Source organism: Leopardus geoffroyi, chromosome A1 (assembly GCF_018350155.1).
Source record: "Leopardus geoffroyi isolate Oge1 chromosome A1, O.geoffroyi_Oge1_pat1.0, whole genome shotgun sequence".
Classification (NCBI taxonomy): domain Eukaryota; kingdom Metazoa; phylum Chordata; class Mammalia; order Carnivora; family Felidae; genus Leopardus; species Leopardus geoffroyi.
Window position 1 is genome coordinate 98,092,520 of NC_059326.1, and position 72,089 is coordinate 98,164,608.

A 72,089-nucleotide genomic window follows, 5' to 3' on the forward strand; every position below is an offset into this window, starting at 1 on the left:
TATATTCATCAACTTGGAGATAGTTAAAGATATTTTGACGAAAGTCGTAACTCAAAGAGAAAAAAAAATTATTGGGCTTTCTCAAAATTAAATACTTTGCTAATGAAAAAATATCACTTAGAAAATAAAATCCAATCCAGAGATTGTGAGAAAATATTTTCGAAACATATATCTGACAAATAACTTGTGTCCAGAAAATATAAAAATTCCTTACAATCAAAATCAAGACAATAAACCCAGTTAAAAACTTTTTTAAAAAGTTTTATTTATTTTTGAGAGAGAGCGTGAGTGGGGAGGGGCAGAGAGAGAGGGAGACACAGAATCTGAAGCAGGCTCTAGGTTCTGAGCTGTCAGCACAGAGCCTGACCTGAGGCTTGAACCCATGAACCATGAGATCATGATTTGAGCCACACTTGGATGCTCAACTGACTGAGCCACCTAGGCGCCCCAACCCAATATTTAAAATGGGCCAAAGAGACATTAAACAAAAAATATATATATTTATAAAAGTCCTAAAATGGAAACAACCTCAATATCTGTAGAATAATGGAGAGACAGGTTGTGATATATTCAGATGATGAAATATTACTCAACAATAAAAAGGAACAACCTACTGTTGATAAATATGACAATATGGACACAAGAAAATATATACTATAATATCCCATTTACATTAAGTCCAAAAAGAGGCAGAACTAATCTATAGTGAAAGATACCACACATAGGTTGCTTCTGGGAGGGAAACTGATGAAAGGGGGCCTGAATATTCTAGTGTGATGCACATGTTCTGGATCTCAGTGAGTCACATTAAGTGGACATGTACAGTTGTCAAACACATCAGAACGAAGACCGAAGATTTATGCATTTTATTCTATGGAATTATACATCAATAAAATGTAAATGTTAAAGCTATATTTCCAGGTTAATTTATTACCTTAGATGCTTGTATTAGAGAAGAGGTAACACCAGAAATTAAACACTAAACTTGAGAATTAGAAAATCTATAAATTAAGCAGTAAAAATAATAGAACAAGCTCAAGCAGAGTAAATCATAAATATAGAAGCAGAAATGAATGAAAAGAAAACAAGAATGCAATAGAAAAGATCGAAGAAGTCCACAGTTGGGAGTCTGAAAAGTCTAAGAGATAATGAAACACTTTTGGCAAAATTCATTAAGCAAAATGAAGAAGACATAAATATCAGTGCCTGGAATGAAAAAGAGGACCTAAGTGTGGGTGCAGTAAAGATTAAAAAGATGAAAAGACAATGTTTTATAAAGAAATGTATATTGATATGAAATGGGATTTTTTTTTAAAAAATACAACTTTTTTTCAAAAAGTCACCAAAATTGACTCAAGTAGATAAAACTCTGACTCCAATAACTATCAACAAGTTATAATCAGTAATGTTAAACTTCTTCCCACAAAGAATACCTCAAATCCAGGGGCACCTAGTTGGCTCAGTCTGCAGAGCATGCACATCTTGATCTCAGGGTTATGAATTCAAGTTCCATGTTGGGCGTGGAGCCTACTTAAAAAAAAGAAAGAAAAAAAAAAAAAAAGGAAAAAGAAAAAAGACCACCTCAGATACAAATGATTTTAGAGGGAAATTTCATCAAACATTAGTGTGTAACAGTTTATTCCAAATTTATACACATAATTCCAGTTTTATACAATTTTATCCAAAGAACAATTAAAGAGGCAATAGTCCCCAACTCTTTTTATATGGCTAATATAGCCTTGATACACACCAGAAAAGGGACACAGCAGGAAGGAAAATTGCAGGCTAATTTCATGCATGAACTAAGATGTAAAAATTTTAGATAACTTATTAACAAATTGTGTCCAGCGGTGTGTAAACAAGATAATTCATGATGATCAAGTTGGGTTTAGCCCAGAAATACAAGGTTGGTTTAACATTAGAAAATCTATTTCTAATACATAAATAGATTTAAGGAGGAAATGCCTTCTCTATTAATGAAGAAAAACATGCAAAAAGATTTATAATACACTCTACTAAAATCTCTTAGGGAATTTGGAATAGAGGAAACTTCCAAGAGAATTTGATAAAAGGTAAAGAAAAGATTGTACATAATAATGAAATATTAAAAAAAACATTTGCTTTAAAATTAAAATCAAGTCAAGTACTCTATCATCTTTACTCAGCATTGTTCTGAAAATCCTAAATAACAAAGGAAATCAAGAGAAAAATACAAGCTCTAAGTATGAGAAGAAGCAAAAATAGTATTATTATGATTGTTTATGTGAAAAAACAAATAATTTTCTAAATTACAAAATTAGAAGAATAAGTTACATTTTAGCAAACTTCTCAGGTGCATAATCTATGTAAAAAGTTAGTTGTATACAGCAGGCAGAATTAGAAATTTAATTTAAAATTATCGTTTAAAGTAGGATTAAAAAAAAAAAAGAAGTAAGATACCTAAGAATAAATCTAACAAAAGACGTACAAAGCTTGGCTATAGAAAGAAATGAAAAGTCCTTTATTTCATTTTATTAAAAAATATTTTTTAATGTTTATTTATTTTGAGAGAGCGAGTACACGAGAGCAGGGGGAGGGGCGGGGGGGGGGGTAGAGAGAATCCCAAGAAGGCTCCATGCTGTCAGCCCAGAGCCCCATGTGGGACTTGGACCTACGAATTGTGAGATATAACCTGAGCCAAAATGAAGACTTGGATGCCTAGCTGACTGAGCCATCCAGGCACCCAAAAGTCCTTTAAAATGTAGTAATAAGTACCAAATAGATGGAGAGATGGACCATGTTTATGGAGGGAAGATTTATGTTCATTTCCAAATTGATCTGTAGAGTCAATACAACCTGAATCAAAATTGCAAAGGGTTTCACAGATGAAAGTCCTAAATTCTAAAATAATTATGGAATAGTAAAAGATAAAGATTGGCTAAAGTAGTGAAGATGAACAATAATTCAGGGACCTTTGTTTACCCAACCAAGACTTATTAAAACCTGTAGTCAATTAGGTAGTGTTACATTCACTCACACAAAGATGGATTGAGCAGTAAATCAGAATAGAGTCCAGAGCCAGCTCCTGTGTATATGAAAACTTGATTCATGCTGGAGTTGGCTTGCTGATCAGTGCGTAAAGAATGGATTTTTAAATAAATGGTGCTGGGACTGATTATTAGTATGAAGAAAGTTGCATCTCTAACTCATATAGGAGAGTACATTTACTATCTCAGGACTTAGAAGGCATTGTTTTAAAGAAGATAAAAAGAGCACCAACCATAAAGAAACTCATTGATAAATTCTTTAAAATTAAGAACTTTATAAAAGAGAATCCAAATGGGAAAAAAAGCCATAAACTGAGAGATGATACATGAAACTAACAAAAGAATGTTTTTCTAGAATATAAAATGGATAGGATACATTAACAGTCATTATAAAATAAATACAAATATAATGAGGCAAGTGACACAAGAGAAAATGGCAAAAAAATTAAAAAATATTTCAAAGAATATGAACTACTTATGACCAAACAAACAAATAAATAAAAATTTGATCAATCTCAAGAGAAAATGATAACTACACTGAAATAATAGTTTGGGGAGCTTGGGTGGCTCATTTGGTTAAGCATCCAACTCTTGATTTCGGTGCAGGTCATATGTCACTGTTTGTGGGTTCTCTGTGCTGATGGTGTGGAGCCTGCTTGGAATTCTTTCTCTCCCTCTCTCTATGCTCTTCCCCTCTTTCTCTGTCTCCTCCACCCCTCAAAAATAAATAAATAAACTTTTGAAATAGTAGTTGAAGTCTACCAGATTGGGCAGAAGTTAAAATGCCTATTAATATCAGTGTTGATGCAGATGTAGAAAAGCAGAGACTTTTATATACCCTGCTGGTGGAAATAGAACCTATTTCAACCACGTTGGAACAGTATTTGGTATTATTCAGTAAAGTTGAAGAGACACATATTACATAGCAGAAATTTATTTCTTCGTCTGTATCCTTGAAAATTTATTGCGAATGTCAGCCAAAAGCAAGTCCACAGTGGCATTAATTAGGGCAGCAAAAAACTGAAAATAATGTAAATGTTGTCAATACCAGATGGATAAATATATTGGTATAATTATATGATAGGATTACATGTAATTAAATGATTATATTATATAATTATATGATAGGATTATATGTAATTAAATGATTATATTATATAATTATAATTATATGATAGGATTACATGTAATTAAAATGAGTTTAATTACCCTTATGTATCAACATGGATGATGTTGATGTTAATCATAATGTTGAGCAAAAAAAGATGACAAGAATACATACAGAATTATTGCATTATGTAAAATATAAAACTACTGTGTTATTTAGAGATTCATAGTTACATATTTTTTTAAATATTTATTTTGAGAGAGAGCGGAGGAGGGGCAGAGAGAGGGAGAGAGAGAGAGAATCCCAGGCAGGCTCTGCACTGTCACCTCAGACCCCCACATGGGGCTCAAACTTACAAACTCATGAGATCATGACCTGAGCCGAAATCAGGAGTCCGACGCTTAACTAACCGAGCCACCCTGGCACCCCCATAGTTATGTATTAAAACTATGAAGAATTAGTAAGGAAATGATAAGTACATAATTGAAGTTGGTGGTTACCTTAAGTGTCAAGAAACAAAGGACTTCACTCTAGGAATGGGAACAAGGGATTTCAGAGATATTGTAGTGCTTTATTGCTAAGCTGGGTGGAGGGCATGCGTTGTTCATTTTATTGTTATTTAAAAAATGTATATACTGGGGCGCCTGGGTGGCGCAGTCGGTTAAGCATCCGACTTCAGCCAGGTCACGATCTCGCGGTCCGTGAGTTCGAGCCCCGCGTCAGGCTCTGGGCTGATGGCTCAGAGCCTGGAGCCTGTTTCTGATTCTGTGTCTCCCTCTCTCTCTGCCCCTCCCCCGTTCATGCCCTGTCTCTCTCTGTCCCAAAAATAAATAAACGTTGAAAAAAAAAAAATTAAAAAATGTATATACTTAGAAGTTTTTCTAGTATATATTTAACAAAACATTTTTTGATAAACAAAAACAGGAGTAAAGATGTGTTTTTCTTTCCAAGGCTGATGGAGTTGGACAATCATTTAATATAGGTTTCCAGAGTTAAATGAGACATTGTGGGAAATTCTTATTATTAGAGATAAAAAGATATTTCAAGATCCATTAGAGGCTATGTAAGGGTCAAGAAAATATTTTTAATTTTTCAGAAGTGGTAACTTGGAATCCTTTATATCAGACTGCTGTATTTTTTTGCTCTGGTTCCAAAGGGACCACGAGAATGTCTGCAGTCATATCAAAACACAGGATGAATTGTTTGTTGGTCTATGCTGTCTGCTATTTGAAACGCCACACCAGAACTATAACCTTCTGTGCTTCAACTGTGCCAGGATGGTGGCTCAGGGTTCTCTAATCAGCCATCAGCACCCTGTTTTCCAATCTCCCTGCCCAGATGCCTCCCTACTTTAGTGATTGCTCTAGGGCAATCAGTCCTCACTGAGAGAGCTGTTTCTTTACTGAGCCCTGAAAGTGTGAGTCTGGCCAGACTCAGAGTTTTCATAATCTCCCCACCAGGAAGCTGCCTAAGGAAAGTAGGTAACTTGCAAGAATTGTTTCAGCATGAAGCTCTACAAGGCTGTCTGTGCTGTCCCAGGGCTGGTGAATGAAAGGACATTTCCAGAAAGACATTTTCTAAGCCTTTGAATAGCTTTACCATAACAACTCAACAATCAGCCTCATATTGTCTGGCTAAAGAGAAACCACTGTCATTAGCAGAAAAAAAATACATAGGGCTTATACTCGCTCTGTGTTAGAGTCCGTTTCTGTGAAAATTATCTACTTATTTGGCCATTTGCAAACAGTTTCCCTGATTCAATTGCTTCTTTGGCTCTCTGGAGTGGTGATTGTTGTAATAGATAACTCCCCTCCAAAGAGCCTGAACTAACCTCACTTGGGATCAATACTGAGCAAAATTAAAATTGAATTTATTTGATGAGGTTTAAATTGAATTGATGTCTGAGAGGAAACTCATGTATTTCTGCACAGTATGCCATACGTACTGAATGTATATTTTTAATTTTAATTTTCCTACATTCTGATGTTATTTATAAAATATGCATTTATAATATGTGGCATCTCGTATAAAAATCTGTTTTCTAGAAGTTAAAAATAAATAGAAAACTAAATAAAGTCAGAAAAAAGGAAAAGAGAAAAAAAAGGAGTTAAGAAACAATACAGGAATCTTTCCTATTAGCTTTGAGGGCATATTTCTCCCTCCCACTCCATACTGCCCAGGGTTAAAAAGCTTTTCACATAATCTCCAAACATTCCAAATCCTCATGAGGAAATGTTGTATAATCACAGATTATCACCTTCTTTCTGATTTGTTTTGTGATTGTGGATAAGCCATTTAAGGTATCCTCTGCTCTCCCCTTCTGTCCCTTTGAACAGGGTCTAGAATTTATTGGCATGGATGCTTGACAGTTGAAAAAGACGATGAATAATTTTGTAGTACTCTGTGGCACTCCTCATTTAAAGGAAAATCTCAAACCTCTGTGAAGCTATAAGAGTATTTGTCGTCTCTCTTGTGGCTTCTGTCATTATCTGACTCTCTTGGCAGGTTTAACCATCACAATACCAAGTTGCTAGTAATAAGAAATAAACGGGCGTTTCATCCTTCAGAGATGCAAATACTACGCATGTTTTGCATGTTGCAGAAAGTAAAACAGATGAGATTTTAGACATGGATTTGAGGATTCTACAAAAGCCCACACATGAACATCGTTTACAAACAATTTTGTACTTAGATAGCTTTATTATCTTTACTACTAATAAAAAGTATGCATTAATTCATTGTCAGATTTCCAGAAAAAAGGATTTCACTTTGAATTTGTTCATTCGCAGTCACTGAAAAATGTATTTATTTGTATCTTTAAAGAGTTGTTAGAGGTGCCTGGGTGGCTCAGTTGCTTGAGCATCCCACCACGGCTCAGGTCATGATCTCACAGTTTGTGGGTTTGGGCTCTGTGCTTGACACCTTAGAGCCTGGAGCCTACTTTGGATCCCATGTCTCCCTCTTTCTCTGCCCCTCCCCTGCTCCTGCTCTGTATCTCTTTCTCTCAAAAAAATAGACATTAAAAAAATTAAAAAAAAAAAAAGAGTTCCTAGACTCATGAGGGGTCCAGCAGTTACAGGAGATTAATAATACAAAAAATGTGATAAATTGCAGTACTTATTTAAAGCTCCCCAGCAGCACCATGAAGAATAATCGAGTCTTCTCAGATGAGAAGGAATCAGGGAGAGCTCTAGAAATGTGATATTTGAAGTGGATCTTTAAATAGATACCAGGAGATGGTGGAGGAGTGAAGGGGCAATCCTTAGATCTTTTGCTTTCTTTCATTTGCAAATGAACAAGCCAAAATTAAAAGGGGCACAATACCAGCCAGAGTGGAAGCGCCCTGAGAGTCTACCTCTCTCTTCCTTATATGTAGAGTGACTGGGGTTCCACATTTGTGACTCTGCTGGAGGCAGAAATTCCACTCTCATTAGAGTTGTCTGTTGAACCTCGTGATTTGAACCTAGTAAGAGCTTATAGTCTACTGTGATTTATCACTGGGTATTAACATCCACAAGGTAGACAGACTACTTTGCACTTCATATGACCTAAGAAGAAATAATTTGTAACAAGTAAACCAAGTATATTACAATACAGAGTCAGCTGGAAAACAGCTGTTATCATAACTCAAAAAGCAGGACATAATGTTTCATATTTAGTATATCAACTACATAAAAATATGCATAGAAAAGAGAAGGGAGAAATGACAATATAATAGTGGTTGCCTCTGGGAGGTAGAATTATGGTTTTTTTTTTTTCTTCATACTTTTCTGAACTTTATAATTTTTCTACTAACAACACTAATTTCTTTTAGAGTAACAGAAACTATATTTTTAAAATACAGCCTTCTCAATTCAACGATATCATCTAATTGTTTCCCTCTTGAAAATGGGAGTTATTTTTGTCTCCATTAGATGGTGGCAGAATTTCAGATACTCCGAAAGCAGCATTGTTTTAGATCTTTCTGTTTTCTCTCATTTGCAAAGACAGCACTGTCTTTCCTTAGTTAGGTTTGGTTTTTTTCCACCCTCTGTGCTTTTGAAGCTCATTGTGAGGTTCAAGTGTTCCCCCTCCTAAAGGGTCGGTTGTTATTTGTGACTCTATCACGTAGGCCCTGAGCTGATCTGAAGCTTGGCTCAAAAGGGGCCACAGCATTCTAGAGGCTGCTCTCAAGTCTGTTGGTTACGGTTATCTGGCAAAACTTATGGTCATGCTTCAGGGTATCCCTTCTGCTGCCTTCCTTTCTGTCATTATACCTGTTGATTTCATTTTATCTTGCCGGCCAAGGTGGCTTCTTTCTCTTGCCCCTTTGCCCACAGGCAGCTCAGAGGAGCGATGCCTCTTAATCACCAGTCAGTTCAGCAAAGCCCACCTGGTGTGGGGGAAGGTCTTCGTCTCTGCTTGAAGACTTCTCTGTGAGAGCCCCTGGTTGATGTCTCATGAATGTGGAGGTATTCGGAAGTGATGATATTGGGGCCCTTCACTTTGGAGTGCGTCTTGATGCCCCTTGTCACATTACAGCCACATTATGCCCATCGGTCTCCCCACAGAGATGCCAGCCCCCTGGTTTTAAATCTTTCCTTCCTTGATTATACACATACCATCTGGCCAGGGTGCTGACTCCATAGACACCTTCCTCAGCATCTTTCCTTGTGTGTTGTGGATACAGTGCTTCGGCTGCCTGGAGATGCTCTGCAGAGTGGGCTAGCACAGGTGACTGTCTCGGTCCCTGGTAATGGAGTTGGGCTTAAGGGTGGGGCGTGGGGCAGGGGAGGAACAGTCCCCATCAGTGGTCAGTCAAGTGGTCGCTGCGCATGTCTTGCTTCATAATGCAGTTATAAGGAAAATGGGGCAGAGGCTTGGTGTACCGCCGAGGAAGGCATTTAGAGAAACTCCCTCAGTTACTCGGGTATCCCTAGCCCCATGTGACCTCACAGCATGTGAAACGGGAGCCTGAGCGAGGGCAGCCAACCCAGCAGGACTCCTGGAGAGACAACAGAGACTTCATAACTTGGGTCATTTGTGGTCATCTCTCTCTCTCTCTCTCTGCATATATATTCAGTATGTATATATTTATTGGTGTATTTATTTAATATGAAAGATCTTTTTTTAAGACCAAACACCATGCCCATAGAATGATGTTTTCATTTGTTTTGTGAGTTAGCTGTCTAGGTAGGCTCTCCTCCTATGCACACATAAAGTCATGGGAGCTTTCCCTAAGTTGGCACATATGCAGTATTAAAAAGTAAAAACTTACTTTCGCATTTTTTTTTTTTTTTCAGTTTTGGAAAACTGGTAAGTGTAGGGACTTGCCTGTGTGAACCATATGTTCGAGTAAGTGCTGGGAGGATGGGAACAGAATCTGTTTTCCAGGAGATAGATGCAGTGTGAGTGTTGAACGATCTATTTGCCGTTTAACACTTTTCACTGGGGTGCCTGGGTGGCTCCGTCTGTTAAGTGTCCTGACTCTTGATTTCGACTCAGGTCGTGATCTCACAGTTCGTGAGTTTCAGCCCCGAGTGGGGCTCTGTGCTGACAGTGTGGAGTCTGCTTGGGATTCTCTCTGCCCCTCTCCCACTCAAAATAAGTAAATATACCTAAAAAAATTAAAAAGAAAAACAACACTTTTTATTCTAGCAGAGCTGGGAATTTTCAGACCTGCAGCCTCTTCATTCCCTTCAGCCATGATGGTTTCCAACTGTATCTCTTCCCATTAACTTCAGAGGGATTTCCTTGTTTCTCCGGGAGGTTTGCAGTTATGAACATATTTCTTTACCGTTTCTCAACCTTAGAAAAAAATTTTTTTTAATGTTTATTTTTGACAGAGAGACAGAGCATGAGTGGGGGGGGCAGGCAAAGAGAGAGAGAGGAAGACACAGAATCCGAAGCAGGCTCCAGGCTCCGAGCTGTCAGCACAGAGCGCAACATGGGGCTTTGAACTCACAAGCTGTGAGATCATGACCTGAGCTGAAGTCGGATGCTTAACCGGCTGAGCCACCCAGGTGCCTCCCCGTTTTTCAACCTGTTAATTTGCCGCTGATATTGTTCTTAGGAGGTAAATCCTTCCAACCCGCTAAATTTATTAATTTTTGTTGTTGTTTTGGCCTGCATTTGGAAAGCACACAGGAGGAAGAATTCTGCGTTCAAAAATCTTTGTATTTTTTTTTTTAATCTCATGTATTCTTGGTACCATCAAATTACAGGTATAATGTGAAAAGCGGGCCTGCCATGAAAGGAAGTTACGTAAAAAGTGAGCCTTGGGTCATGAGCACAGTGACATTGACTGTCCTCCCTCCCAGCCATCTAGAGGGTCATCCCATTTTTCAGGAGCTGCCTGTGGGATGGGCCGTCACACTACATGGCATAGCCTCTAGCTGTGACCCGCAGCCCCCAAATGTTGTGGGGAGTATGGCCAGAGTCGCAAGAGATGAGTCCGCAAAGTGCAGTTAAGTGAAGGTTCTCATACTCGAGTCCGAATGAGGCCCTGACTCCAGAATGCAGCTTCTTTTTATTAAGATAATTGCTAAAGACTACGTGCATAAAGTCAGCTAAGCAAGTGTGTTAATCAGTCTAATGGTTTAGCTTTTTAAGGTTTAATTTCGAGTTAATTGGTTTCTGTATCACTAGGAAGGGTCAGGTGTGAAGGAGGATCCGGCCTTGGACCACGTTCATGGCTCTAGGCATTCCTTACGAGCTGCAGCTGCTTTCAGCTGTGTAAACATGTCCTAAGGCCTTGCACCTTCTCCAGCCCTTCCCTTTTGAAGTCTTTTCCTTTGATACTTCTCTCCTGCATCTCCCACACCCAGACCTTGTTACCCTGACACAGTGCACAATCTCAAGGGCAGCTATCCATGGGGTCTCCTTATGGAGCGAAGCAATTGGTTGTCCTCTGTTGTCACGTGGGCAAATCCCTCTTGCCTCTTACCCCTGCTTATTTCAGTTACCACCACAAGTACACGCCTCTCCCTCTGTCCTTATCATCTGGATTCTTTTCCCTGTACTGCTCTGCACAGCCCTCATCTGACTCCTCCCTGCACCAAAGCCCTTCCACAAACTTCCCGCTCAGGTCAGCAAATTCTCTCCATCCTCATGTTGTTACAGAACGTTCCCTTGACTTCCTGACCCAAACCATAAACCTGACTGTCATCAGAGGGCGTGGTTTTCCCTCAGAACTCTGCCACACAGGCAGTTTCCCCTCCCACATCCCCATGTCTTAGGGCGTGAATGTAGTTTCCTCATCCACCTAGTTCCTCACTGTCACTTCTGTTGACCTGGAAACAAAAAAGCCATGCAAGAGTTTATCCCAAGCGTTTATTTGGAATCAAAGAATTACAGTTTAGGTACACAGATTTAGGTAGAAACCCAAAAGAGTGTCCCACTTACAGGAGGTAGACTCAGAGTTTTTACAGAAAAACGGGAGGATTAGGTAAGTTGTTTTTAAGAGGAGTTCATCCGTGCTGACAAGTAAGGCTAGCTTTGTACTTCATTGACTGGTCAGGAGACGTGTTCACTCTGCACAAGTTCACTTTTATCAGTAAACGGGATCTGCTCCTTCTTGCTGACACCTTGGAATGTTGGCAGTTTGGCGCAGTTTAAAGATTTAGAAAACAGAACGTGCAAGGTAGTTCCTTTGAAATGGCTGCTCCAGCTCTGTTTTGAAAATGGCTCCAGTTCTGTCATTTTCCACCCTTTTGAACTGTTATCTGTCATTCTGCTTTCTCTCCTCATCCCCTGGCCACACTGAACCTTTTTTTCTTTTTCTTAAACCACCTCAAGCTCTTTCCTATCTTGTACAGCCTCATACAGTTGATCCTTGAACAACATGGGTTTGAGCTGCACAGGTCCACTTATACGTGGATTTTTTTTTTTTTTTTTTTTTTTAATAAATACAGCCTGGCCCTGTGAATATATTTCCCTTATGATTGTCTTAATAACATTTTGTTTAACTTACTTGATTGTAAGGCTGCAGTGTATAATACATGTAATAGAGAAAGTATGTGTTCATCGACTGTTGTTGTTATTGGTAAGACTTGTGGTCAACAACAGACTGTTAGTGGTTAAGTATTGGAGAGTCAGAAGTTACATGTGGATTTTCAGCTGCGTAGCAGGTCTGCACCTCGCATCCCCTGTGTTATTCCAGGGTCAACTGTACCTGCAGTTCCTTCTTGCTGGTAAAGTTCTCTCTGCTGGGGTGCCTGGGTGGCCCAGTCAGTTAAGTGTCTTACTTTGGCTTAGGTCAAGATCTTGTGATTCATGGGTTTGAGCCCCACATCAGGCTCTTTGCTGACAGCTGAGAGCCTAGAGCCTGCTTGGGATTCTGTGTCTCCCTCTCTCTCTCCCCCTCCCTTGCTCACACTCTGCCTCTTTCTCAAAAATAAATAAATATTAAAAAAAAAAAAATAATGACAGTAGTGGATAACATAGAGGACCAAAATCTGCCACCCCAAAATGTGTCCTTTTAGCATGTGTCTCATTATTTTAAGCTGATTATTTGTAAGAAACAGGATTCATGAAAATTTTCTTGCCTCTTCCGCAACCACCTAAATGAATTTAGGTAGATAACCTGTTTCATGAAGTGAGCTGTCACCACAGATAACCACAGTGTAATAGCAACGGGGAGTGACAGACAGGGAGGAACCCGGCAAGGCCTGTCTGATCAAAGCCCTCGCTCTATTCCATTGTTTCTTAGTGGCCCAGCAAACTTGCGTTCACCAAACATTTCTCTTTCCATTCTTCCTGTGAACTGGTTTCCTTTCCTTTAAGCCTCAGACCCCTACCCCTTCTCCTTAGTCCAGAATGGCATTTATACCTCATCTTGCCTGTCTTTGGAATCTGTCATGTTTATGTGGATTCCCCTACGTGCATAATTAAATTTAATTTTCTTTTAATCTGTCTCCTGTCAATTTAATTCTTAGAACAGCCAGAACGTTGAATGGTAAAGTTTTTCCTCCCTAACAGTAACATAGGGAGTTTGCTAAAATTCTTTAAGTCCATAACGGAACTGCGATACTGCAAGAAAAGAAGGAGGTAGGTAGGGAGGCAGAGGCAGGGGTGAGACCAGCTGTGGGTGTGTAAGCTTGCATGCACATGCATGTGTAAAGTAAACGTTTTCCCTGTCAGTTTGGAAGCTTAGGAGAAGGTGTTCAAATGTTTAGAATTTTTGAGGTTAAAAATAATTCGGGGGGGGGGGCCCTCTGGATGGCTTAGTCGGCTAAGTGTCAGACTCCTGATTTTGGCTCAGGTCATGATCTCCCCATGAACTCTCTTTGTGAGTTCAAGCCCCAAGTCAGGCTCTGTGCTGAGTGTGGAGGCTGCTTGGGATTCTCTGTCTCCCTCTCTGTCTGCCTTTGCCAGCTCACATGCTGTCTCTTTCTCTCTCTCTCTCTCTCAGAAACAAGGAAACATTTTTTTTTGAAAAAATTCAGACAAATGAAGGGGAGTCTGAAAAGCAAGGAGCAGGTACAATGTGAGAGATGGAGTGACATTTCCTGCTCCCTCTCACCTTACAAAACCACCATATTCCAAGAAAATAAGTAACAGTAAATTGCCTGCTTTGAAAAAAACAAATCTAACTGTCTATACAGTTTGTTATAACTAACGCATTCTAAAGAAGTATGTTATTTTAAAATACAAAATGTTGCACTTTGGCATTTCTTGAGTACCACAGCCGACACTTGATACTCATTCAGATATGCATGTAAATGCTATAAACACAGAGTATTTTACTTATCTATATGATGGGCAAACTGAAACGCTTTCCTAATTAAAAGCATCCCCTATAGAAATGCATCCTGCACACAAACTAGTAATAACTTTAATAAGACATTAGTGTTTACTCCAAAATCTAAAGGTGACATAGGTAATGTTATATAACCTACAATCCAGGTACATGTCAAGTTAAACCAAGCAGGACTGACCTCAGGCAAAACAAGTTTATCCTTCATGCCCAGGCTTCTCCCCCCAGTTCTAGAAGATTTCTATAGCCAGTGCATTGCCGGGAGTTATTTGCTGACTTTATTTCTCCTCATCACAGAAAGCTTATCTCTGCCTCATGCCTGGTCTCTTCAACTCTCTACTCCCCGATTCCCATGGTATTGCACAGAATTTCACCCTCTGTACCCCTTTCGTTCATGGTTTGCAGTATTTAATGCTAGGTAGCATTAAAAGTCATTCCTGTTTGTGGGGCCCCTGGGTGACTCAGTCAGTTAAGTGTCCAACTTTGGCTCAGGTCATGATCTCGTGGTTCGTGAGTTTGAGCCCCATGTTGGGCTCTGTGCTGACAGCTCAGGGTGTGGAGCCTGCTTTGGATTCTGTGTATGTCTCTCTCTGCCCCTCCTGCACTTGTGCTCTCTCTCTCCCTCTCAAAAATAAGTTAACATTAAAAAACACCATTCCTGTTTAGCCTGCTAATTAGAACTAGGTGACTGCCCCATACCCGTGTGAACAGAAGCCATCTGAAGACTATACCATGGCTTTTTCTCGAATGCCTTGGTTATGTAGTTATTTAACTTCCTCTGTGAACCTACAGCCCTGTGTATATCTCTGGACACGCAATACTTAATAGAGGAGTTATTACTGTCTAGGTCTTTATCTTATCCCAATTACACCACATTCCTTTCAGGCAAATAGCGTATCTTGAAGGTTGTTGTATCCTGACATGTAGCCCAATACTTAGTGCATTATAAATGGCTCACAAAAAAGCTACTGAACTTAATTGTCAAATTGAAGATCATTTACTTGCACAGTCCAGAAGCAGAAATTGCATTTAAGAGGGAATTCTTTTGGGAAAGACTAAACTATTAAGAGCAATAATAGAGAGGCAAAAGTAAAGGTAAAGTTTTCCCCAGTTCATGGAAAAACTCCCTCATGTTGGCAGTAAGTAGATTCAAAACACCCTTGTAGTTGAAACACAGGTAACCCTGTGGGAGAACCTGTGTTCAACCTTGATAAAGTCCAAGAAAGAATCGATTTCAGAAACAAAATGAATTTGGGCCATTTGCTGTTGAGTTGCCATTTTTACCTAGGCAATTCTTATTGTTTGTTAAACTCAGCAAAAAGGAAACTGTACCCAAAAAAGTTTTCAACAATGAAACTACAATGTATTATATAAGTCACCATCAATTGCCTTCTGGAGCTTAAAACCATAATGTATGTAATATCCTGTTCCTAAAAAAAAGAAGCAGTGTCTGCAGAAAATAAAGGAAAAAAGAATAAATTGATTTTGGAGTCAGACAGCAATGATGGGTTGACATCTATGGCCTGTTGCAGTAGGGACCAGACTCTAAAACTTTGAGCTATGGGAAATGACTCGTATTACTGTTCTCTAGATGTGAGTTCTAGAATCTCCAGATTCCAAGAGGGAATGAACCCTGCGTGGGGTGAAGGCAGCAAACCTGAACTCTAGACTCAGCATCAGTGTCTTCAGATCCCCTGACAAATCACTTGACCTTGCACCTCCAATTCCTTGCCTGAACACCACAAATGTTGAACTTGATGTGATCTTAAGGTTCTTTCAAGGCATATCCTTAAATAATATCTTCTTTTGGGGGAGTAAACATAAAATGGGATAAAACTGTTCATAAACTGTATAAGTATATACAAGCTTGGAGAAACTACCCTCCTGTACCATCGACAACTCCCAATCAGAGGCAAGCCTCAGATCTTGGAGCTTTTTTCTCGAAGATGGTGGGCGTGCTGGCCACAGATGGCTCACTGCTGAGTCCTGTTCTAGGCGTTACCCTCAGGTGCAGGGAATTGACCGGTAACAAACACTTCTTCCCAGGAAACAGCTCGCCTCCAGCTCCTGATCAATGCAGAGGTCCAAGAGTTCATCCCTCTTGCTTCAGTTTTGGGACAACACTGAAAGACCATCCTAGCTCCAGAGCAACCTAAGGATTTGGAGCCTGTGGTAACTGCACTGTCTCAACAGATGTTCCCATAGAGTGCTGGCTTCCTCCCCCCAGCCCAAACCTGCTTCCCTCACTCCCTTATAGGGATTGGATCCAAAAGGATTCCACAGTATCCCCCCTGCCAGCACATCTCCAACTCAAGTCTGTGTTCCGGAGACTCCAACCTCAGATGGTTGGTACTAAAAATGGTCCTAGGAAGCAAATTATAAAATGGAATTTTAGAAGGCTTATAAGAAGGATCCCTTCACTGGTAATAGCTGGAATACTTCTCATTCCTGGCATGCACTGCTGGTGCAGTTATAAAAACGTATACCTGTGGAGCGCCTGGGTGACTCTGTAGGTAGGTTAAGCATCTGACTCTTGATCTCAGCTCAGGTCATGATTCCAGTTAATGAATAGAGCCCCGCAGCAGGCTCTGTCCTAGTGGTGTAGAGCCCGCTTGGGATTCTGTCTCTCCTTCTCTCTGCCCCTCCCCCACATGTGAACATGCTCCCTCTCTTTCTCTCTCAAAATAAATAAATAAAGTCAAAAAAATGAAAGAAAAATCTTAACACCTGTGGTAAACTGCAACGAGTTGTCCCTGCGTCAGAAAGCACTAACAGGTATAGAGTCCGGGATATTTGAGAGGCTGAGGGAAAATGAAATTATAAAAATCAAAGAAACAAACAACTTCTGCTGGCAGCTACTGGTGCCCTGTAGAAATTCAGTGAAGCTCTGTGGGGGACCGGTCTCAAATTTAAAGCTAAGTATAAAAGTCAGAGGACCTCCTTGGGAATATGAAGAGATTCACATCTACTGGAACCAGAGCGCAGGGAAAACAAGATCAGGCCTAACACTGTATTATAAGGTAAAGTCTAGAGGAGGAAAGCTGAATTCTCACCCCCTGCACACATGCCACTCATGGTGGGGACATTGGGGTTGAGACCCTTGAGAATCTTAACACCTCACATCCCCCTGAACTCTCTAACCCTGCAGAAGTGCTTACTCTCTCAAACCCTAGAATGCTGCCTTTGCTTGCCGATGATGCAGAGCCTTGAAATAGAACACACACCCTCCTAAGGTTCTCCGCCACCTCTACTCCTGGCTACAAGACAATTTGTTTTTAATTTTTTTAATGTTCATTTATTTATGAGAGAGAGAGAGGGAGACACTTCATCAGAACCAGGCTCCATGGTGAGAGCAGAGAGCCGGATGCAGGACCTGAGCTCACAAATGGTGAATCATGACCGGAGCTAAAATCAGAAGCCTAACCTGCTGAGCCACCCAGACGGCCCCAATTACAAGACTATAAGTGAGGGTCAAATCACAGCACAACCCAGCCAAGCAAGTCCTGGGCCTGCTAGGGAAGGAGAGGGAGGTAGACAGAGCCACAGGCCCTGGCGAATGAGATTCATCAGGAACCTGGACAGTGTGTACGGGGGCTGGACGCTGAAGGCACTGGAGCAAAGAGTGTGGAGCACGAAGTTGGAAAAGGGAGAGCTGATCAATATGGGGGATACTCTCCTCTGACACAGGCGTCCACAATCTGGCAAGAATCCTGAAAGCTGATGCTGACACTCTGCTGGGATGGCTCTTAGAAGCCTAGAAAGAGCAATGAATGGCCTGCACCAAGAAAACAAGAAATGTCAGAATAGTTGTGATGATGGAGAACGGCTCAAAATGAACAAGAAAGGTACTATGCCAGGGAAAACATTATAATATAAGGCAAAAAAAAAAAAAAAAAAAAAAAAAAAAGTGAAAGACCCTTTACTGCTCACTGGCCAGCTGTGCTCTAGTGACAGGCTTAGAGATCAATATTCTGTGTCCTGAAGCAGTGGGGGAGAAACACTGGAGATGGTGAGAAACTTATTGCTGGCTATTCCTTCTACAATGAGGGTAAGTGAAGAAGACGCTGCATAGTACTGGCCTACTGGATACCAGTAGGAATTTTGTCATTTTATATAATTTTTTTTTTTAATTTTTTTTCAACGTTTATTTATTTTTGGGACAGAGAGAGACAGAGAATGAACGGGGGAGGGGCAGAGAGAGAGGGAGACACAGAATCGGAAACAGGCTCCAGGCTCTGAGCCATCAGCCCAGAGCCTGACGCGGGGCTCGAACTCATGGACCGCGAGATCGTGACCTGGCTGAAGTCGGACGCTTAACCGACTGCGCCACCCAGGCGCCCCATATAATTTTATAATTTTTATAATTTATAATCCTGAAATAATAAAAGACTGGAATTCAATACTTCAGAAGCAAGGAGTATGCAGTTATCAAAATGAGACACAAGATGGAGTGGTGAATGTTTCCTTATCAGGTGTCACATGCTCTTACGTTTTCAAACAGTCTTCCTAGCCTCTGTTCAGGGGCACAATGACATCACTTTGAAATGGTGTGAACTTTGTAAGCATTTCTTTTAAACTTTGTTAGAACAAAAGCAAACACTTTAGAGTTAATTTGGCCTCACTCATGAGGCAATAAGTACCCTTTTGAGGACTGTGCCCTACGTTCCATCTAGTATGACAGGGGCGCCTGGGGGGGCTCAGTCTGTTGAGCATCTGACTCTTGGTTTCAGCTCAGGTCCTGATCCCAGGGGGATCAGGCCCCAGGTTGGACTCTATGCTGAGTGTGGAGCCTGCTTAAGCTTCTCTCTTTCCCTCTCTCTCTGCACCTCCCTGCCTCTCTCTCTCTCTCTCTCTCACTCTCTCTCTCTCTCTCTCTCTCTCTCTCTTTCTCAAACACAAACAAACGAAAAAACTAGTATGACAGAAAAACTAAGCTAGCAGGACTCATGGAACACAATCAAAATGCAACTTTCTCCCATTGTCCCTTTAAAATTTACACCATGAAGGAAAAATGTTCTCTTGCCCTTAGAAGAAACTCTCCACTAATTCCTATAAGTTTTTGTTCTCATTTAAAGTTAAAAATGTCCTCTAGTCACTTTCATATGCAAAAAACTATCTCGCTCTCCAATTAAAATTAACCAGGCATAGGGGTGCCGGTGTCCCAATTCTTGGTTTCGGCTCAGGTCCGTGAGTTTGAGCCCCACTTTGGGCTTCATGTTGTTAGTGCGGAACCTGGTTGGCATTGTCTCTCTCCTTCTCTTTCTGCCCTTCCCTCGCTTGTTCTGTCTCTCAAAATACATTTAAAAACAAAGAAAGAAAGAAAAAAAAAAAAAACCTTAAAAAAATTACCCAGGCCTAGATGGTCACCCAAACTCAACTCTGGTCTCAGGTTGTGGCTGAAGGTGAGTCATTTGCAAATGGCAAAGGGGAGAAACAAAGACGATCTGTCTCTTTCCTTCACTACTTAACCAAGTCTCTTGCTCTGCTAACTGAGTTTCTGACACTCCTATGGAAGAATCTAGGAGGGAAAGGGAGTTTGGAGTCAAGAGAAGTCATATATGCTGGGTGGAGGTATCCTCTGTCACTGGGTCCCTCTGAGTGACAGATGTGCAAATGCCAATTCCATCTCATCAGAACCTTTGTGAACTTTCCAGAGATGTTCCCCTCAAGCCATGCTAAATCTCTCTGGCTGTAGTTCCTGCAGTGTGAAAAACACACATATTTTTCTGAGGGCGCTTTCCTGGTCGGCCCCAGGAATCCAGGTAAAACCCGCCACACAAAACTCCCTCTTGGTAAACCTCTCTGGGAGGTTCTCTTGGGTAGAACTCTCAACACTTCCCCTGGTTCTGTCTTCCCGGTGGGGTCCACCCTTGATGCACAGGAAGCACACATCCTTTGCACAGGTATTGCTGGGAGTGGGATATACAGTAAAACCCTGGTTTTGAAGCATAATTCATTCTGGAAACTGCTTGTAATCCAAGGAACTCGTACATCAAAGTGAATTTCAAGAACCATTGGCTCAGCTGCGATCATGTGACGTTTGGCAGCACCTACCACTCATCGCAAGCCATCGCTCGTTTATCAAGTTAAAACTTATTAGAAATGTTTGCTCGTCTTGCGGAACACTTGCAGAACAAGTTGCTCACAATCCAACGTTTTACTGTATTTCTTATGCCCCTCTGTTCTCTTTCTTTGCCCTGCAGCCACTGGCTGAGAGCAACAACCTCTCATCTGGACCAGCAGGTACAGGTTATGTTTTCCCAAGTTGTCCTATTGAAGTAGTACCACCCTCACCTCCTCTTTCCCAAGGAGAAGTGGGAATCAAGGCAAGAATTCACAAACCTCTTTTCTCTTCTCTGGTTCTTGATACACCTGACCTGGGTCTTGGTCCCTGGGAGGAGTCCTCATGTCAGAAACAAATTTCTCCATTGCTTTTTGTTTGTTTGTTTGTGTATTTTTGAAAGATGGGGGTGGGGGGCGGGGAGAGAAAACTCAACCAGGAGAGGAGCAGAGAGAGGAAGGACAGAGGATCCGAAGGAGGCTCTGTGCTGACAGCAGAGAGCCCAACGCAGGGCTCAAACTCAGCAACCATGAGATCATGACCTGAGACAAAGTTGGACACTCAGCCAACTTTGAGCCACCCAGGCACCCCCCATGTTTTTCGTTTCAATATAGCACCTTTCCTTTGCATATAGCATCCACTGCCCCTTGGTGCCATGGTCACAAGTTAAATTTTATCATGTAACATTAATGTTAATATGTTCCTGTTACTATCCCTCCCACTTGTGCCAAAGAACAAGTAATGAAACACCCCTTCAGTTTCATAGTAAATACCTACATCATAGACTTTCTGAGTCTGAAGGTAAATCTGTGAAGGTTCATGGAATATAGCAATTTGCTGAGTCAAGAAATTGAATCACATTAGCTAACAAATGAGCTAGTGAACCATTCGACATCCTTATCCATATGTGATCTTGATTTTCTTTGCCTGGAGTGGGATAGAAAATAACTCCTGTGAAATGGTTTAAGAAAGATTATTTTCACTTAGAAAATAGAACTTCAAAAAAATGTAAAAGTATTAAAAGCTGGAGTATAAAATATGACTGTGGCTTACATCTATGATTTTTAGAACCACCAGATACTTCATTCATTAAATACATACTAATTGAACACCTCGCATGTGGAAGCCATCAGGATAAGTGCTAAGTATAGATGCTGAATAAAATGGGCATGATCCCTGCTCCTTTGAAGCTTGCTATCTATATTTGCTCCAGCTCAAAATAAGAAAAGAAGATTCATCAAATTATTTCCGCCAACGCCCTACTTACTCATCAAGGGAGAAAGAAAATTGTGATGAAAGGTAAAATCTGCTTAATTTATGGTGTGAAAATATGCACAGGAAACATGTGCCTTTAGTCAAAAGCGTGGCTCTTTAGAAAACCAGGTGCCTGTACAAGTTCTTTTCGTGAGGCAAACCTAAAAGAGCTAGCGTTTAGCAGAGGAATGATAAGGAAAGGTAAAGAAATATTTTTGCTGTGTATAAAATGAAGTTAACAGGAAAAAACTTAAAAAAAAATAAGGTAACCACATTTCTGCAGAATTGCCATCTCCTGATCTGAAGAAACTAGTGTGCAATTGGGGTTGTGCCCCAGAACGAGTGCTTAGTGTCTATTGGAGGAAAATGCCTTCTCAGACACACATACATATGTCATGGTTACTACACAGCCACAGCCCTACTCATTCATCAGCAGGTTCACTGTACATTCAAGGAGGTTGAAGGTTAATATTATAACAATGGTGAAACAGAAGACACTAGGAGATTTATGTTGCTAGCATCAATCTGATTTTAAACTTCATAAACTGCCTTATTCCTTTATTTATGTGGTTACTTAGACATTTCATTTGCATTTTGTCTTATTAGAGATATATATAGGGCATGGAGATTCTGAAGAATTATCACTAAGATTGTCAAGAGACCTAATACTTGTACGTATATATTGCCGGTGAGTCCTGTCTTCCACCAATGCTGATACCTTGCAGCAGTCAGGCAAATGTGTACATCATGAATATTTAGAAATGTGCTTTAAAAAGCTTTACCAAAAATGAGTGCTAGTAACCTGCTTTGATGTTTTTAGGATTTTTGCATGTACCTTGCCAGAGCCTACTATGATTCAGTACGAATTAGTGATTTTTTTCTAGATTTTGGAAACCAGAGCAGTCTCTTGAGGAATGACTCCTTATTAGGGCTTATTTGTAATCCAGCCCAGGACACTCTTGACACCAAAAGGAGGAGCTATTAATAAATATGGCAAAGCAAGAGTTAGAAATGAGCAAGCATTGACTTATGGTCACCCTAGCTGAGTTTTCAAACTATCTGAAATACAGAGTCCAGGATATTTGCTTCTTGTGAGGCACAGAACAAAAATGAACATGAAAGGAGGAGGGGAAGATGCTGTCACAATTTGTGCAGATACATACAATGTGTGCAGGCTCATGACTCAGCCACAGTGTATGTTCAACAGCTCGAACTACTAGAGAGGGTGGCAGCCACTGGGGAGGGGAGAGGCTCGAGGCAACACATCTCTGACACACACTGTTCCATAGCCCAAATACAGGCAGATCCCTCGTAGGCTCTCCTAGTTAATAACTCGGGAGTTCAGACTGAGTATGACATCAACTCATGAATCATGTGATCCCATAAAAGGAACAACCAGACCATGTGGGAGGAAGACCAGATTCTGCAAGGGCAAGGTGTGCCAGCTCACTCTAGAAATTGTGACTTTAGAGGACTGCTCGGGGGAAATTCAGACTCGTATCATTTGCCAATTATTTGTCCTTAAATACAGTTTATCTTCTACCTGGGTATCCACACTACTGAACCTCTCTGTCACCAGGATTATCAATGTAACCCAAGGTCCTCTCTGTGATACACCCAGCAAGAGCTCATCTCTCATACCCAGGACCCTATCAATAAGTGCACTTTCCCCACTAATGACCTATCAGAAATTCTTGGTTTATGTCAAAAGGATGGGTGTTTATTCCTGGAACAGAGAGACATGACTGTATTTGAACAAATGATTTGTGAGGATTATCTGTGCTACTGATCCACTACCAATATGGAAAATCACATATTTATAACACATATTCTTTCCCCCCTTTTGTTCATTCATTCATTTATTCAACCAATATTTGTGCCTATGGTGTATTAGGCATCGGGATCTGCTATAAAAACAAATGATACATAAAGCCCAGCACGGCTTCTGCCCTTGTAATACTTTCCACTTAGTGAAGGAGACAGACCACAAACAAGTAAACCTACAGGTGCAAGGTTATGGTCTGGGTCACTGGCAAATAAAACCGGCACATATTTAGATGGAGTCTTCACAGGAGGCCCTAGGAGAAGGTGAAATTTCACTCAAGACCCAAAGGGGAAGAAAGTTTCCACTTGTTCTATTTTTTGTTACCATCCTTAGAGTCTCTCTCCCTCTCTCTCTCCCTGTCTTTCATTTATTAAATTTCTAATCTCCAGTGTTGTGCTCTTTTGCTTTTGTTTTCTTTCTCATCCATATTTATTTGGTCACCTTATTAATTTATTCTGTACTTTCACTCTCTCTTATCTTGGTCACTGTGTATGTGGCCTCTCAGAAAAAAAATCTTCAAGAAATACATCAGTTTTCTCTGGTATATGGAAATTCAAGTCACATCTTTTTATTTATTTTTATTTTTTTTAATGTTTATTTTCAAGAGAGACCGTGAAATTGGGGGAGGGAGAGAGAAAGGGAGACACGGAATCTGAAGCAGGCTCCAGGCTCTGAGCTGTGAACACAGAGCCCAACACAGGGCTCGAACCCATGAGACGTGAGATCATGACCTGAGCCGAAGTCGGACGCTTAACCGACTGAGCCACCCAGGTGCTCTCCCCAAGTCACATCTTTATTCATCATTAACCTCTTGTATGACCAGAAGTGTTTTTGAAAGAAAAATTGAATCAGTTAGTGAGGTTACTTGCTCTACTTGTTCTTCTTCTTCTCTGGTTTAAAATCATGATGGGAGACATCTGAACACTAACAAAGCACCTTGCAACATCAGGTCAAGGCCTAAGAAGGTATTTCTAATCATTTTATGTAACCAATTCAACACATTCATTAAACTGTACCCAGTGGGAAACACAAGCATAGCCTTGTCCCTACAAGCTCAGAGACCGGCAGAGCAATTTGCTTTCCTTACTATGTAACACAAATTTATCCAGGCTTCATTAGTCTACTGGTAATAAACGGCATTCACAGTAACAGCACTACCTCTAATTTCACGAATTCTTATGTCTATATCTATATATCTATATCTATATCTATATCTATATCTATCTATATCTGTCTATATCTAACTATATCTGTATCTGTATCTATCTCTATATCTAACTATATCTAATATCACGATTGCTGAAGCATGGCCTTGTGCTCCACGCTGGGCCCCCATTAACAGTTCTGCACTGGCATCTGCCAGGTACACTATTGTGTTGCTCCCAGGTGACCCTGGTTTTGTGCAGTTACTGGCAGGCCCTGGAGTCTCACAGGGAACATGAATCCTAGTTTTATATATAAAACCTCTCTTCCTAGCACCCAACATTGTTGCTGACCTCGCTTACTGTGCCTGATTCCTTCTTTCCTCAGCATGAGCCCTCGCCATAGAGGTACCTCAGGCCTCAGGCAGGCAGAGGTGGGCTATCAGGTCACCTAATCAGTTGGCTACACTTGACTGAACCCAGCGTGGTTGGTCTCTGCGTGTTCTGACCACAGTACCCTTAGGCCTTTTAGAGCTGTCATCGAGAGTTAAGGGAGGTGCCATACACAGTGATGCTCAGCGTCCCCAGAGTTATCGGTCTCATGAACAGGGTTAAGGTAGAGCCTCTACATTTGGTATTAGCTCATTCCTCAACTTATGACTGGGGTTAAGTTCAGGCCTCCTCGGGCACCTGTGTGGCAAGCTGAGCTTGCAGCCTGCTTGAGATTCGATCTCTCTCTCTCTCTCTCTCTCTCTCTCTCTCTGTCTCCCTCTGCCCCTCCTCTGCTCACGTGCACGTGCACTCTCTCTCAAAAATTAATAAACTTAAAAAAAATCGGGCCTCCTTTACATCTTCCATGCCCTTTATCAAAGGTCAAGAGGAAGACTATATAATAAGAGTAAGATCACATCTCAAGATGGCTTTAAATATCATATTGACCCCTCTACCCAGTAGCCCTACAAGGAAACCAGAAAATCCAGACAGTCCCTAACCCCAAAACTCACCCCCTTACCACAGTCTATGTTGATTCTGGCAGGACTGATCTCATTGTCCCTTTATCCTTTGTAATGTTAACATGGAAGGTGGATTCCCGGAATATCATCCATCACTTGCACCCTGATCTCCACTAGCAGTTGGAAATAGCATCCCCCAACCCTTTCCCCCACCTGCACCTCAACATATAAAACTCTTCCATTCTGCCCTCTGAACTTCACCCTTCATCATCATCATATCCCTGCCTTAATTTTTCTGACTGTTCTCTTCATTTTCTGGCTCTAGTGAAAAGCTGATTGTCCCCTCAGGATACTCTTTCTTGTGCAAGTATAAAGTGCTTGGAATTTTTTTTCTTCTTTCTACAGTCTTTATAGCATTGGACTTGGAGGTCCAAGAGGACCTCACTGCCAATTCTACACCATTCTCCCTGTGACCTCGTGTTAGTAAATCCAGTGCTCATTCTTAGTCTTCATTTTATGTCACCTTTCAGCCACACTTGGAATCAGTAATTTACTCTTTGTCAATGTAATTTATTTCACTCGGAATCTAAAATGTCATTTCTTCTCCATTTCCAATTGATATATATATATATATATATATATATATATATATATATATATATTTATATATATATTTTTTTTTTTTTTTTTTTTCCCCCCCGTTTCATCAGTCTCTTACGGAAGAAAAGCCCCATGGTCTCTTCTCGATAAACGCTCACGTTCTTGATGATTTCACGGAGTTTCATGGCTGTAAATTATGTAAGATATAGATAGAAAGATCTGTCTCCACCCAGATGTCATTTCTGAATTCCAATCTTGTATATTCAATAATCCTCTTAATAGCTTTACTTGGTTGTCTAAAAGATATCTTATTTCAAAGTTACTATATCCAGAATTGAACTGTGGATCTTACCTTACAAACTTGCTCTACCTACAACTTTTTCTTTTCTCAGTCGAAGGCAATTGCATAGCAGCAGTTATTCAGATAAAAATTCCTGGAGTCATGGTTGCTTCCTTACTTTCCTTCACAGCCCATATCCAAAATTCCAGCATGTTCTGTTGGCTCTGCCCTCAAAATATAACTGGACCCTGACCACTGGTAACTTCATTTATTGCTACCACCCTAGTTCCATCCTGTATCATTCCTAGCGTTGATTTCTGTTTTTCCCTTTGCTCACCTGTCTCTTCTCAATTCTGGAGCCAGAACGATCCTTGTAAAATGTAAGTCATATAATACCTGTAGTTCCTTTGTTCAAAATCCTCTAGTGGGTTCCCATTTTTCTCAGAGCAAAATCCAATGTCCCTGATGGTCTGTATAGACTTACCTGGCATAGCCCCCATATTTCTCTGACTTCATCTAATTTTCTCTCCCCTGCCATAAGACAGACACACTCCAAAGTAGAGTCTTGCACTCTTTCCTTTCCTTAGAAGTTCATGCTCTTATTGCCACATGGCTAATCCCCTCACTTCCTTTATACTTTTTGCTCAAATTATCTCCTCAATGAGGCCTATTTTACCATTGTATTTCAAATTTAACCTGTACGCCAATACTAGGCCACACTTCTGATTCCCTTTGCTCTGGTCTCAGGACAGAGTTTTTGTTTTGTTTTGTTTTTTTTTTGTTCACTGAGATAGTCCCAAGTCCTCCACACAGTGTATGGAATATTGTATATGCTCAACAAATATCTGTTCAACTGAGTTAAATCTGGGAACCTAAAAAAATTACGGTAAAATGTGGTATATGTATATATTTCAGAAGGCTAAATAGGATATTCCAGAGATAAGGACAAAGGAGATTTTATTTTTCCTAGAAGCATTGTGTGAAGCTTTATAAAGAGGTAGAAAATGAGGCAGAGTCTTACAGGTGGGTAAGATTTTTTTTGTTTTGTTTTGTTAGTGATGATGATGAGAAAAAACATTCCAGAATAAGATAAAGGATTCAACAAAAATTGGAGAACAAAAAACCCACAGAATATATATATATATATATATATATATATATATATATATATATGGAAAGTATTTTGGGTTAGCTAAAATGTAGAATTTGGGAGTAGGAAAATTTGAGACATACTACTGGAAAAACAGAATAGGATTTTATAGTCAGTGGATTTTAACATGACAAGCAAAGTTTAGACAAGATTCTATATGCGGTATGGAGCTGATAAAGGATTTTAAAAACAGAAAAGATAAAACTAAACTGGGGTTGTGTACTGGAGTATGGAGAAAAGGGAAACAGAGACTATTCTGGATAGTTGTTGCAATTTTCTGTTTGAGAGATTATGAGGTACTTAACTGTAGGAGATTTTTTTTTTTTTAAGAGGCTATAAGCTTGGTATACTCAGAGGAAGAGGCATTTAAAAATCTTGGATGTTACATAACTGGAAAATATGAGAGAAATGGAGATGACAGGGTTTCTATTGAGTGACTTTAAGCATAATAGAGAAAATAAGATGTATAAGAGATAACTTTGATTTGGAAGTATATTTGAGAAATCCAAGAAAAAATTAGATATATGTGTTTGTGGTTCAGGAAAGGACTTTAAGCTGGAACTGTATATTTGTGATTTTATGCTTAATGAACACAACGACAAAGCTGTTGAATTTACATGGGTTCAGAATTTACAAAGGGAAGCAAATAATGTAGAAGGAAGTATGTTGGAAATACTTAAAGAGGTAGGGAGAATGGTGTCATAATGCACTTGAAGGAGAGGGAGAAGAAATGGAAATAGGAGAAAAGAAAGTGTAGTCAGGGAGGAAATGTCACTGTTCCAGATCTCTGATGGGTGAGATCTGATTGAACAAACTCATTATGCTGAATGAAGAATAGATAGAGATCATCAGAGTGGAAGACCCAAAAGACTGGTAGGATTAGAGGGATCAGGAGTCATTAAAATGAATGCTGACCTCAGAAAGAACAATAGTGAGAGTTTGGGTGAAGAGTAAGACCTATGTAACCATGATGTATTAGGGCTATGAATGCAGAACGTACCATACAAAGTGATAGAAAAATGTGGTTTATATCTCTGTAATTACTTAAGCAGATGATACAGAAGTATCAAACAGCTTTTATATTTTTATTTTTTGTAAGATTTTATTTTTAAGCCAGCCATACACGCAACGCAGGACTCAAACTCACAACCCCAAGATCAACAGATGCATGCTGTACTGAATGAGCCAGCCAGGCACCCAGCTTTTTAGATTAATGGTCTGACAAATATATTCAATGATGGTGCTCTGAATGGGTTGCAGGGTCCTACAATAAGTCAAGTATATGAGAAAATAAATTAGCTACCTGTAGAATTGTAAGGAAAAATTATCATCCACTGGCCTTGAGTGATCATATATTCAAAAGTTGAAGTTTTGTGTCATATGATTTAATTTCTTATGTTGTGTTTTATTTATATGAAATAATGAGACTTTCTTAGTGGGATAGGAATAAATACTATAAAAAATGATGATAGGTGGACATAGAAGGTATTATGATAAGTTAAATAAGTCAGACAGAGAAGGGCAAATAATGTATCATTTCACTTATATGTAGAATCTAAAAAAACCCCAAAAAACCCCAAAAACAAAACAGAAGAAATAAACTGTTGGTTACCAGAGGGAGGAAGGATGGGGGAAGAACTGGCAAAAGAGGTAATGGGGTTAAGAGGTACAGACTTCCAGCTATAAAATAAATAAGTCATGAGGATTTAATATACTCAACAATGTTGTGGCAACTTTGTATGGTGACAGATGGTAACTAGATTTATCACGGGGAACATTTTGTAATATATAAAAATATTGAATCATGATGATGTACACCTGAATCTAGTAGGATATTGTATGTCAATTAAACTTCAATAAAGAAGAAAAGGAGGAATTTGATAGTGATTAATGCTTTCCATTACATTCAGAACCTAGGTTCAATTATAGCTTTAGAGATAGAAGCAGAGAATGACTACAAAAGATGCACCAGTATTTTCACATATTTTAGAAGTCCCAGATTTGCATTATATGAGCATTTCACTTATACTTCTCTTCTCTGTGTCTATTTTAAATTACTATATCTATTGTAAATTATTAGGTTATTTTTAAGTAAAAAAATTTTATGTTTTTATTTTATTTTTTAAATATAATTTATTGTCAAATTGGCTTACATGCAACACCCAGTGCTCATCCCAACAAGCCCCCTCTTCAATGCCCATCACCCATTTCCCCCTCCCTCCCCATCCCCCATCCACCCTCAGTTTGTTCTCTGTATTTAAGAGTCACTTGTGGTTTGTCTCCCTCCCTCTCTGTTTGTAACTATTTTTTCCCCTTCTCTTCCCCCCATGGTCTTCTATTAAGTTTTCACTTGTATGTGGATCTTGAGAAACTTAAGTAAAGAATTTTAAAAGAAACGTTTCATCTTTGTTCTCTATAAAAGTCATTGGCCAAACTTTTATATGTGTGTATATATGTATTATATACATACATATATATAAATAATATATATATATTTATATATCATAAATTAAATTCATTTTCTATTTGATGTCTTAGCATTAAACCACATGATTCTGTATATAATGAATGATGATTTTATAACTGGCACTGGCATCTATCTCTCCAAGAGAATATCTTAACTTAAATATTAAGACATCATGTTAAAATGTAAGAGACACAGGCAGCATCATAGCTAATTAATATTATAAGGTGAGAACTGGAGAGGATAATCAATGATCTAAGGATAATTCTGAGTTGTCAAAAAATTTTAAAAATTTTAAACAGCAGAACAATCCTTCTGCACTTTTTCTCTTCCCTCACTCTACCGATGCAATGTGCTATCAGTCTCTATCAACCAAGGCAATCCTTAAACCTCGGATGAACGTATAGGGATTGTCTTTAAAACTTTTCGTTTGTGATTATTTTGCCCTCGAACACAGGAAATGGGTGTAGCCAGTTATCAAGCATGTTTGCGTAGCACGTGTTCTGTTGTGACTATCTTGCCTTAAGAGAAGACCTGGGAGTTTTGAGTTGTCAGGTTCATTTTAGTCCTGAATACATGGCTTTAAATAAACAGGCATGTGCTTGCATTTGTCAGCAATTCCTAAAAATAAATGTGTGCTTCATTTTTGGTATGGCTCTATTTCACCTCACTAAGAAGTCAGAAGTTAATGAGCTGATAAAAAATATACCTTCCATTCTGGTGATTGAAGTAGAAAAGACACTCAGAGAAGATCAAAACTTTTAAAAAGAGCAGAGCTGAACCAAAGGGCCCAATCTCTTGTTCTGGAACTTGTTGCAGATCAAAATGAACTCTCCCACATTTGGATGAATGTTAGGACATGACCCACTAAAACAGGTTCAGTCCAATGAAATTACCGACCATCACAGTCATGGCCATGGCACCTAGAGGCAGACTACTGGCCCCTGCCTGAAAATAGATTTATCCCTGCAGGGGAAAGAACAAACTAGAGGATCCCATTTTGAATTCTGTATATTATCATTGATATTCTAGTAGGCAAGGGTCTTATACAAATACTGAGAAAAGTGAGTGGTTGCATTTGCCTGAATGCCTTGGCTTACACAGATTGAAAGAAAGGAGGTTTCTGTGATTGGAACATCCATTAGAGTGCCCTCCAAAGTTATCAGGATTGTGACTTAATTTTTGATACCACATGACAATGAGGTCAGTGGTGTAGTTAGTACACAAAAGAGCTCTGTGCTTCCTAAGGGCTTCTATAATTGCATGTGGCTCTATAAGCAACAGGGACCAACTTGAGCAATTGCAAAAACTATACCTATGTTTAGTGAAGCTGGTCTGGAGACTCTTGGATCAGCCCTGATTCCTATTTATGAGCTGGCTTCATATTCTGAGAGTACAGTCCTTCCATTTTTCACAATTTACTTGTAAAACCCAGCCACATGAAAGGGTAACTCTAACAACAAGCTTTTCTCAGCAACAAGAATTTTTATTAAACTCTTTCCTCTGCTTTTACAAAAGTTAGAAATCCTACTCAAAGGAAAATTTAGGATTTTTCTGATCACAAAAATGAAAATGAAGTATCTATAAATCCCCAGGACTAAAGAGCTCTTTCAAGAGTAGAGCACAATGTTTCATACCTGAAAATTATTTCATTACACAGCAGTGATATTAATCTTGCCTGCTTCTTCACCAAACTTGAATGATAAGGCATCCTGTTTGTTGCTTCATTATAATGTATTCTTCCACAGTGAGCCAAAGATACATGTCAAGCTTGAAGTAGAGGTTCATTTACCTTCATGTACTTTGTAGGGAAAGCCTCTCTGATGAGTATGTAAGATGCCATCAGAATTAATTATTAAATGGATGAATGAATTTTAAAATGAGGTTATAATTCATTGACTAGATTCCTGTTCACCATTCTTCAGTTAGGGTGGGCCTGTTCCATCTTGGATTACCATTCTTCTTTCTCCTTAATTGATCTCTTGTCATCCTTGAACAAAAAGTCATTTGTTAGCGCAGGAAGCAAAATTAAACAAGGAGTCGACAGATGTTGAAGGATTCTGTCTCATAGGACCCATTGCAGTGCAGGGACATGAAATGGAAATTGCAGTGGACAGAAATGGAACACATACACACACACCATACCATGTTGGGATTATGTTAATCAGAGTTGATATTCAAAATATGTAACAACTCATAGAGCATGGAACTAACTACCAGAATGAATGAAATGCCTAATCTGAATGATATAGCCTGCTGATATAGTCCTATTGATAAATTTGGATTGAATATTAGCTTTGAAGAATATGATTTGTTCTCCTCATCTTTAATTTACTTTGAAATTAAAATATTATAACTGAGAAGCAGGAAATTCTTTTTTTTTAATTTTACTTTATTTTTTATTTTTTAATTTTTTACAAAAATTTTTTATTGTTTAATTTACATCCAAGTTAGTTAGCATATGGTGCAACAGTGATTTCAGGAGCAGATTCCTTAATGTCCCTTACCCATTTAGAGTATCCCCCCTCCCAGAACCCTTCCAGCAACTCTGTTTGTTTTCTGTTTTTAAGAGTCTTTTCTGTTTTGTCCCCCTCCCTTTTTTTATATTATTTTTGCCTCCCTTCCCTTATGTTCCTCTGTTTTCTATCTTAAATTCCTCATATGTTTGAAGTCATATGATCTTTGTCTTTCTCTGACCAATTTCGCTTAGCATATTACCCTCCAGTTCCATCCACGTAGTTGCAAATGGCAAGGTTTCATTCTTTTTGATTGCTGAGTAACACTCCATTGTATCTGTATATACCACATCTTCTTTATCCATTCATCCATTGGTGGACATTTGGGCTCTTTCCATACTTTGGCTTTTGTCAATAGCCCTGCTATAAACATTGTATCCCTTTGGTAAATACCTAGTAGTGCAATTGCTGGGCCTTAGGGTAGTTCTATTTTTAATTTTTTGAGGAACCTCCATACTATTTTCCAGAGTGGCTGCACCAGTTTGCATTCCCACCAGCAGTGCAAAAGAGATCCTTTTTCTCTGTATCCTCGCCAATATCTGTTGTTGCCTGAGTTGTTAATGTGAGCCATTCTGACAGGTGTGAAGTGGTATCTCATTATGGTTTTGATTTGTATTTCCCTGTTGATGAGTGATGGTGAGCATTTTTCATGTGTCGGTTGGCCATCTGGACGTCTTCTCTGGAGAAGTGTATATTCATGTCTTTTGCCCATTTCTTCACTGGATTATTTGTTTTTTGGGTGTTGAGTTTGATAAGTTCTTTATAGATTTTGGATACTAACCCTTTATCTGATATGTCATTTGCAAATATCTTCTCCCATTCTGTCAGCTGCCTTTTAGTTTTGCTTATGGTTTCCTTTGCTGTGCAGAAGATTTTTATTTTGATGAGGTCCCAGTAGTTCATTTTTGCTTTTGTTTCCCTTGCTTCCGGAGACGTGTTGGGTAAGAAGTTGCTATGACCAAGATCAAAGAGGTTTTTGCCTGCTTTCTCCTCGAGGACTTTGATGATGAAGCAGGAAATTCTATAATTCCGTAATCTTTGTTGATATTTTCAGTATAAACTGGGAGAAGCAACCCCAAAGACTACAGGTGCAAGGCAGGAATAAAAAGGCTAGAAGTACAGAAGACAGCTAGGAGTAGTGAAGTATAAAACAGGAAAGTATTTTCCCAAACCAAAAATACTGAAATTCAAATATCTGTATTCTCAGATTTTGTCTTTGATTTAAACTCATGAGTGTGTCCAATAAATATCTTCACATGTTGTGATGTTTTCCAATCTAACCAGCTACTTCTGAAATACACTGCATTCCTCATAATGGACTATGTCATTATGTCAAGAAATGATATCATTTATAAATTTAAAATAATGAAAATCAAACACAACAATTTCCCTAATGTATCTCTTACAGTATAATCTGAAAGGTCAGAGACCATGTCTTTTACCATCTTTATACCTAGTATGTTGTTCCTCAATCTATATGTTATCCAATGCAGAATGAATAGTTATTTTTTTCTGTTTGTTTATTCTTTTACTATTTTAACATAAGAAGGTTTTAATTTTTCTGAGTGAATGATAATAAAATAGAAATAGAAGCCTACTTCATTAAAGCCATTATAAATCATGAAGGGTAACAGAAAAGTGGGACATTGTTAATAAATTATAGGTCAAATTACCCAAAACTTATACCACAAACAGTTGCTTTACCTTCTCAGAAGATTGCCGGTTTCATATGACAAAAAGCATCCTTGAACATCCTGAAACCCACAAAGGTACCCAGAGTGAACAAATCATCATATCATTCATTTGTTCAATGGGATTGTCTGAGAACTGTAACAAATTGGTTTAGAACGGGGTGAAATCGATGCAAAAATCCCTTGAATATGCCTCAATACTAAAGGGACTTCAAGAAAATTCTTTCATTTATAGAATTAGGTGAAAAAACACAATTCAGGATGGAACACAGGAACAGAATATAGCACTCACTTCCCCTTAAGCTTGATAATTCTCCAGCAAACTGTGCACAAGGGATGATTCCTTGAGACTGTATATATATTAGAGAAAAGTATAATATGTATTATACAGAACAAGTTCTCTAAACCAAAAAATCTGAACATTTCTTTATTCAATCCCACTGTCATGCTTTGTGTATCTCAAACCTCAAATGTATCATTTTGCGGCTAAAAATTAATTCAAGGATTTGAGAACAAAGCTGGAGGTATTGCAGTCCCAGTTTCAAGACATACTACGGAGGTATAATAGTCAAAACATTCTGGTACTGGCACAAAAACAGACACATGGATCAATGGAACAGGATTGAGAGCCTAGAACTAAACCCACGCCTTTATGGCCAGTTAATCTATGACAAAGGAGACAAGAATATACAATGGGGAGAGGACAGTCTTTTCACAAAATGATGTGGGGAAAAGTGGACAGCTACATGCAACAGAATTAAAATGTACCATTTTCTTATACCATATGCAAAAATAAGCTAAAAAAGAATTAAAACCCTAAATGTGAGACCTGAATTCATAAAATACTAAAAGAAAAATAGTAATCTCTTGGACATCAGCCTTAGCAACATATTTCTGGATATGTCTTCTCGGGCAAAGGAAACCATCAACAAAATGAAAAGCCAACTTAGTGAATGTGAGAATATATTTGCAAATAATATCTCCAGTAAGGGGTTAATATCAAAAATATATAAAGAACTTACATAACTCACACACACAAAACAAGCAGTCTAGTTAAAAAATGGACAGAGGACCTGAATACACATTTTTCCAAAGAAGACATCCAGGTGGCCAACAGACACATGAAAAGATGCTCAGCATCACTCATCATCAGGGAAATGCAAATCAAAACCACAATGACATATCACTTCATACCAGTCAGAGTAGCTAGTATCAAAAAGTGAAGAAATAACAAAGTTGGTTAGGATGTAGAAAAAAGGGAACCGTCATGCACCAATTTTCATCATAGGGATATAAACTGGTGCAGCTACTATGAAAAACAGTATGAAGTTTCCTCAAAAACTTAAAAATGGAAATACCATATGATCCAGTAATTGCACTACTGGGTATTTACCCAAAGAAAATGAAAACACCGATTTGAAAGATATGCACCCGTATGTTTATTGCAGCATCATTTACAATAGCCGAGATATGGAAGCAACTCATGTGTCCACTGATAGATGAATGAATGAAGAAGATGTGGTGTGTGTGTGTGTATACATACATACATACATACATACACACACACAATGGAATACTACTCAGACAAAAAATGATATCCTGCCATTTGCAACAACATGGATGGTGCTAGAGAGTATTACGTTGAGTGAAACAACTCAGGAAGAAAAAGACATGATTTCACTTATATGTGGAATTTAGAAAACAAAACAAACTTTTTAAAAAAAGTTTTTAGTGTTTATTTATTATTGACAGAGAGAGACAGAGCATGAGTGGGGGAGGGGCAGAGAGAGAGGGAGACACAGAATCTGAAACAGGCTCCAGGCTCTGAGCTGTCAGCACAGAGCCCGACGTGGGGCTTGAACTCATGGACAGTGAGATCATGACCTGAGCTGAAGTCGGACGCTCAACTGACTGAGCCACCCAGGGGCCCCCCAAAACAAACTTTTAAATACAGAAAACAAATTGGTGGTTTCCAGAGAAGAGGTGGGTGTGGAGATGAGTAAAACAAATTAAGGGGATTAAGAGGTATAAACTTTAAGTTACAAAATAAATAAGTCACCAAGATGAAAACTATAGCATAGAGAATATAGTCAATAAGAGCAAAAAAATTTTTTGAAGAAACTATGATGGGAGGAATAGGTGTAAAGAAGGCAAGAGGCTTAAGTTAGCATAACACTGTGACATTTATGCTTGATCACTTGATAAACGTCCAGTGATAACCACATCCCAAGGTTTTTGGACAAATGATAGAAATAAAATGCAGACACTGATGGGAGTTTCTCTGAGGCAATAGTAATTACGACACTGACCTCATACCAAGAAACTGCACCAAAATATGTTGTGAAGGTTGGAAATACAAAGTTAGAAACTATGTCACATACTACTTATAACTCATATTTTAAAATGTATTTTGAGATAACACTGGTCTATCACACTAACTGATGACAGTTCATTTCTTGCTGCTCTTGCAGCCTGTATGTGTGGTGGGTGATTAAAGACCAGAGTCTCCCTGTTTTGACACTTGATGAAGTCTGAAAATATTTCTGATATAGAATGTGTAATAGCAACATTAATCAGCTTCATAAGACGATACCACAAATTTTTGTCTTTCCTTTGACTACCAATTTCTTAAGGAGAAAAACACTGTATAGTGAATAACGTGTATGTTTAAATTTCTACTCTTAAATAGCCACCAACTTAAAAAAAATTTTTTTAATGTTTATTTCTGAGACACAAAGACAGAGCATGAGTGGGGGAGGGGCAGAGAGAGGGAGACACAGAATCTGACACGGGGCTCGAACCCACAAACCGTGAGATCATGACCTGAGCAGAGGTTGGTCACTCAACCGACTGAGCCACCCAGGCGAAATAGCCACCAACTTTTAAATGCCTTCATAGAAGAGAAAGAAGTACTTCAAGAAACTGTGTGTCAAAGGTAAAATTTTAGCTGGAGGATAAATATGTTTATTTCAAAAATGTTAACAAAAATCCATTTAGAAGTCCTGATACATCCTGTAATAGGTGTATAATACTTAGCTTTACAAAAATATTCAGATTCATTTTTCTTTATATCAATGAACTCTTTTTTTTTTTTTTTTTTAAATTTTTTTTTTTCAACGTTTATTTATTTTTGGGACAGAGAGAGACAGAGCATGAACGGGGGAGGGGCAGAGAGAGAGGGAGACACAGAATCGGAAACAGGCTCCAGGCTCTGAGCCATCAGCCCAGAGCCCGACACGGGGCTCAAACTCACGGACCGCGAGATCGTGACCTGGCTGAAGTCGGACTCTTAACCAACTGCGCCACCCAGGCGCCCCTCAATGAACTCTTGATTGAAAAATAAAATCTTCACATACATTCTTCATTCTATTATAAGATATCAAGAATATAGTTCCATTTATGTCATTTAAATAATGACATGATAATTTTGGTATAATCAAGGATTTTACAGTCGATCCTAATTAATCTCAAACTTCTGTGGATTGAATAAAGCAAAGATTTTTACAATCAAGGCAAATGCAGACATTGAAAATAATCTTTACATGTAATCTACTGACTTTAAAAGAATAAACATTTCATGTTACTTTTTAGGATAGAATTCACTATTCTTACCAAATAACCAAACCCTAATGCATAGAAATGGGGGTTTTCAAAAAAATTCAACTTGTTTTATTTTTTATTTTTTTAAATTTACCTCCAAGTTAGCGTATAGTGCAACAATGATTTCAGGAATAGATTCCTTAGCGCCCCTTACCCATTTAGCCCATCCCCCCTCCCACAACCCCTCCCATTACCCTCAGTTTGTTCTCCATATTTATGAGTCTCTTGTGTTTTGTCCCTCTCCCTGTTTTTATATTATTTTTGTTTCCCTTCCCTTGTGTTCATCTCTTTGTCTCTCAAAGTCCTCATATGAGTGAGGTCATATGATTTTTGTCTTTCTCTGACTAATTTCACTTAGCATCATACTCTCCAGTTCCATCCACATAGTTGCAAATTGCAAGATTTCCTTCTTTTTGATTGCCAAGTAATACTCCATTGTGTGTGTATATATATGTATATATACCACATCTTCTTTATCCATTCATCCATTGATGGACGTTTGGGCTCTTTCCATACTTTGGCTATTGTTGATAGTGCTGCTGTAAACATGGGGGTGCGTGTGTCCCTTCAAAACAGCACACCTGTATCCCATGGATAAATGCCTAGTAGTGCAATTGCTGGGTCGTAGGGTAGTTCTATTTTTAGTTTTTTGAGGAACCTCCATACTGTTTTCCAGAGTGGCTGCACCAGCTTGCATTGCCACCAACGATGCAAAAGAGATCCTCTTTCTCCACATCCTCGCCAACATCTGTTGTTGCCTAAGTTGTTAATGTGAGCCATTTTGACAGGTGTAAGACTGTATCTCATTGTGGTTTTGATTGGTATTTCCCTGATGATGAGTGATGTTGAGCATTTTTTCATGTGTCGGTTGGCCATCTGGATGTCTTCTTTGGAGAATTGTCTAGTCATGTCTTTTGCCCATTTCTTCACTGGATTGTTTGTTTTTTGGGTGGTGAGTTTGATAAGTTCTTTATAGATTTTGGATACTAACCCTTTATCTGATATGTCATTTGCAAAAATCTTCTCCCATTCTGTCGGTTGCCTTTTAGTTTTGCTGATGGTTTCCTTCGCTGTGCAGAAGCTTTTTATTTTGATGAGGTCCCAGTAGTTCATTTTTGCTTTTGTTTCCCTTGCCTCCAGAGACGTATTGGGTAAGAAGTTGGTGCAAACAAGATCAAAGAGGTTTTTGCCTGCTTTCTCATCGAGAATTTTGGTGGCTTCCTGTCTTACACTGAGGTCTTTCATCCATTTTGAGTTTATTTTTGTGTCTGGTGTAAGAAAGTGGTCCAGGTTCATTCTTCTGCATGTCACTGTCCAGTTTTCCCAGCACCACTTGCTGAAGAGACTGTCTTTATTCCATGGATATTCTTTCTTGCTTTGTCAGAGATTAGTTGGCCATACGTTTGTGGGTCCATTTCTGGGTTCTCTATTCTGTTCCATTGATCTGAGTGTCTGTTCTTGTGCCACTACCATAAAGTCTTGATGATTACAGCTTTGTAGTATAGCTTGAAGTCTGGGATTGTGATGCCTCCTGCTTTGGTTTTCTTTTTGAAGATTGTTTGGCTATTTGGGGTCTTTCGGTTCCACACAAATTTTAGGATTATTGTTCTAGCTCTGTGAAGAATGTTGGTGTTACTTTGATAGGGATTGCATTGAAAATATAGATTGCTTTGGGTAGTATCGACATTTTAACAATATTTGTTCTTCCTATCCAGGAGCATGGAATCTTTTTTCCATTTTTTTTGTATCTTACTCAATTTCTTTCATAAGCTTTCTATAGTTTTCAGTGTATAGATTTTTCACTTCTTTGTTTAGATTTATTCCTAGGTATTTTATGGTTTTTTGTGCAACTGCAAATGGGATTGATTCCTTGATTTCTCTTTCTGTCGCTTCATTGTTGGTCTATAGGAATGCAACCGATTTCTGTGCATCGATTTTATATCCTGCAACTTTGCTGAATTCATGAATCAGTTCTAGCATTTTTTTGGCTGAATCTTTTGGGTTTTCCATATAGAGTATCATGTCATCTGCAAAGAGTGAAAGTTTGACCTTCTCCTGGCCGATTGGATGCCTTTTATTTCTTTGGGTTGTCTGATAGCAGAGGCTAAGACTTCCAATACTATGTTGAATAACAGTGGTGAGAGTGGACATCCCTGTTTTGTTCCTGACCTTAGGGGGAAAGCTCTCAGTTTTTCCCCATTGAGGATGATATTAGCGATGGGTCATTCATATATGGCTGTTATGATCTCGAGGTATGCTCCTTCTATCCCTACCTTCTTAAGAGTTTTTATCAAGAAAGTATGCTGTATTTTGTCAAATGCTTTCTCTGCATCTATTGAGAGGGTCAGATGGTTCTTGCCCTTACTTTTTTTTAAATTTACAATTATTTATTTTTGATAGAGAGAGAGAGCACAAGTGGGGGAGGGGCAGAGAGAGAAGGAGACACAGACTCTGAAGCAGGCTCCAGGCTCCGAGCTGTCAGTACAGAGCGCGGCGTGGGGTTCGAACTCACAAACCGCGAGATCATGACCTGAGACGAAGTCAGACGATTAACCGTCTGAGCCACCCAGGCGCCCCTTGTCCTTTCTTTTATTGATGTGATGAATCACGTCAATTGTTTTGCGGATATTGAACCAGCCCTGCACCCCGGTATAAATCCCACTTGATCGTGGTGAATACTTTTTTTAATGTATTGTTGGATCTGGTTGGCTAATATCTTGTTGAAGATTTTTGCATCCATGTTCATCAGGGAAACTAGTCTATAGTTCTCCTTTTTAGTGGGGTCTCTGTTTGGTTTTGGAATCAAGGTAATGCTGTCTTCATAGAAAGAGTTTGGAAGTTTTCCTTCTATTTCTATTTTTTGGAACCCCCTCAAGAGAATAGGTGTCAACTCTTGCTTAAATGTTTGGTAGAATTCCCATGGAAAGCCATCTGGCCCTGGACTCTTGTTTTTTGGCAGATTTTTGATTACTAATTTGATTTCCTTACTGGTTATGTGTCTGTTCAAATTTTCTGTTTCTTTATGTTTCAGTTTAGGTAGTGTATATCTTTCTAGGAATTTGTCCATTTCTTCCAGATTGCCAATTTTATCGGCATATAGTTGCTCATAATATTCTCTTATTATTGTTTTCTTTCTGCTGTGTTGGTTGTGATGTCTCCTCTTTCATTCCTGATTTTATTTATTTGAATCCTTTCCTTTTTCTTTTTGATCAAACTGGCTAGTGGTTTATCAATTTTGTTAATTCTTTCAAAGAACCAGCTTCTTGTTTCATTGATGTGTTCTACTGTTTTTTTGGTTTTGATAGCATTAATTTTTGCTCTAATCTTTATTATTTCCTGTCTTCTGCTGGTTTTGGGTTATATTTGCTGTTCTTTTTCCAGTTCCTTAAGGCGTAAGGTTAGGTTGTGTATCTGAGATCTTTCTTCCTTCTTTGGGAAGGCCTGGATTGCTATATACTTCCCTCCTATGACCACCTTTGCTGCATCCCAGAGCTTTTGGGTTGTGATGCTATCATTTTCATTCACTTCCATATACTTTTTAATTTCCTCTTTAACTTCTTGGTTAGCCCATTCATTCTTTAGTAGGATGTTCTTCAGTCTCCAAGTATTTGTTACCTTTCAAATTTTTTCTTGTGGTTGATTTCGAATTTCATAGCTTTGTGGTCTGAAAATATGCATGGTATGATGTCGATCTTTTTGTATTTACTTAGGGCTGATTTGTTTCCCAGTATGCGGTCTATTCTGGAGAACATTCCATGTGCACTGGAGAAGAATGTATATTCTGCTGCTTTAGAATGAAATGTTCTGACTATATCTGTTAAGTCCATCTGGTCCAGTGTGTTATTCAAAGCCATTGTTTCCTTTTTTATTTTTTGATTAGATGATATCTCTATTGTTGTGAGTGGAGTGTTGAAGTCTCCTACTATTATGGTATTACTATTGATGAGCTTCTTTATGTTTGTGATCAATTGATTTATATATTTGGGTGCTTTCACATTTGGCGCATAAATGTTTACAGTTGTTAAGTCTTCTTGGTCTGTAGACCCCTTGATTATGATATAATGCCCTTCTGCATCTCTTGATACAGTCTTTAAAGTCTAGATTGTCTGATATAAGTATGGCTACTCCTGCTTTCTTTTGTTGACCGTTAGCATGATAGATGGTTCTCCATCCACTTATTTTCAATCTGAAGGTGTCTTTGGGTGTAAAGTCGGTCTCTTGTAAACAGCATATAGATGGATCTTGTTTTCTTATCCATTCTGTTACCCTCTGTCTTTTGATTGGAGCATGGAGTCCATTGACATTTAGAGTGAGTACTGAAAGATAGGAATTTATTGCCATTATGATCCTTGTAGAGTTGGGAGTTCTGGTGATGTTCTCTGGTCCTTTCTAAGCTTTGTTGCTGTTGGTATATATATATGTGTGTGTGTGTGTGTGTGTATTTTTTTTCCCCATCTTTTCTTCCCTCAGAGAGACCTCCTTAAAATTTCTTGCAGGGTTGGTTTAGTGGTCACAAACTCCTTTAATTTTTGCTTGTCTGGGAAACTTTTTATCTCTCCTATTTTAAATGACAACCGTGCTGGATAAAGAATTCCTGGCTGCCTATTTTCCTGATTCAGCACACTGAATATATCCTGCCACTCCTTTCTGGCCTGCCATGTTTCTGTGGATAGTTCTGCTGCAAACCTGCTCTGTCTTCCCTTGTAGGTTGGGGACTTATTTTTTCCCTTGCTGCTTTCATGATTCTTTCCTTGCCTGAGTATTTTGTGAATTTGACTATGATATGCCTTGTTGATGGTCGGTTTTTGTTGAATCTAATGGGAGTTCTCTGTGCTTCCTGGATTTTGATGTCTGTGTTTTTCCCGAAGTTAGGAAAGTTTTCCTCTATGATTTGCTCACATAGCCCTTCTATTTCTTCCATTTCTATTTCTCTCTCTTACTCTTCTGGGTCCCCTGTGATTCTGATGTTGTTCCTTTTTAATGAGTCACTGATTTCTGTAATTCTTAAATCGTGCTCTTTTGCCTTAATCGCCCTCTTTTTTTCTGCTTTGTTATTCCCTATAAGTTTGTCCTCTATATCGCTGATTCTCTGTTCTGCCTCATCCATCCTGCTGCCACAGCATCCATCCATGACTGCATCTCAGTTATAGCATTTTTAATTTCATTCTATTTTTTACTTCTTTTATCTTTGCAGAAAGGGATTTTAATCTATTTTCGACTCCAGCTAGTGTTCTTATTATCGTGATTCTAAATTCTGGTTCAGACATCTTGCTCGTATCTGTGTTTGTTAAATCCCTGGCTCTTGTTTCTTCATGCTCTTTCTTTTGGGGTGAATTCCTTCGTTTTATCATTTTGAAGGGAGAAAGGGAGTTAATGAAGTAGAAAAGTTAAAATAAAATATTTTAAAATAAAATAAAATAAAAAAATGTTAAAATTAAAAAAATTAAACACACACACACACACACACACAAATTGAATAAATGATGCTAGATCCCAGGAGTGTTTTGGTCCGGGTGTTGAAAGTAGTTTGACAGATTAGAGAAAAAAAGGGGGGGGGGAAGAAAAAAAGGAAAATCGTTTGAGAATTTGGAAAAATGAATACACTGTAGACTAAAGTGAGATGATGGGAGTAAAATAGAATTTCAAATATTTACACAAAAGTAAATAATATAGTAGAAAATTTTAAAGAAAAATATTTGTAATAAAAATTAAAAATAAAAATGAATTTTTTTCTCTTTCTGTATTCATGAAAAAGAAAAGAAATGAGAAAGAGAAAAAAGAAAAAAAAGAAATCGTTTGAAAATTTGGCAAAGTGAATACATTGTAGTAGACTAAAATAAAATGATGGAAGTAAAATAGAATTTGAAAAAGTTTACATAAAAGTTAAAAATATACTAAAAATATTGAAGAAAATATTTTCAATAGAAGTTTAAAATAAAAATGAGGTGTTTCTCTTTCTGCATTCAAGAAAAATAAAAGAAACAAAAAAGAGAAAAAAGAAAAAAAAGAAAAAAAGGAAATCGTTTGAAAATTTGAAAGGTGAATACACCAAAGTAGACTAAAATAAAATGATGGAAGTAAAATATAATTTGAAAAAACTTACACAAAAGTGGAAAATACAGTAAAAAAAATTAAAAATATTTTTAATAAAAATTGAAAATAAAAATGAATTTTTTCTCTTTCTGTATTTCAAGAAAAAGAAAAGTAGTGAAAAAGAAAGAAAAAAGAAAATTGAATATATGGACCTGCTAACAGATTGAAATAGGACTGAAATTACTTAGTTTTCCCCTAGAAGTTAGAGTATGTAGGGCTGTATAGTCCATAAACTAAGCAGGCTGTGAGACTGGTGTTCTTGAAGGGTGAGGATGGCCCAGGTGGGCTGGGCTCAGTGTAATGGCTCTGTTTTGCACTAGATGGCGCTGCTAGCCTGTTTGGGTGGAGTGTTGTGGCGCTCGTAGGTGTGGATGCGCCTGTGTGGAAGCGGTGAAACTGTGTCATCCAGCTACCAAGTCTCTAGTATCGCAACTCTGTTCTCCCCTATCCGCAATCACACGCCTGTCCTCTGTCTTCAGCTTTCTTCTGTTCCCTGCTTCTTCACTGTCCTTCACCAAGCCCCAGGCAGTACCTCTCTCCCGAGGTTTGTCTCAGATGTGGCTGTTTTCCCCGGCCCCTTACTTCTGAAGGACTGTGGCTTTGACCTGTTCTTCTCCTCTGGGGGAGGGTCTCTCCAAGCAATGGCCGAACAATGGCCAAATGTCAGCTGCACCCAGGAACGCTTGCTGGACCCTGCTGCTGCCGGTGTCCCAAGACTGCAGTCAGGTGCCAGCCTGCCCCATAAAAATTTCGCGAGATAGTGTAGCAGCAGCTTTTCAGGGATTATGGAAAATCACAACACATCTGGCACCGGGCTTCACCCTTATTGACCTTGTTCCAGCACCAGCGAATGTGGCCATTTTCTGGGGTCTGCTGGGACCAGGTGGCTTCACCAGTCTCTACCAAATGTCCTTCTGGCAGTGGAACCGCTTTTCCCCGTGTGGCCCAAGAACCTCTCTGACCCCACTTTGCTCCTGGGGATTCACTCTTCTCACCAGAGCACCGCCAGGTATCGAGCTACAGAGTTGCAGACTTTGCGCTCCCCTTGTTTACAGTCTTAACGGAATTTAAACCCTCTCCTTTCTCCTTTCTCCTTTCTCCCTTTTTAGTTTAGTCCCTGTGGCTGTTTCTAATTTTCCACTTTCTTTCCAGCTGCTTTTGGGGAGGGGTGCTTTTCCCATATTCTCCCCCCTGCCCAGTCTTTGTCCTCTCTCTGCCTGCAAAAGCGGCTCTGTGCCCACCGCCAGCTTCTCTCTCCTCAAGTACACCTCTCCGTGGCATGCACCTACTGAATTCTGTGGTTCAGGTTGTGCAGATTGTTGTGTTAATCCTCTAATCAGTTTTCTAGGTGTGTAGGGTGGTTTAATGTTGGTCTGGCTGTATTTCATGGATATGAGACACAAAAAAACTTTCATGGTGTTCCGCCATCTTGGCTCCCTAGCAAATGGGGATACTTTGAAAAATACTCTCTAATACATAGAAGATGATTAGAGTAAATGGGAAGATATCCCACGTACTTCCGAAATTTCAATTAACTCCAACTTAGTGTGCAAATTCAATGAAATCCCAGTGAAAATTCACTTGAAATTTTTGAGGAACTTTAAATAGCCTCCAGAATACATGCTGAGGAATAAAGTCCAGAAACAGCAAAGTCAAGCATAAAAATGAATGTAGGGGCCTGTTAACTTACCATATATTAAGAAATATGACAAAGTCATGGTGGGGGAAGTTATATAGTATTGGCCCAAGAACACACAAATAAATGAGATACAAAAGAAAACTGAGGAGAGGTAATAGTTGGATAAATGATGACACCAATATAGGCAGAGAGGGATTCTGAACTCTAAAATCATCACAGCCTAATCTCAAAAGAGTCTATAGCACCAGAATAAGTTGAGTTGAAGCCAGATTAGTCAGGAAATCCCACTCAAGGGGTGACTTAAGCACCCCCACCAAAAAAAAAAAAAATCAAGAGTTCATAAGTTACAGATATTTCTGGAAGCTAGCAGAGATCCCAAGCAGCCAGTATCCAAGTACAGGAGTGCAATAAAATTTGAAAGGCCCAGTGCAATATAATAATGTGTGTCTGAAAATGATGGAAAAAGTGTCATTAAAAGTACTAAAATATGAAATATTTTGAACTATAAAATACAAAGCTTAATCCTTCCTTCTCCAACTCCTCTCTCAATCTGTCATGATGTTTTTATTTGCTACATAAAGCAAAAAGTATTCTACAAGAGAAAAACTAAAAATTTGGATTATTAATATAAATTTTACCAATTATCTTTATATAGCGCAATGCCAGTCTTAAATGCAAATATAAAAGCACTAAACTTATATGTGGAATTATCAAAATTACAGAATTATATTTTTCATAGCTTATATATGAGTACACATTATATTCTCACCAGAATGGTACAAAATCAGCATGAAACTAACACAAATGTTCATATTTCATTTCCTCATAAAGGCACATTCCACCAATATTCTTTACCTTGGCTTCTTGATGAATAAGAAAGGACTGAAAAGAAAAGGAAATTGGGGCTATACTTTCCCTTTCTTGCTTATCATTTTCAACATAAGTGGTTGGTGAATGCAGGGAGGTCACACAAGCAAGAAAGGACATGATAGGGTTCCTTGGCTGGTTGTGTTTCTTAGAGTCCATTCATTGATTTATTTCTACAATCAAAGCAATTCCTGTTCAGAAAAGAAAGCATGCCTCTTGGGGCTGCTCATGCTTCCTCATTTATAGGTGTAACAAGTTTACTGTGTAATAACTTTGAGTGTTGCTCAACTTCTACCTATTACAGATTGTGGTAGGCAGCATCTTAAGATGCCTTCCCCTTTGGCATACATATCCCACGTCATTCCCTCACTTGAATACTGTGGGACCTGTAAGTGTGATGGAATAGTATTCTCACGATTATGTTACATTATATGGCAAAGGTAAAGGGACTTTGCAGGTGTAATTAATATCCCAAATCAGTTGGCTTTAAGCTAATCAAAAAAGTGATTATCCCAGGAGGGTCTGACCTGATCGATGAGCCCTTTAAAAGAGGGTTGAGAAGTCAGAAACTTCAAGTAACAACAAAATAATTCTCTTCTCTCCCTTCCTCCTCCTTCCCCTCCCTTCATTGCTTTGACGCTTTAAAGAAGCAAGTGGAGGTGAACTCTCCTGCTCCAAGGAAGTGAATTCGGCCAACAATCGGTTGGAAATGGGAAGCAGATCTTTCCTTCAAAAAATCCCTCAAATGGGAATGCAGCCCACCACCCTTGAGCACAGCCTTGTGAGTCCCTACCAGAGGACCCAGTTTGGCAATGGCCAGACTTCCAACCCACAGGAAACGTTGGATAAAAATGTGTGTTGTTTTATCCCACCAAGTTTGTGCTAGTTTATTATGCAGTCTACATAACTAATACATGAGTCCACAGATGCTGTGTGACTAGAGCAACAAGGAGCAGTGGCAGATGTGCATATTGTGTGCGTGTCTCTTTCCTCATACATATGCTCCATTGTCCCAGATGAATTTGCTTACACAATAAAATTTCAAGACAAAATTATTAAGAAGGCCAAATGAAGAGCAGCAGAGACTTAAGCCAACAATGGCCGCTTTTGATCATGAGACTCTTTGCAGTGGCACACTCATGAAGCTGGCCCTATCCTAATGGACAAGGACCCGGGACCAGGAAAGATTACATCCAAGGACAGGATAAGACATTTTGTACTACATGCTCTTCCCCTCCCTCCTTCATAAAAGCAACACTGTCTGAGAGAGGGTAGTGAACATTTAGGAGAGCAATCTAGGTACCGGGCATTATCCTACTGATCTGTATATTGGCCACATCATTTGTGGTTTGCACTGAATTTTATATTTAATTACTTCACTGCTTTCCCTTCCATAATCCCACAAATGAATCCCAAAGATTGCCAGACTTATTATAAACAGAATTGCAAAACTGCATTTTTTTCCGAAATCCAGGTTAGAGAGCAAATACTACATCCCAGTGCCATTCCACTCATATCACAGCTCTTAAACTATCTTTTAATAAATTCTTCACAGTTAGACAACACCTTGAACAATTAATCCCCTTAACTCACTCTGTGGAACTGCTTTCAATCATTTTTCTTAGATGGCTTTGCCCCTAGAGACTCAATGAAGACAGAGATTGTTAGAAAAGATTCATTTAAGAATTTTAAGTAAGATTATCAACCTAACTTCATAAAACCAACAATGTCTAAATGCCTGAGAGATCTTAAGATGCTATCTTCCAGCTGTTCTGAGGATAGGATTTGTCTAGAAGTTGTGTTCTCAAACTGCCTTGGCATTTGGAGAAAACATAAGTGCTAAGCTCTGAGCTATGTTATTCTCCCAAGGGAGAGAAAACAGCTGAAGGAAAGACATTCTGATGAAAAGTATGCCAACAACATTTCCATCTCCAAACCTCTCTTAAGAGTTGCAACCTATGAGCAGCAGATCTTAGGTGGCTTGAAAAGTTACTCAAGTCTTTCTTTGACACTTTACTAAAAGTTGGTTCCATCTGCAACCAAAGTGAGGAGGCTTGGATCATCCCAAAGAGAACTCTAATTTCTTCTGCCTAATTTCTCCTGCCTTGGAGTCAACTTTTACTTTTCCTATTTGTGACATGTTTTCTTCCCTTGATTCAACTTCCCTTTATCAATACATTTCTGTTTCCTCTTCCATTACTGAACTCCAGATTCTAATAACTTCACATCAGAATTGCTTCAATACCTCTTTGCCTTCCTAGAGTCCTTTTCTCTTCTCAGATATGTGATAGAACACTGCCAGAATAATCTCATGTCTAACTATGAGCAAAGCTAAGTTATGTGTCAAAGTCTCCCCTCAACCTGGGCTCCTCCCATCTTTCATGCTTAGTGGTTTCCTATCCAATGAACATCAGGAAATAGTCCAAAAAGCCTAGCCAGGTTCTCTGGGAGATAATAATAATTATAATAATAATTATTATTATAATTATTATTATTGTTTTTGTAGAGAAATTTAATCCAATTACATACTTTTGGATTCAACTAAACAAACATTTTTGAGTTCTCTATTGTATGCCAGGCACCATGCTTGACACTGGAGAGGCAACGATGAGTAAGACATGGACTTGCCTTTGAAGAGCTCTTTGTGTTTGGGAGGAGAGTTTAAAGTTCACTGCCACCATAATACATGTGTCAGTTCCTAGAGAGGATTATGCATAAAGTGATTTGAGAACACAAACAAGGCAAATAGTGGGAGTAATTTTAAAGAGAATGAGCCTAAGAAGATCATGAAAGAGATACAACAAACTAAGCCATTCGTTTATCATCCTTATCAGGAAATTAGGGTTTCTATTCCTAAATAATATTCAACATAAGAATTTTTTTAAGTTCCTTTCTTACAATATTTACAAGATTGTGGTTTCAGTTTGAAGGTGATGGATATGTAAATTAGAGCGGAAGCAGCAAAGAGGGAAAGTGAGATGAACTGTGTAATGAAGAAGTTATAAGACTGCTAATAACAGGCGTGCCTGGGTGACTCAGTCAGTTAAGCATCTGACTCTTGGTTTTGGCTCAGGTCATGGTCTCACAGTTCTTGAGATCAAGCACCGCATTGGGGCTGTGCTGACAGCATGGAACCTGCTTGGATTCTCTCTCTCTGCCCCCTGCCCCCACTTGCACACACTCACTGTCTTGCATACACTCACTGTCTCTCTCTCTGTCTGTCTCTCAAAATACATAAGTAAACATTAAAAAAAGAAGAGAGAGAGATTGTGATAACAGTATGGGAGAGAGTGAGAGAAAAGGATTAAGTTGGTGTCCAAGTTCTCATGTCTGAAGCCCAAGTCTACATGAGATCCTGATGGCAAGTCACTCAGAACAGAACCAGGGCTGGAGAAGGAGAAAGAAAGTGTAGCTGTTTTGGTATTCTGATTGAAGAGATGTCTCTACTGGCAGCAGGCATTTATAGATGAGACCTAGAACATAGCGTTGGTGTATATTTGGGGACATGATAAAAAAAACAGTAAGGAAGAGGTGCAAAAAGAACAGCAGGGAGCCAAGAATGGAATTTTAGGATTAATCCACCTTTGAAGTCAGCAGAATCTGGTGAAACCAAGGAAAGAAAAATAAGTAGAAGCAGCAAGAAAATTAGAAAAGAAACACAACATAATCTAGGACCCACCAGTTGTATCAGGTCACTTTAAAATAAAGATTATGAATTATTCTCTGCTCCAGCCAACTCTATCCCTAAGAGCACTTTTTGGCCATTCATTTTTTAGTGGTCATGGAAATTGGGGTTTAGCTTTTGATAATTTGTTTCAAAATATGAGGCCGGGAATCTTGAGAGTACTCACAAGGGTATGTTTTCAATTATGAACTAACGATATGAGAGGAAATCTGATGAAATTCGCTATAATTGACTTACATTTTACTGAGAAAAATGGAGACACATGGCTTCTCTCCAGCTGATTTGACTGCCTCCAGTAGCCACAGTGCTGTAAACTGCCACCAGCAAAACTTATACCTCAAAATGATCAAAATAAAACGTATAAAGGGGCACCTGGGTGTCTCAGTCATTTAAGCGTCCTACTTTGGCTCAGGTCATGATCTCATGGTTCATGAGTTTGAGCCCTGCATCATGTGGGCTCTGTGCTGACAGCTCAGAGCCTGGAGCCTGCTTTGGATTCTGTGTCTCTCTCTAAAGTTCCACCTAATAAATATAGGTCTGTATTTAAAGCCAGTGTGGTTTACATTTTAGTCAAGCACAGGTCTCTTTCCTATATTAACATTGAAAGGACCCACCAAAAGTTGATGAATCCAAGCCTTAAAACTTCTCGCCTCCCACTGATACTCAATATCGCAGGTTTTTATAAGCCCTCCCTGGGGCAGAGCCCTCAGCTCCACAGGCCACCAAAAGATGTTGACTCGGACTGGTCTATGCTTGAGGGGAAAACAGTTCAAATAAATTAAACTCAAAACATGAGCTCTAGACAACTATAATGTAATCTAACCAATCTACACAGAAGACTATTACGATTATTTTTCTTAAATAGGAAGTCATGGTATTTGGAGTCAAGACAGACTGCTATCCAAATTCTCTTTCTGCTAGCTGAAAGTTATGTGACCTTGAAAATGTCAGATCTTGGTTTCGATGTATGAGAAATGGATGGTTGAATATAACTTACAGAGTCATTGGGAAGGTTAAATTAGGTGGCATCTGTAAATTATCAAGAAGAGGGCCTACCTGGTACACATTTGCACTTTGTAATTGGGTGAGATTGGTTTTAAATAATAACATTAATTTTGTTTGATCTTCTTTCTCGACCACAATTTTATTGACTCGTGTTAGCAAGAAAGAGCACCATTTTTGTAATCTGACATTTTCAAGATTTCACATGATTAACACAATTTCCAGCAAACTGTTATGTTAATTTCTCTAGCCTTTATGACCATCTATGATTAATGCTCTCATAGCTAGTACTAAATGTGATAATGTTATGAGTTCTGTAGTTTGAAGCATTATAAGTAGGGGAAAAATGAGATGATTTATGCAATCGAAGACAGGTAGGACATCACATACTTGACCCTCATTCAAGAAATATAAAACAATTTATGATAGGAGTATAGGATTATTTAGGAGAGAAAAACACAGCATGCAAAGAAAAAGAGCCTATACTTTTAAAAGTTTGTATGAAATTTAATTATGAAATACAACATGCTCATGAACTACATGCCTTTTTTTTTTTAAGTCCGATGTGCCTCTAGGCAAGTCATGGACAGTCTCTGTGCCTCGGTTTCCTTGTCTGTTAAATGCCCATAGCAGTACTGGCCATATAGGGTTTTAAGGTTCAAATAAGTTAATATATATAAGCTATGCAACTGCCAAGAATGTCATAATTTCTGAATAATTGTTTATTGTTATTCTTCCTTGAATTCATTAGGGTGCCGAAGGTAAACAGAAAACACTCAGCTGGGCTTACAAAGAGAATTTGATGTTGGAATAACGTTCAGGGGTGTGGGCAGGGAAAGGAATGGTAAGAAATAGTGAGGCATCTGTGCACTGGCAAAAGTCAGAAGCCACTGTTACAAGGAGGCACACAGAGGCACGCCAGGGGTGGATGGTGTCACCATACATGGTTGTCATAAAGAGATACAGAACCACAGCATAGAAAGAGGAGGAGAGAGAAATCTCTATTTTCAACCCACCACACCCAACAGGAAACCAGAGGGCAAGGAAGTCAGGGTACTTGAGTCCATAGGAACCAGCCTCTCAAGGCTCCAACTAGAGCAGAGGAGGTCAGAGAATAGATCTGAGGGGATGAAGGACTAACCAGAAACTACCAAGCCCAAATAATAGCTGAATAATTCGATCAAACCCCTTATTCCTCAGGAAGAGTCTTAGCCAAAAGCCTGTATTTTGCTCACTGCATTCCTTCCTCAGCTCCTCATCCGTGCCAAGTCTGTTTTTATTTTTAGGCAGAGACCTAGTGTGACAGCTGTGTCACATCTGATATCTTCTGGGCTTTTGATCAGTGGAGTGTAAGCCTTTATTTTGAGACATATATTTCTTTTTTGTTATTCCAAATCATAGTCAAGAAGAAGAAAATTCTTGATTATTAAATAAAATACCATAAGCCTAATAAATCTATGTTGTCAATTTGTTCATGCAAAACAGAAAGGTGTCAAAATCCAATGAACCTTTGAACATTTTTGGTGACTGCTTAGCAAACAGAGCAGTGGCTTGCTTTTTTTGGGTCATTTTCTGTTCTCTCCTCTTTAGGGTGATTCATGATTCCAAGACTCACTTCAAGCCAAAGAGTTTTACGTCCAATCAGCCAATAACCTAAGTGGATCATTTTAAATCTTGTTATTTGGTAAAGACTCTCTCCTTAACAAAACTTTAGTCAGGCTCTTCTGATTTCTCTGTTTGGCACGGCTTGTTTTTGGGCTCTATCCTTGGACTATTTAGTCCAGTTTTAGTAAGAATCCTGCTAGGTTAGTTTAGCAAAAATCCCATACCCTTTATATCTAATAAAGTCCCTCACCACCAAGCTTGGTATCTGGACACAATTGATATCTGATCAAATTCTTTATCCTCCACCCTGGATATCTTATCACCCTAACCTGCCTTTGGCTATAATCCTGTCAAGTCACTTTAGCCAGAATCCCTCCTTTATCCCTTGCTGTTTCCTCTTAGTAAATTTCCATTCACTGACCCCTACCCTGCTTCTTAATGATACATCTCCACTTGTCATTCTTGTATTCAGAGTTGAGCCCAATCTCTCTCGCTTCTACGAAACCCCATTATAGTAGTCTCCCTGAATCAGGTCCTCCTTAGCATTCTTTGACAAGTGTCATGAGTAATTTTTTTCTGTGACACATTAGCCGTCTCAACGAACTGATTTATAAGTTTTTGTTTTATGTGTTAATAACTGTTATAATTACATATATATGTGGTATTAAATGATGGTGGTGATATATAAACTTCTCAGGAACCTCTCAAATGAGACACTTAGGGAAAAACTGTAGAAGATTTTGAAATGGACCAGAAAAGACTAGTGAGAGTCTTCAGTGGAAAACTATTCATTTCCTAGAGCACACCCTTCCTAATTATCTAATTCTAGTAGATATATGTGCCTTTCATTGACTTTGAGCATTTTACAACTCTGTAAATTGTAGATAACTGACTGAAATAGAAATAATTCTCAAGGGGTGCCTGGGTGGCTCAGTCAGTTAAGCGTCTGTTTCTTGGTTGCGGCCCAGGTCATGATCTCATAGTTTCATGAGATTGAGCCTCATGTGGGGATCTGTGATGGTAGCACAGAGACTGCTTGGGATTCTGTCTCTCTGCCCCTCCTCTGCTCACGTGTGATGTCTCTCTCTATTTCTCAAAATAAATAAATAAAGCATTAAAAAAAAGAAAGAATGATTCTTGACCACAGACTTGCAAATGAATTCTTAGTGTAGAGAGACACTCGACCTCCCCATTAGACTCTCTTGCAGGAAAAGCCAACATTTGCACCTTTGTAAGTTCATTAGAACATTCCTGATTACCTATATCTATATGATATTTTGAATTCTCCTTTAAGCCTGTTATAATATCTTTCCAGGTTTCCTCAATAATTAATGAGTCATTTGTGTGACTCGTATTTTATCTTTTTAGAAAAAAATTTCTTTAAGAGGTATTATTAGTATTCCCCAGTTTTACAGATGGAGAAACTGAGGCTCAGAAAAGTTAGGTAGCTAGCCCACAGTGACACTGCTAATGATCTGAACTCATGACTGTTGAAGTTGTTAAAAAAGAAACAACAGCCCCCAAATGGAGTCACTTGTACTAAGCCCATCTCACCAGTCTGAGACTTAGTAGCTCACGTAATGGCATTTTCAACCTCTCCCAAGAATATAATCTTAACTAGTCAACCTAGAATTACATGGTCAGCACTAATGAGGTAATCTGCCTGAGAGATACCTTACCTTGCCCCAATAGAAAGTGACCTTGACTGAAACGGTCAGCTTTTTGCCTGGAAAACTGTCCTTTGTCCTGCCTGTAGGAGTGCAGCCTATGAAAGTCCTTTGTCCAGTTCCCTGAAGCCCCTTTCTGTATGCTAGACAGGATGTTGTCCAATGTATGGATCATTGTATAAAGCTAATAAGATCTTTAAAATGCATTCACTTGGGGCACCTGGGTGGCTCAGTTGGTTAAGCATCCAAACTTAAGAGTTCTGAGCCCTGCCTTGGGCTCTGTGCTGACAGCTCAGAGCCTGGAGCCTGCTTCCTGTTCTATGTCTCTCTCTCTGCCCCTCCCCTGCTCATGCAGTCTCTCTCTGTCTCCCAAAAATAAATAAATATTAAAAAAAATGTAAAATGCATTCAGTTGAATTTTGTTTTTAAACAAAGTCAAACTACATACTTTCCCCATACAATGTAATTTTATTAATGTAAGCAAAACCACACAGAGTTTATGTGCTAGAGCATTTAACAGAACACTGGATCATATGCAGCAAGAAAACCCAACCAACTAATAATTACTACTGATTAGATAATTAGTGACTAGAATTGCTAATTGCATTTCAACATAGTTGCTGTATGGTAATAAGAGCAAAAATAATAGCTTGGTGAAGCATAAACAAAGTAGCATAATGCAAATCTAGCCACCAGACATGCCAGTAAATATCAGTTGGAACCTGAAGAAGTCCCAGGTGTAGTTTTCTTATCTCCACTGATTCCTAGGATTAGCAGAGATGGTTAACTGATTTTGATTGGTTTCATACATAGAAAGGAAAAGAAAAGAAAAAAAAAAGAATCAGAGAAGGAGGAAAAGAAAGAGGAGGAACAGCAGGCTTCAACATGTGATAAAGTAAAAAATTGCATATGCATGAGTCTTGAATTCTATTTTGCAATTCTGTGACACTGGAAAGTTACTTAATCTGACTCACAGGTCCTTTATATATAACATGGGCATAAGATCACCTAGCATTAAGGCATTAAGATAAATGAAATAGTGACTATAAACCATCTGGCAATGAAGTTTGTTTTCAACCCATTTTAATCCCCTTTGCCCAACCCCACCCCTGCCCCACATCATTCCATAACCCTCCAAATACAGTGAAACAGCACACAAGAATTCACATTACTCTTTACTATTAAGTAGTACCAGAGAGCAGACGGTGAGCCTGAATGTTCAAGTAGATTTTGTCTCCAATCTGCACCTGCATGTTATGAATTATCAATGACACATGTACAAAACAAGTAATTTCAGGACTTACGTTATGAATGTAATAAAAAATGTGTTTGCCTTTAAAGAAATCTAAGACAAGCAAATGCTATATGACTCAGAAGTTCCGAAGTTCCGATCTCCATCAAAGAGTGTCTGAAAGAAAGATTCATTGTGGTAACAGTGTGACATCCTGGAGGAACAACTTTTATGTTATGGTTATCTTTGTGAACAGCTGAACTGACAAGCTAATATATAGTCTTTAAACCATTTAAGATGATACAATGCTCTGCATTTCCTCACATTGCTACAGTGTTTTTTTTGTTTTGTTTTGTTTTTGTGGAGACTGGGCTGGTAGAAGGTTTTAAATCACATTCCCAATTTAGTCCATGGAGGGTAAGTGGTACAACAATGAGAACATCAGTTTTGATTTTCCTAGCTTCTCCTGTCTTCCTCAGTGACTTCTCTAATTTTCCCTTCCCAACTCTTGCAGGATGTTTTACTCTCATGAATCCCTCTCTAACTTAAATAAACATAGAAACTAAATAACACCGAACCTGATGCAACAGCCCCAAACTATCTTCGTGCTATATACTAAACATTAAGTGTAAATGTAAAATACTAACTAAAGAAATTATTATTATATTTGAGTGGTCAATTCATAAATTTCCAGCAGCTGCTGTAAGGTAAATGGAGTTTTTTTTTTAATCTTATAAAGGGAAAATGAATTGCCTTAAAGAGAACACAAAAGGAGAGCACAGATAATGAGGCATTTCCTGGACCTCTGGCAATTGAGTGAAGATTAAAAAGCCATCTTAGACACAAAAATATTAAACATGAAACAGTTTCTTCTGTGCGGATGTCTATTTCAGTTTTGTTGTGATTAAGTGAGTTTGCACACATAACAGGAGACCACCATAGGACAGTCTATGGGTATGTGCAGACTGCATGGCCTATATCCATGTTCTCAGGCATCCTTGCTCATCTGGATAGCAAGGAGCATCCATCATACAGTCCCATCACCATCAGATGCCAAGGGTCAGACTTCTGCCCTGGCACCTCTTTACCCAGTTCCTAAATACTGCACGAAGATCTATGGACACTTCCCCTGATGCTGGTCATACTCACAATGCTGATCAAGGAATCAGTTCATTTTTTTTTTTTAATTTTTTTTTAACGTTTATTTATTTTTGAGACAGAGAGAGACAAAGCACGAACAGGGGAGGGTCAGAGAGAGAGGGAGACACAGAATCTGAAACAGGCTCCAGGCTCTGAGCTGTCAGCACAGAGCCCGACGCGGGGCCTGAACTCACAGACTGTGAGATCATGACCTGAGCCGAAGTTGGACGCTTAACCGACTGAGCCACCCAGGCGCCCCAAGGAATCAGTTAGTTCATATGCAGATATCCCAGCTATATCCAGGCAGAGTTAGTTCTGTAGACAAAATTTATCCCAGTAAATAACTGAGATCAGAGAAATACAAAGTTCTAAGATTTAGAAAATAGCTGTACCTGCTAAGAGTGTTGTTTTTCTTAATTCACAAAAGATATGTCAATGTGTATTTTAATAGTACATCATTGCTTATAGGGGCCTCTGTTTCAATTCCAGCCAGTCTGACATCAACTAGCATATTGAAACTCAGTTCTAGCACTATCTGGAATTAGTGTAACCCCTATATGTTGAGGGCTAGGTCCTCTGAAGTCTGCCCCTACTTCAGATGCCAGTGACAAATTCAAACAATCCTGAGGCCATCAGCATTATTGACAACTGGCTACAAGTTCGGTGGTTCCCATGACTCTCCTCACATTCAGTAATTTTCTAGAATAACTCACAGAACTCAGCAATGCTTTATACTTAGTATTACAGTATCATGGGGTTACCTTATATCCTTGACCGTGAGTGCAATCAATCTCCAGTCCTCCACTTCTCCCTAAAGTTTAGGCTGGCTCAAAGTCCCAACCCTCTAATCGTGTGATTACCTTGTGTCCAGCGTCCTTTCTGAAGCTATCTAGGGACCACCTTGAGTCACCACATTAGCATAAACTCAGGAGTGAACCAAAGGGCTTGTGAATAACAAAGCCACGCTTATTACTCAGGAAATCCCAAGGATTTAGTCTCCCTGTCAGGAGCCCAGGGCAGAGGCCAGCCATATTCTTTATTACACAACACTGGGACAATCATAAGGGTTGTAATACCAAATGAACCAAAGACGAGTCCTGAATATGGAACTGATGATTCAGTAATGTATTGGGAAACATGTGACTTGTTTCTTCTGTACCAGAACAACAGATCAGCTTCAGTACTTAATTAAAACTGTTGGCTCTCTCATAGCCTATACTGTGTTTAGAAAATAGTGGGACTTATATCCTGAAAACTGAACTATTCACTCCAAGGGCACTGATACCATGTGAATGGGCTACCTAAGCTACATATATTTACCATTGTCATTTTCTTTGTAAGAGTCTATTTTGCAGTCTAAAAAATTCCTGATCCTTAGCCAAAAGGGCTCCTTCCCTAGGCACTGAAAGGCTTAAACAACGCCATTTTCTTAGTGTATCCATTTTACAATAGTTGATGGTCTGTAGCAAACAATGTGGCTGTGAAATCAAGGCAACAGAAAGGTGTCAATCATCTGATCACTTACTGCACCTTAGGATGGACAGGATGCCAATCCTTCCTAGCTATACTTTGTCTCAGATGCTTTCAGTATCTGTTCCAATTCACATAGAACGTAAGGGGTGCCTGGGTGGCTCCATGGGTTAAGTGTCTGACTCTAGATTTTGACTCAGATCATGATTTCACAGTTCACGAATTCAGGCTCCGCATTGGGTTCCATGGTGATGGTGTGGAACATGCTTGGTATTCTTTCTCCCTCTCTCTCTGCCCCCACGCATGCATGCAACATCTCTCTCTAAAAAAGAAAAAAAAAAGAGGGGGGAGGGAGCAAAAAACACTGGAGATAGAATTGCCAAAACTAAAGGCTAAGTGCCAGCCTATACCACTCACTTTGAAAATTTTACTTAACCTCCCTGAACCTCAGATTTGTCATCTGTAAAATGAGGATAATGACAACATCATAATCATCTTCTAATGATAAAATATGCTAATATGTGTGTGACTTTAAGACACTGTGGAAGATGAGGTTGTTAAAACAGTCAGAATCCTGATTTATGCTCGAAAGTTATCTTGTTTGATAAAACCATCATTGGCATTTTCTCTGATATGCTGTGTTGGGAAACAATTTAAAATTTATACACATACACATACTGCCTTGGTCTTCTCTCTTGGCTGTAACTAAAGGCCATTTAGTGCCCTCAGTAGTTAACATCCAAGGTAGGTAAAGATAGATGTAAACCTAAAATGGTTCAAAAGCCGGCCACAAGAAACCCAAACACTGTTCAATGCTCATATCTCAGGCTTATCTTCTTATCTGTACACACAGATGAATGGTTATCCATGCTAAGTCAGGTACTTCAATTTGCATCCTAAAAAATGCCAAACCTGTCCCCCATACCCCCGATAGCTTACGTAAAACATTCAGAAACACCAAATATTTACATTTAGATCATTCTCCAGATTTCAATCTAGGATTAAAGAGCCATGTGGTTCCAAAGAAAGGGCTGGATGAGATGATTCATATTTGAGAATGGTAGTCACCCAGTGGGTTTTAATCTTTAACTCATGCCTCCTTCCGTACTTCCTCCAATAACTTGTGTGTTCCTACTAGCCAAATCTATTTATAAAAATCTTTGCTTTCTGTTGTTGGCAGATTATAATCAATATATGTTGAATATGTTTGTTCACACTGTATACACTATCTCCAGCTACTCCCTCTCAGGAGACAGGCTGTTTGCCTATTGCATTTCATCTGACTCCGTCTTAAATTTACCAGATTCTCTAATCCTAACTCCTAAAACATATTATTTTAGCTTCTAATGAAAATGCTTCCACAGATTTGTGTTAATATCATATTCACAATTTCTGACTCTTGAATGTATATATATCCTAAAAGAAAAAAATAGTTGTGGTGCATTTTCCTTCTCTCCTCAAATATTGTGTGCCTGTGAGTGACTGGTATTGTGCTAGGAATCAGGGCACAATGGTGAACAAAAATGCATGAACCTGGTCCCCATGAAGCTCGCTTTCTGTTGGTGAAGGTACACACGCAACTCTATAAAGTAACTTGATTTTAAAAATGAGCCGGGGCGCCTGGGTGGCTCAGTCAGTTCAGCATCCGACTTCAGCTCAGGTCATGATCTTACCGTTCCTGAGTTCGAGCTCCACATCAGGCTCTCTGCTGATGACTCAGAGCCTGGAGCCTGCTTTGGATTCTCTGTCTCCCTCTCTCTCTGCCCCTCCCCCACTCGTGCTCGCTCTCTCTCTCTGTCTCTCAAAAACAAATAAAAACATAAAAAGAATTAAGAAAAAAATATGAGCCAAAAAGGTACAGACAGGGTCTGGCTTTGAGAATAGAAGGCGGGACCGGTTTTTTAAATGGAAGGGCAAGACCCGAGGAGGGACTGGGTGAGCAGGTGAAGTTTAGACTCAAGGATAACGGATTAGGACGAATTTGCTGCTGGAGAACAGCAGAGAGAACTTTTTTTTAAAAAATGTGGAGTTATGTCATGTAGTGATAGGCAGTATTAAACACAGTAAAGCCAGTTAAGTATGAGAGAGAGTGAAATAGGAATGATAGTTACTCTTCTTCATGGGAGGCAAGGAAAAAATGACATTGGAGCAGAGGCTTGAAGGTGGGTTGGAACAGATTGGAGGAAATGAGCATAGGGATGATCTCTCTGGTTTGATTATTTTGAGTTTTGAGTCATGTAAATATTTTCCTTAATTAAAATAAATTTCAAGAATTCAAAAACTCTAAAATTGAACATAAACCTGCGTAAATGAACCTAGCATGTTACCAAAGTTGAAAACAGAACCATACACAATAAAAATTTAATTCAAGCAACTTAAACAACACTTTGTGGGATGTATCCTAAGGATAGAATGGCAGTAAAATCTTTATTTATTTTTATTAAAAATTATTTTTAATGTTTTATTTTTTGGAGAGCGGGGAGATAGGGAGGGAGAGAGAGAGAGTGAGTACATGCAGGGGTGGGGGGACAGAGATAGAGAGGGAGACACAGAATCCAAAGCAGGCTCCAGGCCCTGAGCTATCAGCCCAGAGCCCTCCACGGGGCTCGAACCCATGAACCGTGATATGGTGACCTGAGCTGAAGTCGGTTGCTTAACCAACTGAGCCACCCAGGTGCTCCAAGATTGGCAGCAAAAGCTTAAAGTTTACTTAGCAGTTTTGTTGTAAGTATTGTTAGTGGTATTGTAATTGTGAAAGTACCATCTGTATATCAGGAGATAGAACACGTGAGTTAAGATACTGATCTTTTGGGAATCAGGTTTCACTGTAGAACAAGGCAGATGACAAAATGGGTATTGTTGGATATGAGGAGACCCTGTGTTAGGGCATGGGGGAAACGGGGTAAATAGAGTTTTGGTGAGATTTGCAGCTTTCCAGTTGTGGAGGATTTCTTTAAGGAGAATTAGAAATAAAGAATTACGTATAGAAACTTAAAAATAGCTCATTAGCTTCACAGTAAATGTTTCTCAGGCCCGGTGGTGTTGAATGTGGCTTGAAAGCATAGGTGTGTTTTCTTACTGTATGTAGTGGGAAGGCCTAGAAACAATAACACCGTGATAGCAGTGAACACACTAGTGCTCATAATGGGTTTTCTAAATACGTGACCTAATAGAAATGAATGAAATGACCCTACAGACATGACTATCTCCTGGTCTGGGCTGGAAAAGAACAAGGAGGTCTCATTACATGTTGTGCCAGACTCATATGCTCAAAGACTAATGGGGTCCCATCTTGTACACCTTGGCTGTATATATTCTGTACTTGAATGCTAATGGAAAACCATTGTCCCTAAGCAGTGTTGGCTTCATAACATCATGTCAAATCCTTCTGATGGCCAACTTGGCTTCGGAGTGGAGTTTAATCCAGTTCAGGGGTGTTGAGAAGTTGTCCTAGGAGAAATGCTGTAGAGTTAGCCTAAAACGGAAGTGCCTAGAAAAGGGCATAGACAGCCATGCAGGGACAGCTGGTTGTATGCTTTTCACTGCCAGACTCATTCTGCTTTTCCAAGAATCAATACGTTGATGACATTGTTTCTTTGGGAATGTCCTGATTGGCTGCTGGCTAGCTGCTGCTTAACCAAGGAAAAGAAACGAAGTTTACCATCCTCACACTGTGTTTTTTCCTTCTCCTCTGTTTTTATCTTCAATAATAAAGTTAACCTATTAATTAGTTTCTCTTGTATATAAATAAAATAGCATACTCGTAAATAATGTCTCTAAAATTCTTCTTTGACATTTCCTAAGTTTGTTTTAAATTCATGAGATCCTATTATGTCTGAAAAAGAGTTTTACTAGGGAAAATAGGTCCTTTTTTTTTTTTTTTTAACTAAAGAGTCTACGTGAACAATATTACTTTGTTGTAAGCATCTTTTTTGAGTTGATAACTAGCAGGGCTAATGACCTTAAAATTGGAGGAACATCCTTTTTCTTACGTATTCACTAGTCCTTCCAAAATGCCCAAGACTGCATTAACTAGCCTTCAAATAAAAGCAGAAATAGTGGGGTCCAACAGAATGTTGGTGAGATGTCAGAGGCTGCATTTAGAGAGAAAATGATGAGAAAATATCAAATATATATGATGAATTGGTTGGCATATAAAAAGAACTGAAAGCGAGTAATTACTGCAGTAAAAGGGAAGGGGAACAGAAAATAGCAGAGGTTTGTCCAAAGAAATAATAAATGGGTAGTTCAGTGTCATTCAGAGTGGGTTAAAAAAAAAAAAAAAATTGCTCGACGAAAATGATAGTGGGGAAATGGTAGCATAAATACAATCCTGGTCGAAATTTCAACCAGTTTTGAATACTGCAAAGCTTTTGAATAATGTATGTAAATCAAGATGAGCCTTCAAAGTACAATGTTACTCTTGATGAAATGGGCCTATAAATTAGGAAGTATTAAAGGGATACTTCTAAAGAATGCTGCTGCCATGAAGTTTTGGTTTGCCTGGTGTTAAATTAACGTAAACTTTTCTTATGTGTGTGGGACAGGACTGAAGGGAAAATACACAGACTCTTGAAAATGTAGATAAATGCAGAGTAAATGATTGTCTCATTCCCCAAACGGAACCCATTGGAACACAATGGAATGAAAACATAAGTAGGCTCCTTCTCAGGAAAGCATAGCTCATAATGTAGAATAACATTACATTAGAATGGAGTCAACATTTTTGCAAAATTTGGGGGAAAAAAGTTCTTTAGCTGGTTTAACTTAGGCTGAGCCTGTCATTAAGAATATGGAAATAATCTAGTAGTGTCCGCACAAATTGTGGTATTTTTAAGAAGACCATTGGAAAGCTGATTAGACATGGATTTGATTTGGCGTTTAAGAAAATTGGTAAAGGGAGCCAGGAGGGCAATTACGTGTATAGACTGAATGTTGTTACACAAATGTACTGAGTCACTCTTAGCACTTAAACAAATGATTACCAGCAGAACGATGCATTTGAAATTCACTCCATGTTACTCTGGAACAAAGTTCTGAGGCCGACCATAAATCTTGTGTGTATGCTGAACACAAGCATGGGCTCTTTGAGTTTTATTTTTTTGGCATTACCTTAGTCATTCTTAAGTTAGAAAATCACTCAATCCGAGTTGGAAGGACATCTAGAGACATCAGCTAAATTACTTCTCTGCATCAGCTTACTACCTTGTGTGTAAACATTTCCAGGAACAAAACATTTTACAACTTCCCCAAGGCGATGGTTAAATCACTGCAGTTTATAAGCCCCAATAGCTAGGAGTTCAGCTCCATCTGGGTATTGTATTTGCCCTCATTCCTCTGTTGCCAACATGTCTTCTCCCATTTCACGTGGCTTCCTCTCATTTTAGATTCTATCTTCCTTTATTCAAATAGATCTGTTTTCCTGCATCCCTCTTGGAGGTTTTTCTCATGTTCCAGTGCCACATTTGTCATCTTTGGAGTTCTTCTCCGCATCCCCACATCTTCTTGTTTTCTCCCGAATCCTCAGTAAGTTTATTTTGGATGGAGGGTGAATGAACCCAAATGTTATAAATCAAGCTGGAAGGAAAATGAGGGATTAGAAAGTGTGAGTATCTAAAGGACTGTGTTCACCAAATGCAGGCTGTAAAGGCATTCTTGCAGGCTTAGGAGAACCTCCGTGTGGATGCCTGCCAACCTCTCTTAGGTTTACTTACCCAGGCGAGAGCGTTGGGAATGCTTGCTGGCCAACACTCTATTAGCATACATACAGCTCTCTGTTGGAAAGTTTACAGAACCCATTAGAGTTCAGAGTATTTTTTTAGAAGCATGGTTGAGGGACTCCTTTAATGAATTGCATTTCAGGATGTTTCTATTCTTATGGGGACTGCCTGTAAAATATTAGCAGGTGGCCCCGAAGACCATGGGAGGTTGTGCTCTTCAAGAGGCACTCCTGTAGGTAAATATTTTCCATCTAGTAGGGTATGACATCCGCTTGGAAGCTGTACCATTGCTCAAGTCCTGATTTTGTAAATCCCACAGAATATTCTATAGCATAACCTTTGCTTTATGTGGAATCACTGTCTAAATCAATTTATGAATAAATCTAGCGATTCTCCTTTTTTGTGAGCTAAATCCTTGCTTCATTTATGTTGATAATGCTGAGTCCTGTTGTATTCACCATCAAGGCAGTCCCATGATTTGCTTAGCATAAGTGGATATTTTCGTGCTAAGTGAGGAGCACAGTTTATTCCAAAGTCTGAGCTCCTGATAACTACAGGATTTTATTCTAAAAAAGGATCATGCATATTCATCAAGTTTTTGGATAAAAATAAAAGCAGTGTTTTAATTTACAATATTTTTTATTAATAGAACTGCTGCCTACTTATGTTTATGGAGAGTTACCATTTGCAGGAGGTATAGAGGAAAGTATCAATGTCTATCAGGAAAGAATTTTATTGTAGAATCATTGCTGAGGGGCAGATTACTCTTTTGGATGACCCAGAAGTGGGAATACTAAAGGTTTGAGGTCCTAGCTCAAGCATAATGAGTAAGGGTTTTGAGAAACATGTGAATGCATCAAGAGGTTAATTGATTACTGAAAATTCTTTATACCTGCAGAAATAAATGTATCATTTAATTACAGTGTGCTGAGTTTAGCTCTTACAGATAATGAATAAAAGCCACCTTTTTTGTGAGTGTATGTGTGCACACTTGTGTGCATGTTCTCTCCTATGGGATGATGAATTATGAATAACAGTGCTGTGATTACACATATGTTTAAAGGGAATAGTGTTTTTCATTCCATCAAGTCATAAAATCTGTTGTGGACCTTGATGCTACAGTCTTTTGCTATTCCTGCCTCTGGCCCCTTGTAAGCCTTTCCTTCGGTAAGAAGATACACTTTTTCTCCAAAAGGCCAGATAGTAATGATTTTAGGCTATGTGGACCACATGGTCTTCTTTGTAACTACTCAGCTTTGCTCTTGTAGCTTGAAAACAACCACAGGAAATACAGAAACAAATGGGTGGACCTGGGTTCCAATGAAACTTTATTTTCAAAAACAGGTGGCTGGTAGGATTTTGCCCGTAAACTGTAGATTACTGACCTTTGTTCTAGGTGTCTGTGTCTTGCTCATTATTAGACATTTCTGTCTTTTGTAGAGGTCCTGAGGATATTTCACATTCTGCCAGAAGAATGTTTTTAAAGGTATTTTTCAGGCCCTTCCAAGGTAGCACAGAAGAGCTATGCTGCAGTGTTTTGTTTTTTTTGTTGTTGTTTTTTTTTAAGTTTGTTTATTTATTTATTTATTTATTTATTTATTTTTGAGAGAGACAGAACACAAGTGGAGGAGGGGCAGAGAGAGAAGGAGACAGAGAACCTGAAGCAGGCTCCAGGCTCTGAGCTGTGAGCACAGTGTGCCCACAGTGGGCACACTGTGGCCCAGTGTGGGGCCTGAACTCCAGGACTGTAAGATCATGACCTGAGCCAAAGTTGATGCTTAACTGAATGAGCCACCCAGGTATCCCTGCAGTAAGTGTTTTTAAATGCCCAATTGTATCACACAGGGAGAGTGGAGTACCAGTTCTCCTGGGTAAGTGCTGATATTACCTCCAGAGAAGTTCTGCAGTGTGTTACAGACAGAGGTATGGCAGGGTTTGGAAGCTTTAGGTGTGGTGTACATCTGGGGCCATGGGCCTTGGTTTCCTCAGTGGCAAAGGAGGATATTGGGACTAGACAATGTATAAATTTTTACCAGCTCTAGGATTTTGTGATTTTAAATTAAGGTTCTTGGCAAACCTGATTGTGTAGGCAGTCTCGGATCTCCATGTTTCACTTGTAAGCCATTTTCCTCAGAACAAACAGTAGACTCTGGTAACTTTGGAAGGAGAACACATTTCTTGTTTCAACATTAGGAATTGATGAGAATTACCACATTTACGGGGAGTTTTAAATACAGTTTTGGAATTCTCCATATATTCACTGCTTATCTGCATGAGACTGATCATAGCCTTAAGGATATTTATGGGTATTTTTCTTTGAAAATTGGTAGCTATGGGGGCGCCTGGGTGGCTCAGTCAGTTTAAGCATCTGACTCTTGATTGTAGCTCAGGTCTTGATCTTAGGGTCATGATTTCAAGCCCCGTGTTGGGCTGGGCATGGAGCCTACTTAAAAAAAAAAAATTGGCAGCTCTAATGAGTATGTATTTTTGAAAATTGGCTTACATTTTTGGTGTGATTTATGTCATCGTTTCTAAGAGTAAAATTTCTTTTTACACTTTAACACGTATGAAATCAAAGTGTGTCATACGATTACTTTCATCTATGTAACAATTGTGATGTAGTTATTGCCTATATTTGGGCATCAAAATTTGTATCACTGTATGGATATATAGCTAAGTAATGATATTGATAACCTCATAATCCCCAGCTTGCAAGGGAATCCTGAAAACAATCAGTGAAGCGCTATTTAAAAATGTGACCTCATTGTCAAATCACTGTTGTATACTGGAAAGTAATGTTAACGTTCTTTGTCAACTATACTTAAAATGCTGTTTCACCAAGGATTTTATGGCACAGAGGACAATTTTTTGTAGAAAATTATGGACCTAATGACTCTGAATTGATGAGGATTTTTGAATCTGAATGTGAAGAAATGTTGGTAATTTGTTTGTATTTCTTTTTACATACACACCAATAATATGAGGAGGAAAAAAAAACCCCTAGGTCTAATAAAGTTATAATGAGCTCTTTCGTAACATAAAATTGCAAGTAGTAAACAGTGTTGTGACATAATTTAGTTGGCAGTGGTATATTTTTGTTCTTAGTGGTACATAAAGTAACAGTGTGTTCTTATAATGACATATTACATTCATAAATATGCTACTATTAAGATGGGAAATGTTTGAGCATTTAGAAGAAAAAAATTATGAAATATGAAAAGAATTAGGGGCAAATTAGGACAAAAAGAGACTTTATTTTGCTTTTCAGCGCTGAGAGGAGTAAAGAATGAGAAAAATACACTGAGACCTTGATGCACGCTTCTGTCAGAGAGGAATGAACTTAAGATCACCAGTAGAATGTATAAGAGCCCTTGAAGACCTTTGATCCTGCCTGTCTTTTGCCTCCATGTTCCTGGCACCCAGTGTAATGGCTGGTTCAGATCTGGCTGCCCATAATTTTTTGATGAGTGTGAGGATAAATGGTCGCTAGAGCAAGAGGTGTACCTGGGGAAAGCTGAGGCCATATGGTCCCTCATGTTGATGTGAGGAACCTCAGAAACCACCCTGGTGACAAATGTTAAGTCCTCCTTTGGCTCTGATGGTTCAGAATATTTATAAAAGTTACTCTCGGGGCGCCTGGGTGGCTCAGTTGGTTAAGCGGCCGACTTCGGCTCAGGTCAGGATCTCGCGGTCCGTGAGTTCGAGCCCCGCGTCGGACTCTGTGCTGATGGCTCAGAGCCTGGAGCCTGTTTCAGATTCTGTGTCTCCCTCTCTCTGACCCTCCCCCGTTCATGCTCTGTCTCTCTCTGTCTCAAAAATAAATAAACGTTAAAAAAAAAAAAATTAAAAAAAAAAAAGTTACTCTCACACTTGATCTCTCTGAGTTCACGTTAGACAAAGAACCAGGAGTCAACAGCACTGATATTTAGGATTGCAGGTGTTTGTATTGAAACAGAGGCCTTGACAACCCAGTATAACCTGCTTGAGTTCAACGAGAAGCAAGCATAAGATGTCACTGAACTTTTCCTTTTTTAATAACTCGGCAATTAAGAACTTGGCCCAACACTTTCTAAAAGTAGTCCATGATGAGACCATCCTTTGAAGCATTAGCCTGAGAGAAGAAATAGAAAGCCAAGGTTATCAGTTTCTGTACCAATTTTGATAGAAGCAGATGCTAACTACACAGAATTCTTGCTGAACTTGTTTCCATATGGTCTCCAGTATGTCTTGTTCTTGCAATTTTTAGAGGCTGGAATACTTTGGGAAGCTTAGGTGTCATCACCACCCAAGCAAAACCAAATTCTTAAAAAAACTTACAAAAATCTTTTTGGTGAGAGAAATGAATTTATTTCAAAAAATAGATGTTAAGGTGTTCAGACGAAAGCTTTCCTGGGTACTTAGAATTTTAGCATATACATGGGAGTCTGCTTCCTTTAAGATCCTTCCAATATAAAGTTACCTAATTGTAGATCTTTATTGATGTTTTGCTTTTGACATTGTATACTATAGGAATAAATAAATATAAAAACAGAGTTTAGTTGAAATGACAGCAATGTATATTACAGAATTAGAATATTGGTGTGCATACATAAAGATTTGGATTGGGTGGAGAAATTTTTAATGATAAAAGAGGATAGAGCAGAAGATCAGTGAGGACCAAAAGATGCACAGAAGCCTTTTTAAACTTCATCTTCAGAATTTGGCAGACCACAATGCAAGGGTGGAGTGATTCCATCAAGGGGGCTGTGCGAAATCTGGGAGGCTAAGAGGAGGTAAGTGGCCGGAACACAGGGGGGAGCAGAAATCTGGGAATAGAGACAAATAACTGAATAAAATCATTGCTAGAATGTTCCACAATTAACAACGGCATGCACACCATGAAGCAGGCTCTGTCCAGTGCTGGTGATTCACTGGTTGACAAGCCAGATGGAGTATCTGCCATCAGGTGACTGACATTATAGTTGGGTGCGGCAAACAAAAAAACAAGTAAGCAAATAAGTACAAGAAGCAAGTTTGTGGTTAAGTAATATAATCAGTAATACTACTAATACTATGGTGGGGAGGATATGAACTAAATACTATGACAGTGAATATTGGACATGGGGGCTATTTTAGGTAGGGTAGTCAGGGAAAGCATGTCTAAGGTGCTGACTTTCAAACCAAGATCTAAATGTTGAGAAGGAGGCAGCAGAGTAAGGGAGAGGGGAGGAGAGAAGGGGTAAACAGAAAGAGATGGATAGGTTTAAAAAAACAAACAAATTTAGAGCCTGGAACAAAGGAAGGAAGCCAGGCAGGGGCTCACGATGAACTAGGTAGGTAAACAGGCCTCAGGTAATGGTGGACATTTAAGGGCAGAGTAGAGAATTTGGATTTTGTTCTAAGTGCAATGAACAGAAATTCTTGGGAGAGTTTTAAGGAAGAATATGATAAAATAGAACTTAAATAATTTAAAGATTATTCTGGTTCTTGGGTATATAGCAAAGTGAGGGGGAAATCCTCACCATCCTCATCAAGCTCATACCTACATAGCACTTAACTGTGTATCCCACAGTATTTTAAGCACTTTATAATTATTATCTCATTATATCTTCATAACAACTCCGAGGTAGATATGGTTATTAATCCACCATTTTATTATTTATTTATTCATTTATTTATTTAAAAAATGTTAAATGCTTATTTTTGGGGGAGAGAGAGAGAGAGCACATGCACGAGCGAGTGGGGGAGGGGCAGAGAGAGAGGGAGACACAGAATCCAGAACAGGCTCCAGGCTCCAAGCTGTCAGCACAGAGCCTGATGCGGGACTTGAGCTTACAAACCTTGAGATCATGACCTGAGCTGAAGTTGGGACACTTAACCAACTGAGCCATCCAGGCACCCCATTAATCCACAGTTTTCAAGATAAAGGTACTAAGACAGTACTAGGAGGTCAATTACTTTGGCCAGGCTTCCATAGTCAGTAGATGGTCAGACTGGGCTTTGACCTGAAGCAGTCTGTGCTCTTAATCACTGTACTGTCCATTCAGTAGGAACCAGGACATGAAAGAAGCTTGCTGTAGTTGATGAGAAAGAAGCTACTATCTTGGACTTGAGTGTAGGACAGATAGGACTTGGTGATGGGTTAGAGGCTAAGTAGGGGGTCGAAGAATGTCAACAGAAAGGAATAAGTCAAGATTGGTGGCTAGATATCATATCGTGGCTTATAGAAAGCGTTTAAAGTCAGAGAAAGTTTGTGTTACTGAACTGGAACATCATGGAACAGTATTTTGGGTAAGTGTAGTGATACAGGATGCTTGTTTGAGAAAGATAGGTTGGGTGGTACTGGGAATAATGAATCAGAATTGGAAAATCTGAGAGGCAGGAGTCTGTAGCGACTCCTGTGTGAGAAGTTGGGAGGCTTACATCAAGCAGATGGCTTTGGGATTAGAAGGGAAAACATGGCCACAAGGGATGTATTTAAGGAAACTTTTTGTCTTTGAAACATCCTGGAAATGAAAAATGCATCAAAAGGTGTACCTAAGAAAGCTGTGGAATCTACATCCATGTGGTGACCTGGATGTAGTTTGTAATCATTGGTCACTTCTGTTGTGTTTCTACGAGGCGTGTACACGCTTAGGTTTGATTGAACCCAGTGTCTTGGACCAGCCATTTTCAAATCAGCACCCGTGCCTTTAAGAATGTATCCTGCACAGGACTGAAATGACAAAATGAAAACTCATGTCCCGCTCATGACTTGGAAATGAAAAGTGTGTTTTCTGTTAAAGTTGAATTTTATAAACACTTATTAAGAGCTTATTCTAAGTCATTGAGATGCCAGAGATACAATAGTGGCAAAAACAGTGCTAAATTACTGCCCACCTATAGCCGTATTTATACTCTAGAAGATTCTTTGTGCTTTGTGTTTTGTGATGCACAGACCCACAATGCAAACAGAAAGAACATACATGGGTGTTAAAAATAATATCGCTTTCATACCGTTCTTCATAAATCCCAAAGAGTAAAAGTAAATATAGCTAATGTATCCCAACATAAAATTTCCACAAATTTCCCTTAAATGTCAAGTCATTGAACTAAAATACCCAGAGCTTCATTTTCAGAGGGATGTTGGGAGACAGTTTTTAAGGTAACTTTGATAAACCCTGTTGAGATTTGTTCCAGTTGGTATTTTGAGCAGAATAAACTCAAAACCTGACACATATAAATATCAAATACCAACAAAAATGAAAATACTTTCCTTTATTTAATACGTTAAGTGTTAATTTTCTGTGTTCCACAGATTATAGATAAAAGTATAGATGCTGTGGGGCTCCTGGGTGGCTCACTCAGTTGAGCATCTGACTTAGCTCAGGTCATGATCTCGTGGTTCCTGGGTTCGAGCCCTAGATTGGGCTGTCTGCTGTCAGTATGGAGCCCGCTTCAGATCCTCTTTCCTCTTCTCTCTCTCTCTCTCTCAAAAATAAACATTAAAAAACAAAAAGTGGGGATGCTTTGTGTTGCCCTACAGGAATTTGCCATTTGCAGAAGATAGCAATGACCTGTAATTTTTTTCTATCCTCTTAACAAACTTTAAAATTCTATTGAAACAGAATTAACATACAGTATTATATTAGTTTCAGGTGTACAATACGATTCAACAATTCTGTACATTCCTCAGTGCTCATCACTATAAGTATATTCTTAATCCCCTTTATCTGTGTCACCCACCCCCAGCCACCTCCCTTCTGGCAACCATCAGCTTATTCTCTATAAGAATCTGTTTGTTTTTGTCCAATTATCTTTGCTTTTCTTTGTTTCTTAAATTCTACATGAGTGAAATCCTACGGTATTTGTCTTTCTCTGACTTATTTCACGTGGCATTATACTCTCTAGGTCCATCCACATTGTTGCACATGGCAAGATCTCATTCTTTCTTATGACATATTACTCAGCCATAAAAAAGAATGAAAACTTTTTTTGGGGGGGTGGATTAAGTGTTGTTCAAATGAGGACAGAGACAGAGCAGCTGTTGGCTGCTGCTGGAGTGAAATCAAGTGCTCATGTTTGCACGTCAGACAGTGTTGTGAAACCCTGGGGGTGATGGTAGTGTAAGACTTGGGCCTGCAGCGGGGGGGTGGGGGGGGCGGGGGGGTGGGGGGATATGTAAATGAGCCAATGATAAATCAAGTAGGAACAGCCCAGGCCTGAGCCTGGTGGTGCCAGACTCAGATTCATTCCTTAATAGGAGACTTGGGGAAAATAGGCTAACCATCTTGGCTGTGATCACAAGAGCAAAGAGAGCTGTTTTTGTGCTTTAGAGGAGAAAGAGTGTGACATGGTGAGAGAAAAGATTTGCTCCCTCAGATTATTGCTGTCAGGCAAATTGTAGCTGCCTAGGTGAGAAATGGTCCAGTCTTAGGCTAAAACAGTGACAGACAATTGAAGCTAAGGAGGGTGTGTAATGATCAGACCTTAGCATTTTAGAGCTGTATGGTGCCTTACAGATAATCCCCCTAAATGTGAAATTGCAATGATACCATCTACTATTTGAGTGACATTGGACCAGTTTTTTTTTTTTTTTTAATATT